The sequence below is a fragment of the Chelon labrosus genome (assembly GCF_963514085.1).
Source record: "Chelon labrosus genome assembly, chromosome: 12".
Lineage (NCBI taxonomy): Eukaryota > Metazoa > Chordata > Actinopteri > Mugiliformes > Mugilidae > Chelon > Chelon labrosus.
In genome coordinates, this window is record NC_140345.1 from 6,754,207 (window position 1) to 6,826,295 (window position 72,089).

Below are 72,089 nucleotides of genomic sequence, written 5' to 3' on the forward strand. Positions count from 1 at the left end.
ATCTGATTTGTAAAAAAAAACTGAGTCAGCTATCCCAGAATCCCAACAAAATGTTGTGTGAATCCGCCTGTGATCTGTTTGTGTGTGTCCTCTAAAATTGTCCCAGTCAGAGAAAGGCTCAGTGCTGGCAGCTGCACACGTGCACACGTGCACACGTGCACACACATTTTTTTGGGCTTTTTTCGAAGTTTTCTGTGTCTTCTTTTTTGTTGCTTTGATGCCACTAGTGTTGTTTTTATCTTCCTTTCCTCTTTCTCCTTCATTCTTTCTTTTTACTGACAAATCCCTCACGTACTCTCTTTGAATGCGTGGATGCACTCTCTTAAAGTCATAAACACACAGATACTCTTCTCCCCCCAAACACCCTCTTTGTCCCATCCCTTTTTACTCATCACCTTTTCTTTCTTCCATCAGTTTGCCTTCTTTCTCTTTTGTAAAATATGTCGGGCTGCCTTTCCATTCACAACCTTCCTTTCCCTGGATGCCCTAATCCTCCCTAAACAGTTCCATTCACCTCCTCTTCCTCATGTCCTTCCCTGGCTAACTCCTCCCTCCCGGTCTTTGATCCTGCTGGCCTCTGTGTTGGCTGGTGTAGCAGCCCGCTGTGTGCTTACTGACCAGGGTCACCACAAAGAAATCCCCATTTAGTCCCCTACCTCTCAGTGTAACATATACATGTCAAGCACACTGCGTCTGTAACTGACAGTAAAAACCTGATTCTCTCCGCTATCCATACATGCAAGAAAAGGAATAATTACAAGGTCAATGTCTTTCTGACAGTGGAGCCCTGAAGTACACATGTGTATAGCTGTGTATAATACAGCACATAGATCTGCTTTTGAATGGGTGTACATCCGCATGCATGCACATGTTGGTCTGTGTGGTGTTGACAGTGCAGTGACAGTGTGCATACACTGTTATGAGTACACGTTGGTGCATTTGGACAGATTTTTTCCCCCCTCTATATAAAAACACTTCAAATACTTTCTACTGTATTTTGACAATGTGTTTGCAACTGTGACAGCCAGCAGTTCCCCTATGCAAGTCATTTGCAGGTTGAATGCGCCTCAAGATGCGTGTCAAATTTTAAACTCCAGTTTGAAACAAACAAATCCCGTTTAGCTTTCGGCTCTGCTTTGTAAAGCTCAGACACTTAGGGCTGGAACATGGTTGTCTGGGCTGCATGACAAGTGAATACGCATCGGTGTCATTCACGTATCAGTTTCTGTTTTGAGCCCATACCTCCCAACCAGATCAGCTTATTTGGTGCACAACACATTCCTGCAATATGAAAGGTATAAAACTGGTTGCAGTCACATGTAACCAAGCGTCCAAGGCCTGAAAAATCAAGCCAACATGGAAGTGCTGTAAAACTGGAGTTACTTGAATGGCCGCCTGAGGCTGGCTCCAAAAGCAAGTCAGTCACCACAGACCTCCATGTTAAAAAGCCCCACTGTGCAACTGAAATAAACATATTCACAACTTTACAGAAAATCAGACAAACAAACGTCCACATAAATAGTTTCTGCATTCGTGACAACTGTACAGGGAGCCATGATCAAACTCATTATTTGTTTAATCAAGACTGAACGTTATATGCATAATTAAGGTTGTGGCTGCTTTGAGTGACAGGTGGGTGCCCTCTCAGGTTACTAGCTGTCTGCCTCGCCGTCACTCACCCTCCTCAGCTCCACTCAAACTTTGTCTCTTTTGCCCCATTTTGAATTAACCGGGGGGTTAATCTGAGTCAGGTTCTGCCAAGACGGCATCAGCGGGTGCCACCCACATTGAGCTTTTCAGAAATCGAATGAGTGACATCGCAGAGGTTTTTTCCACCGTTATATACAGTCAGTGTGTGTGACACCCATATAAAGACATCTCCATGAATTGATAATTCTCCTTTTGGGCTTGTTTTGATGCTTGTGGTTAGAAAACAGAAATTAGAAGTTGTGTTTCACAGCCAGTTGTTCAAACAAGTTTGTTGTTCAAACATAGCTTTAGTGACTTTTCATAGTATTTATACCAAAGTGTGCGAGGCAGGCTTGTTACTGATGACTCAGGTGATGCCGCTCCCTCCACTGTCCTAGTGTCCTTCGTCGAGGGTTGCTGTTGTATTGGCAGAATACTCATAGATTCTTTGAATACTAGGAGAAATTATTTTCCACCACATCAAATCGTGCTGACTGTCTGACTGAACTACTTTTTCTTTTTTGTTGTCCTGCAGTTATCTCCATCCAACCATACACAAAACAGTTTTACTTGCGGTTTACGGTGCCTTTCCACTGAAGTCTGCATGTGTCAGATGCCAGATCAAGTAGACAGTTAAGATAATGGCCTGATGAACAGGGGAAGAGGTGGGAAGTGAGTCAGACGTTAACTACCCAGTGATGTAACAAATGGGTAATTGTAGCGACTAGATTCCTCTGAAGCAAGTGGCCTATATGTACACGCAAACTGCGGTTGTACAGTATTTGTACAGTATACGTGTGCGTGCGAGAGTGTGCGTGTGTGCATGTGTGTACATTGCACCCAGAGGCAGACACATGGGAGCCTGAGGAGCGGTGAATATTACAGAGGAGTGGACCACAGAGGGACCAGGCCTGTAGCCAACAGACAGGCCCCACTCATAAATCCTCTCCACACTGACGCCTTCTCCCCTCTGTCTCTCCGTCTCTATTCCAATCTCTTTTCTCTTTTTTCCACTCTGTATGTGTTCCTCTGTTTTGTCTCCCTCGCTTTGCATGTCTTTGTCTCCATAGCTTCTGGGAAAAGGGAGTTTTCACTTGTGCAATATTCAAATACCACAAGTCTGTCATATGAGCAATTTGCAACCCTCTAGGTTTCTCAGCGTAGACTTACGGACTAATTCATGGAGGTAGGGGGAGAAAAATAAGTCTTGCATTCTGGAGTGGCAGCAGCTGCAAACATGCACAATAACGCTATTATGTTTTGAAAGTATTTAACCACTAAAGTTGAGTCCAGGCCACAACCTGCTATGTGTAGAAATATAGTAGGCTTTCTTCATCACTGAAGGCTGGAGAACAACAGGAAAGGCTGGAGAAAACTTTAGAGACGTAACATTCACAGGCTATATTTGAGCGGCTGGAAATTTACACTGGCCAGAGTTGTGCTCAGATAATCATAAAACATGACTGAACATGGCCACTGTGCCTGAACATACACAACAGCACCATCTAACTGAGCTCCTAGTTTACTGACAGAAAGTCCGCACAGTGAAAACACTGAAGAAATTCTAGAAACTCTACAACAATGCAGGTTCACCGTAGAGGGCTGCAATGGTATTCTATTCTTCCTTCCAGCCCATCTTTCCACCTTGAGTTCCTTCCTTTTCTCTCAATGGCAGGGGTGTCACAGAGGCATAGATCTTTTCAGTAGACAAAATGAGTCATGAATGGCAGAAATGAGATTGATTTTAATCAGAGAAGGTATAATTACATTGCTGTTGTTGTTGTCACTGATGCTGACAACAGCCAGCCCTCCTATCTGCTTGTCCTTCAGTATGACTATATCTCTTTGTCTTTTGCCCAGAGCCTGTCTCACTGTCAGCTGGACCGTGTCTCGCTCTGCCTTTCAGTGTTCCTCTGTCACTGCTGTGTGTCTTCTGTCTGCCTGTCTGTCAGCGACTGTGAATTAAAGCATTGTCTTTGTTTCTTTCAACTACAATAAAATGGAGCGTGCAATTATGCGTTGCTTTGCATTTTCCTCTGACACGTATAGGAATTTCATTTGCTAAAGAGGATGAGCCTTGGTATGTCAGCTCAGAACAAATGACCTTGGTGCGATCCACAACCATCTGCTAGACTCCACTGTCCTGCTTCCCGTCTGCCTTGTCTAGGAATTGCTGTCGTTCTGTTTGCGTCCCTGTCCTACGTTGTATGAATGTAGTGTTTGTTGTAATGCCTGACCTTGTGCAACATAAAACTTCCTTTTTACAATCTGTAAGACCGTAAGACAGCCTTTGGGTGCAAGCTCATTCATGTCGGTCTGTGCCAGAGTAAAGAAATCGGATAAATACAGACATGCACAATTACCTGCAAATACCTTCAGTTTTTTGAAAAACATGTTTTGTAAAAAGTTAATCTTGGTTTATACTTATGCAATAGATCTATGCAAATCTTATGTGCTAAGTCTATGCTGCTACATGTCACTCTGAGCATTTATGGTAGGGCTGGTAGGTTCATATTGTTATGTAATTTGGTCGCTCATTTGCTAGTTGGTGGTGTGATTTCTATGCCAATGTGTTTCTTTGTGTAACTCCAAGATTGTCTGGCAATGGAACTGACTGGTCATAAAATTGCAGCTAATAAATGTTGAACGACTGGACGTAGATCTAACACAGAAGCATACAGTATATCATGCTTTAACTGTAAATACTTTATATGCATTATAGCGTTATAGGTGGTTTAGATTTAGACACAGAAGCTACGGCGACGGTGCAGAGCATACACAAACCCTGCGCAGACCCTAACGTCGTAGCCTGTCGTGCACCTCCCCAGAAATGTAACTATGCGCCGCGGCAACGCAGACCGCAAGAGCCGCGATTGGTCCGCTTGGTAGCAGCGTGTTTTCCGCTTTAGTATTTCCAGCTGCTTCTCCATCTCCGGAATTTTCGAATTGATTGTTTTGGATCAATAAAGCTGGAACACATCGAGGAAAGGTCAACTGGGGTGGTTCAGAGATACAAACAGAAAGTCTCAGTCGCCATCGTTGAAAATGAAGCAAGAGGTAGAAACAAAATTAACCCGACTGGCAAAAAAGACACAGCATTGACTAGCATTTGGATGGCGTTTTTACAGGGTGAGCCAGACTGACGAGCGCACAGGTATAAATGGCGTGCACCGGTGCAGGCTGCGTCCGTAAGTTACAGCATCTATGTCCTGCAGTACTCTAAAAGAGCCTTATATCCCAGCCAAAATAAATTATTAAAGATAAGGTTTAGCGCATTCTGCTTTTGTTTTTTCTAACAGAAATTTAAATTTAATTGATGTAAGATATTTAGTATTAATAGTTAGTGAATTAATTTCAGGTGAACACAAACCTATGTGTTGTGCTGTGTTAATTCTTGTGCAATAGATGTAAATATATTGATTTTGTGTCATTACAAATATAATTAAGATACTAATTTTTAAACTGAACATAATCCTGAAAAAACGACATCCACAGGCCTCTGTTGTAGTCGAGCCAAAAGGTTCTGTGGCCCTCCTTGTTCGGGAGCCAGTGGATCCGTTTGCCTGTTGGTCCACTCTCATGTTTGACATGGCAGAGCGCAGTGTGGTGAACTCTGCTGCCTGGTGGCGCAGAGGACTTGTGACACTGCTTATCCTCACACAGTGAGACGCTCACGCCGCTACCATGACAGGATGGCATAGGTCAGCTCCTCTCTTCTCCCTCCATCATGCGGAGCGCCAGCAGGCCGAGTGGACCCCCAATTAAAAAGCTGTGTTTCCCTGATAAACAAGGTCAAAGCGGCTGAAATCAGAGAGTTAGGGGGAGTCAAAGAGTTTGCACCAGAGAAGCAAAAGGGAAGAGGACGAGAGATGTCGCAGCGGAGGAAGAGACACAGAGGCTGGGTGAGTCTGGGAGGAGGGAGGGATGTTCTGGGAGCAAAAAGGAGAAATAGAAAGTAGGGAAAAGAGAAGGAGATTTGAGAGACAGAAGGAAAAGGCAGTATTAATATTCACAGACTCCCAGCGCTTCCTAAATATTTTATTACTTCCAGCTGTTTGATGTTAAGGAGACTCACCAGAGAGCCCCCCCCCCCCAACTCACACACATACCCAAACTCAGTCTAATAAAAATGGATCTGTGCACCCACCATCACAAAGCCACATTGGCGAACCCACATGCAAGTAAATACCAACGCAAACACACAAACAAAAACTCACAACCACAAACTCACATGGCCGTCAACGGAAATTTGAAGACCAACACACACACACTCATCACATGTATGTGTGCATGAAGGAGACACACAACAGAGATGTGCATGTTTACATCCCCAAACATCACAGAGTGTGGATACACTATACATACAGTAACCATAAAACACAAAAGAAAAAACTATGTGTTTACAAAAACTCACAAATGTGCCCCAGCGAGCGTGCATCAATCATAATCTGCCTTTCACGTTTATTCATTTATTTATTGGCTTATTTATTTATTTGCGTACTCATTATTCGTTGAACTGACTTTCTTTTTATTTGCAAGCTCTGTTCCGAGGGGAAAGCGGGAGAACATTCATCTTCTGATGAGAGCAGTCATTAATTCAGAACAGGCCCATCCCTCGTTCTCTTCCTCTGTCAGTCTGTCTCTTTCTCTGTGTCCATCAGACGGGCTCTCACTCTCCATCAGTCCGACTTTCTGCCACTGTCTCTGTGTCAGTCTGTCTTCCCCTCTCTGTGTTTTGCAGTCTCACCCATTCTCAGTCAATGTCTCCCTTTTTTTTCTCTCCTTCCCTCTGGGTTGCCCAGCATTGCATTTTCTTTCTTTTTTAACTTCAATATTATGTCAACACTTTGAAAACTAATGCTGTTTTTGTCTTAAAATTACATGTGCAACGGTGCACAATAGTGTTTTTCATTATTGTCTTCTTTATACCACAGTCATACAATTACCCATCAAATACTGTTTTTTTTATAAATGCTACTTGTTAGCCTGGTGAAGATGCATTTGTATGTGGCTGTGATGAGACAACAAAAGACAACTATATATAATGAACCCTTCTTAACTTTGCTGCTACAAAGCCCTAATCAGACTGTTCTAAGCAGGTTTGGAGTATGCGGTTTGTTCACTAAAAACTAATCTAAATTAATAACTAGAAAAAAAGTGAATGGTGATCTTTAGAAGAGAGCAACAAATCATTTAGTTGTCTGTTGGTTGAGTTTAGTTTAAGTGACATTTCAAATGCCGTTGTTTGGGTGACATTTGAAGCTGTACTTGTGTAGCATTAGTATGTCACACTAAAATTTGAGACTGGCAGATTTATCCACTCTAGATAATGTCCGCAGAAAATTTGTCCCCTTGCTTCATGTACTATTGAGATGAAGAAAGATGATGCAGGAAGGCTGGTTTTTGTGAAAGATGGACTCATTTTAATGCTTTGGAGTGCACTTAGCCGTGGTTTCTAATGCGAAGTATGGATGCCACGACTGGAGTGTCACACCACAAAACAATCATTTACTCCTCAGGAGAAATTAGGATATATGTGCTACTGCTAGGAACTCCACTTGTGAATGTGGCTTGCTGGCAAATTTGCAACTTACCATTTAGTGTCATAAAAAAGAGTGAGCTTTGGAGCGGGCACGTTTAGGTATGAGAACATGTTGGCCTGAACGTAGGCTTACTGTGGATGTATTCTAATTTGCATCCCCCCTTTTTCTGTCTGTTTCTCTCATCCCTTATTTCTCTTTCTACTTCTGATCCATCTACCCCCTGTGTTCCCAAGCCTGTTAATCAGCAGATTGTTAATGAAGACCTGAGTTCAAAGACACACACAGTGAGAGAGAGAGGGAGAGCCGGCGCAGAGCGGTAGGATGGGGAGGAGTTCTGGACCAACTGTCTGTTTGTCAAAACATGTCCACCCGTCTGTCTCTTTGCCTGTTATCTCCTCTGATGTGAGTCCCTCAATGAGCTCCCCGCAAGGACCACAACACAGCATTTGCTCTTTGGGTTTCCCTTTCATGTTCCATTAAATGTGAGCGAGAAGGAGACAGAAAGACAGCAAGCGAGGGTGAGAAAGAGATTAATTACATGTTTCAATAATGGAGATTAATTAGTATTATTTAAACATTGACAGTATCAACTAGTTGTCAAGCATTTTGTGAGGCACACACTAGAGTTTTCGCTTTAATGGGTACATTCATGTTTCACTGTGGCAGCCTAAAAGTCATCTCTTCACATCTTTTCAACCTCCTTCCACGGCTCCTTCAATACTGTACATCAACTCCACTGGCATCCAAAATTGTTGTTTTCATGCATATCATTTCATGTTTTTTTTTTCTACCTACATTGAAATTTCCAAGCTGGATGTAATCCTCTTGACATTTATCTTTCGCTGCTTTTCCACCACACAGACAAACTTTTATGAGAGACAGCCGCACACAGAAAACTCTCCAAGTGGAAATGGTCAAGTTAGAAGCACTGACGAAACGAACCCCCCTCCCCTTCCTAGTGGATGCAAATACAACAGTGAAAATATAGAAAGAGAAAAAATAGATATGGTGGCCTTGAAGATGTCACACCAGTCCCTGAAAAACACCATTTAGTGCTGTCCAGGCCCAGTTTGAGCGGGTGACGGGAAACAGTGAGGGAAGAAAGAAAGAAGGCAGAGCCTTAGGAGAGCGTGAGCTCTGAAACCACATCCCGACACCACAGGCCGACTTCACCCTTTTTTACAGCACCATATTTCCCCAAAATGTATCAGATGTAGCATGTGATAGCCAAATGGCAGCAAAATCTCTGATAAATCAAGGGACAAGTTTTACTCTTGAGGGAAGAGCTGTCTGCTAGAACCATTTAAGAGGGAGTGTCAAGGAGATCTGCGACTGTCCACATCATCATAAGTAAAAATAACTCAAAGATGACTTAATGCATGCCTAGGCACATAAACACACATAGAATTGTGGATGTATGCATGCTTACACACATGTTCACCTATAGCAGTGGTTCCCAAACTTTACACAGCCCGTACCCCTTCAGACATTTGACCTCCAGCCATGTACCCCCTACTCTCACGCACTTGTAGTAGCTAGAAAAAGAAATGTCTGTGAGCCTGCCGCCACCCCCACCACCAACATTTAGCATGCATAACATACAAATAAAATCTCTTTAAGTGAATTATTTCTCACAAAATAGATGTATTTACCAGCATTTTCAGTGAGCAACAGCAGCTCACTTTTGAAAAAAGAAATCTATCAGAATTGTTGACGACATAATTTAAAGACCCAATCAAGAACGAGATTTGCTTGTTTCTGGGGGGAAAATAACTGTAGCGAGTATAGCTATATCATCAGGAGATTTGCACTTGCCCACCATTCACAGACATTTCAGGGAATCTGCGTCTTTCTTATTTAGGTGACCTAGCACTAGCTACATTAGCAGCAAACTGATACATAGCTTCAAAGCCAGTTGTCCTACAATCTAGCTATTAACATAATTGACTCACATGAAAAACAGTTGTGCAGATTTTTCATTTAGGTGGAGAATCAGAAAATGAGAAAACAACCCGTTATCCATTTTTTCAGTTTCAAAATATAACCAGGCTGAGTTCAGAATCAACTCTTTCGCGTACCCCCTACGTCACTTTGCGTACCGCTGGGGGTACGCGTACCCCAGATTGGGAATCACTGACCTATAGCAATAATGAGAAAAATTATCTAAAGCAGTGGTTCCAAACCCCCAGCATTGGGAACCAGAAAGGACTTATAAGGTTAGCGTGATAAACTGGAAATTAGAGAAAACAAATCGGTTGCATGAAATGATGGTCCTTTCCAAGCTAGCTTTTTGAAATGGACCTCTACAAACCTCTGAACATTTCAGACAATCTGAAAATCATCACGTGTGTCTATGTGGAAACAACAAACCGGAGAGACTTTTGTATCTTTGGTATCTTGTGTATATTGCTCAATAGTTCGTAGTTGTGCTAAACACTGTGTGTGACCCAGAATATACCTTATGTGCAGTGGTTCATACCTCCCTATGAGAGCGACCTCAGATTGAGATGCATGTGTAAACCTAGACTGTCGTTCGAGGCTTCGACTTGTTTCTCCAGGTTTGCGCATAAGAAATCCCAAGATCCTGGGAAAAGCCCTGGATGCTTAGCGTGCGTTTCTTATGCGTACACTAAATTCAGATTTAATAGCTTTACATGCCTTCACACCGGGGAACAGCCATGCCTTAACTTAAGGGCTTCTAGACAGAGCAGCTCAAACTAGAGCAGCGTGAAGCTACACTCCATCAGCGTTTATATAGGGTAGGTTTGTGCGAGGGTTTGAGATGTACACTAAAGTAACGAGATCTCTGGTTGAACTCTCACAAGACCGAAATGAGGGAAGTGAAGAAAAGCCGAACAGCGGGCATCCTCACACTTAGCTCTACGGGGCGCATTTGTGTTGGTGTGTGCGTGCATGCATATGTGTATGTTAGCGTGTGTGTGAGCATGTTGTGGGTGTTTGTGTATCCATTCTCCAGCAGGACCCCCAGATCAAAACCACAACCCACTCTCCCTCCCCATGCCTCTCTCTCTCACTCTCTCTCTCTCTTTCTCCATCTCTCCACCCCCTCTCTCATTAAAAACTGCAGGCCCTGGCTTCTAATTAAATCCCACTTGAAAAGTCTTAAAGTCAGCCTCAGATTGATTCAATTTGCATTTCTGAACAGAGAACATTGCCTAAAAGGATTAATAAATTGGACGAAAAAATGCCTTCTTTCTGCGCCATGCCGTCAGAGCTTGTAAGACAACATCCAAAGAGAAATATCCCCCCTCAACAAACGTCTATCCAACATATGCTCTCACTCTCTCTCTTGCACGTCCCTCCCAGGATGCCAGCAGAGATGGGAAGTGTGTGTCAGGAGTCTATATGTGTGTGTGTACGTGTGTGTGCACATGCATGTCCTCGTCTGCGGAAAAAGTGCACAGTCCTCCGAGGCACAGTTGGGAAGGAACACACGCAATCTGACTCTTACTGTGTGTGCATGTGCCTGTATATATGTGTGTGTGTGTGTCTGTTTATGTGTGTCTGGGCATTTCTCTATGTGTGAGAAGGGCGACTTTGTTGGAGCGTGCCAAAGTGCTGAAAGTGACAAGGAGGCACAGTGGGAAAAGATCCTTGCATGTGAAAAAACAGACCACGGCGGTGGAGCCATGCCATTGGCTAGTGGACACCTTCAGCAACATGTTTGGAAATCCAAAAACACATTGCCAGCTATGAGAGCCAGATTCAATTAGTGCGATAAAATGAAAAGAGCAAAAAGTTAGACATTCCAAACGGACCCAGAGCTGGCACTGCTCCCAAAAGAAAAGAGCAAGGACTAATGTGAGAATTCACATTTGCATTGGCACAATAGGTCTGTCTTGAAATTGTACATGTGCAGGTTCTTTGTATATCTGTATTATACGTGACTGTGGAAGCGTGCTAACAAGATAAGAGGAAATTACCTCTGAATTTCTTCTGATGACAGCTATCAAAGGCAGTTTGTATAAATTATCTGCATGTGTTTTGAGTGTGTAGAGTCACATTTAACTGACATTTTCGGTGTTTTCAACCCGCAAAACATAAAAAAAAAATAATAATAAGACCAGATTATCTTGTTTATCTTGTCTGTAATACCTTTATCAAATGCCTCCTTTATCATGTTGTTACAGAGTCACATACTGCCTCCTTCTAATTTCCTTATCTTTTCTTTACGAGTGCTGTTCTTTGTTTTTATAATGATTTTATTGGACCAGTGAAGAACATCTTGTCTGGAAATGTTACTTTGAGTTTGAAAAACAAATTTCTACGTACCCATGATCTCCCTTCAGTCTTTCATGACAATTCTGATTTGCAAAACAAAGCTCCAGTTGTAACAGGATATGTGCGTCCATTCTGTTACAACTAAAGAAAACGTGATTTATGGAGAGCAGACTGTTGAATGGGCAACATTGTCACCGTTGTTATTTGCCAATCAAACTAGCTTGTATAATGGCTGATGGACTTTCATAGACTGCTGGTGCCTCAGTGGTTGAAGCCTTGTTAAAAAGGAGAAAAAAAGAAAACAGAACCACACAGAGACCCTGTGAAATGGACAAGGGCACACATTGATTGGTTGGTCTAATTACAACAACACAGGTAGAGAAATTAGAATACAATGGGTTTCTAATACGAAGCTGTCTAAAAAGAAAATCACACCAAAGAATTTTACATAATAAAAGAGAAAAATATTTTTTTCAAGAGTTTTTCAAATGCCCAGTGACAGTGATGATGATGATAAATGGTTTTGTGCTGTGGTCAGAGGAACGCTCAAATACTACACCATGGGGAAGTGATGAGAGAGAAGGAACAAGAGTGGCAGAGTGCTAAGGCCCTGCTTTGTGTAAAACAACACTGACCCCTAGTGATGCTACTGAGGATCATCCAGAAAGTGAATTGCATCACGTCTGAGTCCATGCAAGTGTGAACGTCTTTGCATAGTGAATAATAACGTGTGGTAGAATGCATCTAAATGAGTGTGTTTCTTTGTGTGTAGAGTGTGTGCGTGCTGCCATTCAGAGAGCACTCAATATACACAGCACAGAGTCTGTGCGCGGTGCATGTCCATGAGGTGTGTGCTCTAATAATGGTGGCTTGTGGACTGAGGCTTCCTTTGATGCGATGAAGGCTGACAAGCGTGAAACAGGTCCAATCAGGCACGTGGGCGCCGCCAATTAACCCTTTTCACCGTGTGAAACCAAACATAATTGCCTGGGGTGCATGGGGCCACCAGGCCATGGCCTGCCCAGCGTAGGCTGAAATGGGCATTATCAGTGCTGCCAGGTGACCATTACACACAATTGAACTGCTGGGTGTTTCTCCAAATCACATATTGCTACTCAGACCTAATTGGCATGGCATTACCAAATGGCTCCTATTTCTAATTTTCACACCTACACAATTTTTCTGAAAATACCTTTGGAAAAATTGCACTGTGCAGCGTCTTTTACGTTGCTGCAGAACTACTGGATTTCAGTTATATTTGCCGCCGATTTCACTTTGGGAGTGTGCGAATTTTGTTGCGCTTGAAAAATATAATTTTTCCCATTTGTTTTACATTCGGATGATTCCATAATTCAGTTGCGAGTGTTGTAATAATCTTAACTGGAACAAATAGTGTTTAATAAGTTAAGCTTTGTGTGCACTGATAATCAAATTTTATTCATGTTATGCTCAAGGCAAATACCCCACATTTCTAATCAAACACACAAAACTGGAGCACAGTTGTTTAAATGAAAGTAGAGCGGTTCTCTGTGCTGCCGCAGAAACATCTACTAAAATTCCACTCTTATTCGTCTTATTTTAATATTCTTTTGCTCAATTAATTATTGTGGATATTAACAATATGTGAAAAAATGACTGTGTGTTATAAATAAGATTCCTTATTTAAAACAAAAATAAATATATAAGAACTGAAAAACCTCAGTTTATAAATACGCACTTTTTTATGTTGTTGTGTTATGTTTGCTGTGGCTTTCTAAATACTTACTAAATTTGCTGATACTATTAGAATAAAATTTGATGTATGTTAGGGCTTTATCCAAAATGAGGGGGTTTTATTCCCTCCGTGTAGTTGCACACAGTGCTAAGAATATACATAAAGTAAGATAACAATGGCAACAAACATACGCAAATATACTGTACATTCTACTGCATCTACAGACATGCACATTCAAATCTATAGAGAGCTGAATACATACATCTATGTGTCTAAGTATCACTGCAATGCTTACAGTTTAAAAATAGTAAAATGGGGGTGTTAGAGTCCAGAGAAAGCAGAAATACTGCCTTAAATAATTTGTATATCCACTACATATTTTATTATATACGCAATGTAAGAAATAACTGATAAGATCAATATAAAAAGATCATATAAAACAATTAATGCTGCTTAATATTTAGTTTAATTCACCAGACATTTTTTCTTTACGTTCTGTGTAGTTTTTTTATTTATATTTTCCTGTCGTACTTGTAATACCCCCATTGGTCGCCAGTGGTCGTTGTTTGCCCTTTCTCCCTCCCTCAGCCTAGCTTGCCCGTCTGCCTGACTGACTGCCCAACAAGAAATGTTGGCAAACACCCCCTCCTCATCGCGTAGGGAAAAAATGGCGGACAGGCGCTAAATCCACATCAGAAACAAACACACACGTTACAAAGCAAGGTAAACATCCTCGGGAAGACCGAGCAACATCTCCTTTTAGGTTCGCCTCCAGCGCTGAGCTGAGGTTACCGCTAGGCAACATCACTGTGCTGGTATGTTCCCGTTATGCTAATGCTAATATTTATAATCGGGTCAACGAGCTAGCGCGCCACCTAGCATGCTAAGCTAGCGTCCTAGGCAGCGGGCATGTGTGTGTAGCAGTGCGTAGCATAGCATGCTCGGGGTCTGCACAGCTGCACTGGGTCCACGTTCCGACTTTCATTCAAAAATGTCACATTTATTTATTCCGTTAATACCGCGTTAATTCCCGAATAACATAATTAGCTCTGCTGTCAGTACATATAAGGTACATGCAAATGTGCAGAAGGCGGCGAAAGGGGGAGGTGGGGGGTGGTCCCATGTGTAAGCTTTGTGTTTTGAATGGAGCCCATTCTGTTTCGGCAATGTGAGCCGCGATATTTTGTCTGTAAAAAGCAAACGTATCGTTCCGTGTTGATGCTAGAAAAGTGGTACTACTAGCTGGAGTTTAGAACAGTCGCCGCTGGTGGGGTAGCAACAGGAGGAATGCGTACCTGCTCAGCGCTCTAACGCCAGACCTGCTATCACTCTGCCTGCCTTGAAAACAGGGAGCCGGTCGCTTTAATTTGGACGCCATCCCCCTTGGCGGAGGAAAAAGGCGCCCTTCTGTTGAAAGGGAACTCATCCGGAGAGGAGAGACGCTGCTAAACGGTTATGAAGTTTTAAGGTAGGTGTGTTGATACGGCAGCCACCGGTTCTACTTTGAACTGTGTGCCACTTTTCTAGCTAATTTTATTGCAGCCGGCCCCTCACAATAAAGCGGGAGAATTTTAAATATTCAAATATGTGGCACAAGTATTGCTGTGTATTCATCCAGACATGCTAGTCTGGATATGTTTTTTTTTTTTTATGTATTTTTTTTTTTTTTTTGCATGTTCCTTTTATTGCGCTGTAATACTAGATAACAAACATTTGCATTTCAGTTTATTTGAGCTGTTATGTTCAATACATTTGGACTATGTTCATGACTAGAGAAACAGTTTCATGAAGCACTTGTTTATATCACTTTGACCTGATGACCTGGATGTTGTGTCTGGGGCGGTTGGGGAGCTGAGCTCTGGGTTATAGGGGTCATCTCACTGCTGACTCATGGCGAGTCTAAATTGTCAGCACAGGAGTTATTTTGTTAATAAAATGTGCACGTAATTATCAATGAAATTGTGCAGAACTGCAGTAATAATAATTTTAGCTGAAAACGGTTTGACTTTCAGGGAGTCGATGAGCGAACTTTGTGGTGTGTTCGCAGCCCGTAGTTTGGGCTGCTTCTTTGCTTTTGGTGTTTTATCACCTCTACTGATGCCAAACATATGCACTGAGCCCATGACCGCGCTTTAATATCTTCTGATCTTAAAGTGAATCCTTGAAAGTTTAAAAAAGTAAATGAAAACCGCATGTCATGCATACTTGGCATGATCTTGGCTGTTGAACTTGCACCGTTTGCCTACGACCCCCTGTCTGCCATTAGGAGAGTAAAACCAGTAAGCTGTAATACATAACAAGCACAGGTGTCCCTTTGAAACACAGCAGTACAATGTATATGTGGTAGCCTGAACCATCTAAAATAGTTAGACTTATGAGTTATTTTCTTGCAAATTTGCAGATCTTTTTACATGTTATAAGTCAGCCTTTCTCACAAACTTCTTTGTGATATTCTGTGACTGCTGTCTTTAACTCTATTTGCACTGGACTAGTTTTACCTGGGTATCTCTAGTAATTTGTAATAATTGCGGAGGTCGTCTGTGATGTTAATCCTGTGCAGCCATGTCCATAATTTGTAAAGTAAAAATCACACCGCAAATTAGCTTACCTTTTTTTTCTCCTAACACAGAGGTCCTGGGATAATACTAATTGAGTTTGAATCAGCATCTTTCTTATTCTGCCTCTTTTCACTTAATAATCATAAAGACTGTGTTATAAATCAAAGTTTGGACAGCTGTTTGAGGGAAAAGTCAATATGTTGCTGCATAGCATGCAGTCCCTTTCAGAAGATAAAAGCAAGCTCAAAGCCATCAGAAGAACATAATTGTGAAGGATGATGAGATGGATGACATGCATGGCAGCATATAATGATGTGTTGGATTTTCCAACAGTCATTAATGTGTTTATCATATCAATACAAGTGGGACTGATTTAATTACTGACAGATAGTTGGTACATTCTCCCCCCGGGACCAACACAGCCTCATCATGTTTTATTTTTATTTTTTTATTATTATTATTAATCCAAGTGTGTTAAGTAAATAAAGCTGTGAAAAACTGTAGAGGTATAAAATGTTCTTTGACATGTAATGGAGTGAAGTGAAGTGGAAAGTAGCAGAGATATCATAACATGGATAGTAAATTTGAGTAAAACACAGTTTGCTCATCCCGTGCAAATGCGCCACACGAATCACAGACGTGGGAGGGCATTTCTAAATTACCCAGGTAATACTAATCCCGTGTGAATAGTTCTAGAAATGTTTTGATTGTGACTTGATTCATCTGCCACAAAATAAAGAAATTACCCAGCTTTGCTTGGTTTTTTACAACTGTAACTGAAAGTTTTTGTATGCGTTTTCTTGGTTTTATAGTGGAGGCCACTGTTGTGTTGTTAGTTGGTCAGCATTGTGGGAGCATGAGGAAACCTGTGCCTCAGAAAGGTAAGAATCTTTATACCGTTCACAGTTTTATTTTGAAGTGTCTGGGTCACATATATTCGCTGTAGCTCGTTGGTAAAGCTACAAATACTGTATGACACATGTTAGCTGAGTTCACCCCAACCAAGCCCTTTGTTTGTCTGTGCAGACAGACTCGCGTATTATCTTGTAATAGTTCTGTAAGCCATGCCAGTGTTCAGAGCAGTGATTGTAGCAGGTATTGCAAGGTACTGACTGATGAGGAAAATTACCCATAATTGAGTGCTTGTTCTCTCTTCCTTGGCTCCTCCAGCTATAGAGTGGAAAGATGCCCGAAGGATCAAGCATGCCCGGAGTGGACGGCCCTCCCGGGTGCCCTCACAGTACCAAGGTAAATAACCCACCAGCAGCCAGTTTGTGCTGCTTCTTACAGAGGTCTTGTTTTTTTTATTTTATCACCTCATCTCATGCCAAACTTATGCATATAGTACTCACCGTAGGACTATTTTACTATGTTTTCTTCTTTTTCTTCTGTAGGGCATTTCAGTTGGGAGAAATACTTGAAAGAGACCGGCGCTATTGCTGCACCTGCTTCATGTTTCAGACAGGTGAGCAGATTGATGGATTCTTGCATCCCTGCTGTTATTTGGCTGCCGCTCTCCAACTAATAACTTGTCCATCATCGCCTTCTAGAGCCTCACACCTCCAGTTAATGAGTTCAAGGCGGGCATGAAGCTGGAGGCGCAGGACCCACGGAACACCACGTCCACCTGCATCGCCACAGTGGTGGGCCTGACAGGCTCTCGGCTGCGGCTGCGCTTGGATGGGTCTGACAATAAGAACGACTTCTGGCGCCTGGTGGATTCCTCAGAGATCCAGCCTATTGGTAACTGTGAAAAGAACGGAGGCATGCTGCAGCCACCACTTGGTAAGGACACAAACACACCTACTCGTTATTTTTATGTCGTATTGTCATGATAAAGAAAACATTGCTGAATGCTGGGCACTGACTCTATGTTACACTGCATGGACAAAAGTATTTGGCCACATCTGACCATTACACCAACAGGGATTATAATGACATTGTATTAAATACATATGGAAGCAGATGATTTTCTGTGGCGACCCCTGAAAAGAAAAGCCGAAAGGAAAAGAAGTTGGTGTCACCCCCCCTTTTGCAGCTATAATTACTAAGATATTGGAAGGTTTCTGTGGGAATTTGTGCTCATTCTGTAGAGCATTTATGAGGTCAAGCAGTGAAGATGGACAAGAAGGCCTAGCTTGCAACCATTGTTCAAACCTTGTCTTTATAGTCCTTGCTTTGTACACTGGGTCACAGTCATGTTGGAATAGAAAAAGACCTTCCCCACACTGTTGCCACAAAGCTGGAAGCATAGCATTGTCTCAAATGGTCTTGGTATGCTCAAGCATTAAGACTGGCCTTTACTGGAGATAAAGGGCCTAGCCCAAACCCTGAAAGAACTGCCTCCTACCATTATCCCTCCTCCACCAAACCTCACAGATGGCACAATGTGGTCAGGCAGGTAATATTCTCCTGGCATCTGCTAAACCCAGTCTGGGCCCATCTGACTGCCAAACAGAGAAGCGTGATTCACCACTCCACAGAACACGTTTCTACTGCTCCACAGTTCAGTGTTGGTGTGCTTTACACCACTCCATCGCATGTTTAGCATTGGACTTGGTGACGTGAAGCTTGCATGCTTCTGCTCAGCCATGGAAACCCATTCCAAGAAGCTTCCACTGCAGAGTTTTCGTGCTTACATTAAAGCCAGTGGAGGCCTCGAAACTCTTCAGCTATGGAATCAGCAGAGTGTTGGCGCCTTTAACGCACCATGCACCTTAGCAGACGCTGACTCCACGATGTGATTTTACATGGTCTTCTGCTTTGTGGCTGAGTTGTTGTTGTTTTTCCTAAACACTTCCACTTTCTAATAATATCAGTCACAGTCGACTGTGGAACATCCAGCAGGGAGTCTGATTAAAACACCTAAAGTCAATAATTACAAAGTGTGGCCAAGTACATTTGTCCATATAATGCGCCTCTTATCCTTTCTTTTTAGTAGGATTTCTTGTTATGTCCACTAGATGTCAGTGACTGACAGCACAGAATTTCAGTGTGTGAAGTTAATGCATATAAAGAATCTACCTTGGATATTTCTGTATCGAATACACATGGGGAAAGAGGACTGTGTAGTCTGACTGTTTATTCTGTCTATCTTTTTTACCACAAAGAGTCGTTGATAGTGTTTGGTCCTGTTATTTCCTCTGATTTTCTGATTATTTTCTCCCACAGCTCGTAACTCAGAGATCTTCTTTACATTAATATAAAAGCAATTCAATACTTTGGACATCATTCAACCCTGCTATCATCAAGCTTGTTAAGTTCTGACAACAATAATTCCCTTTTGCAGGTTTCCGTCTGAATGCGTCCTCCTGGCCCATGTTCCTTCTGAAAACACTAAATGGGGCCGAGATGGCTCCCTCTCGCATCTTTCACAAGGTACCTGTACAAGGATCACAAGCTCAACATGCTCTAAAAAAACAAAACAAGCATGTTTAATTATTAGTCATGGTATAATACATGGTTCGATTAGAAAATGTGTAATTTTTTTCTCCCGCATTTGTTTGATTTTACCGTGGTTCCCTACTACAGAGGACTGAACAGATACCTCTATATCTGACCCCTCGTTTTTTTCTCCGTATTCCCCAGCAGGAGCCTCCTGCACCAGAGCAGAACTCCTTCCAGGTGGGCATGAAGCTGGAGGCCGTGGACCGTAAAAATCCCCACTTTATCTGCCCTGCCACAGTAGGCGCTCTGCGTGGCGTCGAGGTGCTGGTCACCTTTGATGGCTGGCGGGGAGCCTTTGATTACTACTGCCGCTATGACTCGCGTGACATCTTCCCCGTTGGCTGGTGCGCCCTCACCGGAGACAACCTTCAGCCGCCTGGCACCAAAGGTCTGGATCTCAGCAGTAGGCAGAAAGTCTCACATGGTTGTTAACATAGACTCGACTCAACGTCACCATGTCTGATCACAATTTAAACTGTAAACACTTCATAAGACCTTTTCCATTTGCTGTATTTTCACATTCATCCTATTAGAGACCCATTTATACAGCAAATCAAATCATTTATGAGATATCAATGAAATTAGAAATAGTTAAAATCTGGGGACCTTTATTTGGCAATAATATTTTGTATAAAATCATCTAGAGTTTAAAATATTGCCACGTAGTATTTTCCTTTCAGCTACGTTTGCAAAACTGCCTTCTAGTATTCACTAACATCCTATCTGTTTTCTAAAATGTTAAAGCAGGCATGCCTGTGGTTTTGCTTTTCTTCTTAAACACTGTTTTCAACACATCTGACACTTCTTCATGATAGATAGTTTCTTTGTTTTTCCATTCATAAAACAAGTCCCAGTCAGCCTATCCTCTCTTAAAGCTGGAGCCTTTAACTTTTTAACATCAGGATTTAAGAGCCAGAAGCAGAGCTGGGAACCAGAGTAAGCAATTTATTATACAAGGAACATAAAAGAAAGATGTGGATACAAAGGTTATCAGCCACAGGGTCAACTGTCTTCATCCGTAGAATCCACAGCATGTGAAAGGAGTGGAAGGAAGGAGGGAAATGGGGAGGCAGGACATGTCTTTGTAGCCTGCTAGTGTTTTATGGAGACCTGGCATTGACCCAGCTGGCAGAGTTGGGCCATGACGCGGTTGAAGCCTGGGTGCCCCCTCCGCAGGCCTCTCTTTGGCACCCTGGCTCCCAGAGTCTGATTAGACACCTTGGAAAGAATTAAGAGAGGGGATAGAAACGAAGAGAAAAAACAGGCGTACGCTGTGAAAGGTGGATTGTTTACATTGTCGGCAAATGGTGGGAGGAGGGAAGAAGAGAAGGGAGGAAAAAGGAGAGGAGGAGCAACGCAGAGGAAGAGTGGGAGAGGAGGACAGGGCAGGAGGAGAGGGTGAATCTGAGGACAGCTTTGCAGACAACCACACACTTAACATTCATTTGAGAAAGAGGGTGAGTAAAATGAATGAAATCAAAGAAATGCATTCGTAGAGTGATAGATTAAAAGCTCTTGAGAAGTTCCGTTGCTGTAATAGGAAGCTTGGCAGTGGTGGTTTTGTGAACTCAATGAACTCGGCGCACTCAGGGGAGAGGAAAAAAAACAAGGGTTTGCTTGTTACGAATTCGTATGGCTGTATTTACAAGCACTGCAATTGATTGTAACCTCGGGCTGTTTAAACCTTTGAACATATTACCTAGGATTCGCCCAATCTGTTTAGGATCAATCAGGTGTCTTTTTTTGGTTCTTTGCCTTGCTCTGGCTGTCCTGTGAAAACTAGCTGTAGCCTGCAGAGACTGAGCTTTGCATTGATTGGTGTGCCTGTGTGAAAGTGTTTAATAAATACAGCCCCACGGGCCAAGACCTGTACTAATGAATGTGGCCATTCCTCTCGTAAATCTGTCTTGGGTTGATCCAGGATTAATACCAGTGCATTTTAGTTTGTGTGGTGTGTGTGTGAGCGTATGTAGGCTTGCAGGTGCATGTGAAGCCAGACATCCTTGGTAAACTCTAGGTTTTTTCTGCACAGTTGTTTTTGCATGCACACATTCTTGAATTTTTGCCAGAAGTCATGGATTAGACTAAAGTTTGCTTGTTTTTTATGTATTTAATTTAGGCCCTCTGTGTTTCTACCTTGTGCATATTCCCTCTGTGGTTTATGTGATTTCTGAAATTCATAGAAATAAAGGGCGTGTGTTCATTTGTGGGAGTTCTTGAGATAAATTCTAAGTCGGTCTCTCAGACGTCAGCAGCTTCCTTCTTGATTTGGGTTTAACCTGGAGGCTTGGTGTTCTCGTGTTTCTTCTTTTTATTCTAGCTAGCCATTAAGGATTCAAAGGGAGTCTTACCTGATGCCTTTCAGTCCTTGTTTTTCCTCTGCTTCCTCTTTTGTTGGATGTAATGGATGGCATTTTGTGCCCACAGTGCATATTTGTCTGATTTCACATACAATACAGTACTGTAGTTACATATTGTAGCCACCACAATGATGCATATTTTCCCTCATACCTTTAGTGAGAACATGCGTATTGATGTCGCACTGTCAGGCGGCATGTCACGATTATTTGCTGCATCTATTACTTGAATCAGACAGAATCGTACTGCAGTCAATTTTTGATGTTCTTTTTTGTATGCAGAAAATGGCCCACTAATCTGTTAGAGCTTACTGAAAGTTTCAAATTCAATAAGTGAGCACTGTTACAGAGTGAACTGGAGCATATGCATCTTGATGTAACCTCGTGCCCTGTTTCTTTCTCACTATCTGTTCACCCTCCTACTTTGAAGTACACTAGAGTATGAAAGGGCTAGTGTGGTGTCCTCAGGCTTTCAACCGAAGTAGTAGGTTTAAGAGAGGAAAAGTGTTTTACTGCTAGGTATGTTTGATCTTCTCTGCTGCTGTGCTGGTGAGAGGGGTTATCACCTTTGGATTTTGGTCTGCATTTAACAAAAATAATAATAATTAAGTTGTGCAAATGTGGTGTATTACTTGTTCTTCAGAGCTGGAGAAAATTATACCTGATTTCCTACATGTATTGAGAGTGTCTAATGTCTATGAATGACTCCACTCACTTCTTGGTTGGCTGCAGCTGGAGTCAATTGAGGGCATTACAGCCGAGAGCAAAAAGGCTTGAATGCGTGTGCAGCTGAGCACATGACTCATTCTGCTGAGTGGGGAATTTCATGTACATGTTACATGGCAGGTGCGTGGTGAGGTGGATATTGGATTTTGAATACCTACTACTTCTATTGTTTGTATGATGTAACCACATATGGGAGCCAGCAGCTTGGATCAGATTGAATACATCAGAGGTAAATAAATGCGTGCTTAAAGGGGGGCATATGGAAGTGTTTTTTGTCACGTCCCTTTTCCTTGTTCATTTTTGCTCATTCAGTGGTGTTGCCTAAGAGCCTTGGAGCACTGACAGACGGAAGTGTGGAGAGCCCAGCGATGCATCCCACCCCCACGGTGGGAAGACCTCCTGGTCAGAGAGGACGTAAGCCAGGTCGCAGGAAAACCAAAGTGACGGGGGCCTGGAGTCAGAAGGGCTCAGCACTGGGACCGCAGAGCATCCAGCCCGGCAAAGCCCTGGAACCCATTAAGATCCCCAAGAAACGAGGACCCAAGCCTGGCAGTAAGGTAGGCATGCAAGGGAAGACAGTTGACTTTATTTGCAGGGTCAGTGTACCTAATTACAAATAGCTGGTTTACTTATTTAAAGTTTTGAGATATCTGAGGGAATAACAAAAAGGTCAGACTTCATGGAAAATGTTTTTTTTTTCCACATTAGGTTTTGATAGTTGCTGTCAGGGACAGACACCTCAGGGCTGAGCACTCAAAATTAAAGATGCTTTATGCATGGCTTATTGCTATTGAAAGTAAGGAGTAATTGATTTGTGCATGGTGAGAATTCTGAATGAAGATGTAGGCCTATTTGACCCTGTCTCTCCTTTTTGTTTGCAGCTGGGCTGGGCAAAGAGAGCTGCCTGGTTGGACGATGCCGTGGCTGGCCCAGGACGGCCGGTGGCTGGCCCAGGACGGCCGGTGGCTGGCCCAGGAAGGCCGGCGGCTGGCCCCGGAAGGCCGGCGGCTGGCCCAGGAAGGCCGGCAGCTGGCCCAGGAAGGCCTGTGACAGGCCCTGGAAGAACTAGGGGCAGACTGCCTGCCAACTGGGCACAAAGGATAGGTCTGCAGCAGGCCCAGTCTCAGGCAGAACCTATCAAGATCCCAAAGAAAAGAGGGCCCAAGCCTGGCAGCAAGGTAGCCATCCAGTACAGATCACTGCATGTCACATTAAAGCAGCTGGCTGCATGAGAAACACTGATGAAAAATGTGAAAAGGGAAACTTATCCAGTATATTCATTCTCATAGTACATCATTTATTGGGAACTAGTCCCGTGCTTGTCTATTTTAACAGGAGTAGTTATCTAGTTAGTTCATGTTATTTGTTTCGTTTGTTATAATTTATAGATTAATGCCTCCTATTTGTTGAAATTTTTAAATTAAGGAGGCTGGTTTCCATTTCAAAGGCACAAACGGTTACAAAAACGCTGCGGTTGACTAGAACAAATGTTGGCAGCATTCAGCTGCATGCTGGCAAAACAAGTAGCTGCACTCATCAGGTCCCAGTAATGTCCTGCGAGGAGATAAATGAAAACACTTGGCATGGATTTTTTTCCCTTTTGATCTTTTTTGTGTTTCCTGTTGTAGCATCATGTTTCATTTAATCAAAATATGGGGGAAAAAAATAAATGAGAAATAAACCATTGAAGAGACAAATGCTGTAAAATGTGCTGTGTTTGTATACAGAGAAAACCACGAGTGGTACCTAATCCAGTCCCCACGTCTCCCACCAGTAGCACCCCAGAGCCTGACACCAGCACTGTGCCCTTGGACAATGCCACCATCCCCAACTCTGCACTACAGGCTCCCACAGGTAAACAACGGCCACAGGCTATAACGAACATTCATAATTTTTATTTTTTTTTGTCTGGGTTGTTATATACTGGAGTATATTTTAGACTGTTATACAGTGCTGTTGTTTACATACATATCGTCATAGAATATGTGCTGTCTTGGCAAAAGAAACTCACATTCATAGAAAAGTGTAATAGCTTGATTTCATTTGACATTTGTGGTTAAGTATATGGATCTCAAAAATACTGAGAAACTTGGTACGTGTTGTATATGATCGAGATTATCTGTCCCAAAGATTAATATATAGGATTCCTTTATTGTCACTGAACAGTGCATACAATCAATTAAAGGGATGCATGATGATTTAAGGGATTTAGTAATTAATGTAACATTGGCATTTGTCTGTCCTGTAGTTTGTGTGTACCTGAACAAGTACGGCAAGGTGGGACCCCATCTGGACCAGCGCCGTATCCAGCAGCTCCCAGACCACTTTGGGCCGGGCCGAGCCTCTTCTGTGCTTCAGCAGTGTGTCCAGGCTTGTGTGGACTCTGCTCATAACCAAGGGACAGTCTTTTCCTGCCTCAAGTCTGGACAAGGAGGTGAAGTCATTTCAGGTGTGGATTCCACTAACATCAGTCATTTTATATACTGGTTCATAGAACGTGAGGTTCATCGAGATGATAAGAAATGTTGTGTCAAGCAAAAGAGTGTTCTCTTGATTTAGGAGCATCTGATTCACCAACCTTTACCCCTGTGTGTCTCATTCAGCCTTTTTTGACAAGCAGCAGCACACCCTGACCCTGCCCACAGTCAGCAGTGTCACATACGTCCTCCGATTCCTGGAAAAACTCTGCCACAACCTTCACTGCGATCCTCTGTTTGGCAGCCAGCCTGTAGCCAGAGGAGGTCTCCACTACGACAGTCACACTTACACTACAGGTCAGGATGACTGTTGTCTCACTGCCCGTTCACATGCACATCAGTTGGATCATTTTGAATTTCTAATATGTAAAACAACTGTTATCCTTTTTGTTAGAGCAACCTGATATCTGGATCTCTATGTGCTGTATTTTACTTGTCCACTGAAGTTGTAACCCTGAAGTTCAGGGCATTTCTTCTTAGAAACCAGCCTTGTATAAGTTAAGAGGATGTGCGTCATGCATTTTTCAAGGTTCTGTTAATGTTTTACACTGTTTTACACAATAGTAGGATGAAGCAAATATTATCACAGATTATGTTCTGTATTAATCAGTACACATTTGACTTGTGTTGTTCTTTAAGCCTTTACCTTTATCAGAGCTTCTAGTTGTATCAACTTTTCTTTCCTCGTTCTGGACTTAGAGAGGAGAAGTTTTGGAGATAACCTGACAACGGGTCCAGGCCGGGTCACCAAGCGCTTTCTTCCGGAGTTCAACAGTCCCTTGTCTCAGAAACTGGCAAAGATCCCCCGGCTCTCCACTGATGGTGTGCTAGTTTATTATAATTCTTGTATTTAGAGATATGTGGAGTAATTTCTCTCTCATGTTTGTAATAGTCAGATTTCAAAGAACCACATGGATTTTCTGACAAGTCTACTAATCCTTCATAAGGCTCCATATTATTACTTTGATATGACTTTTTTTTCTTGTGTGCACACCAGATTTTGCAGCACAGACTAAAGACTAAAGTGTATCCTGCTCCTGGGTAGTAAATTTCTGTTTTGAAAAATGCCATTGCATTTTCCTTACGGGTAAATTAAACAGCATGGTGCGTAAATTAAATGATTCCACTGATTAAACAAGACTGCCCCATTATATGTGTACTATTTATTCATATAAGTAGTAGCTCTCAACTCCAATGCCGCATCACATTTTATGGAAAACATTTAATTCTAATAATTGACTGCTCTGACTTGTCCAGTAAAGCTTTATATAATCATATAAAAGGAGGTAGTTAAACAGAGACGCTCTTGGCTCAGGAGCAAGTGTATTAAGTTCTGGGGCAGGAGGTTAATCATTTAATCATCTTTCAATTTCCTTAGATTTTAATTAAGTTAATGGAATATTTGAAGAGATTTATGTAAAAGGGTAATATCACCCTTGAAGGAAGGCCCTTCTACTTTTACTGAAGCCCATAACACACACTAAAATCACTGCATAGTTCTAGTTATATCACAATGAAATATGGTTTTTACATTGCAACTGTTTTTTTTAGCTGTTTTGTCTATTTGTTGGTTTTTTTTGTTGGTTTTTTTTTGGATTATTTAAGCATTTGTATGATTATTTTATCTCACTTGTGAATGATTTTCTGTATCCCTAGGTGAGTCCTTCTTGGAGAACAGTGTTGCGGTATCAGAGCACTTAAAGAAGAGTCCTCTTCCCCCTAACTCAATAGGACTTACATCTGGCATGAGGTCTCCCTCCAAACTGCTGCACCGTAACAACTCTACAGGTAGGAAGGGAAACTGTGATGTTGAAAGGCAACTGAAAAAATAGCCCTGTGTAAAAACAAAAATGAATGCTGAAAATCCAGTCCAGGAAGTCTGATTTAAGTAAGGGACTGTGTTGGAAGGCTTATCAGACACCAAAACACAACAGGAGTTTATGATCATTGGAAGTCATTTTGCGTTTTTTTAGGAAGGTGGTAAAATCTTCTGGCAAATGTATGAATGAGGAGGAAGTGTTTTTTTCACACTGCTGCTGTTGTTTTTGTGAACAAGGTTTAACACCTTAGAATCAGAAGGATCCTTTAAGTAATACAGTTTTACTAAAGATAATAACGATGTGAAGACAGCTGGTGAAAAACAAAGACATTCAGTTGGCTGCAAAAGTAATATCTTTACAAAATGAGTAACATTTAAAGATTTAAAGCTTTCAAACATTGCAGATGTCTGGACATTCCTGGAGGTTAAAGTGGCTGACATATTCCATAAACAGTGGATAGTTGTGTTTACACTATATTCTGTTCCTGTGTGCATAGATGCTGGTCTGCATATACAGTCTGTGCAGTTACACATTTTGGATTTAACTAAATAATAAACTTGTAGACATTGCCAAGTAAGACTTTACATTGACTATCACAGTCATGTGGATGCAAATACATTTAATCTGAACCTTAATTGTTTTTGAAAAAGGCTAAATACACAGGTTCATCCTATGGACCCAGTATAGACTGACTGACAGGCTGCATTAGGACAGGTCCTACCGCTGCAGTCAGTTAATCACTGTCTTTATCAATCTGAGTTTGTGCTTTTGTTCTCAGGCAGTTTCAGGGAGAGCCCGAGGCCCAGCGCTCAGGACGCCAACCTGTGGACAGTGGAGGAAGTTATGCAGTATATCAGAGATATTGACCCAGTGCTGGCCCCACATGCTGACCTTTTCCGAAAACACGTATGTATTCATTCATAATGGTGAATATACGTAAAATAGCTGAATCCTAATTGGCTGAAAACTGCTTTTTGCTACTTAGTGGACAACTCTCAATTTCTCTCCCCCCTTTGCTGCAGGAGATTGATGGCAAAGCACTCCTGTTGCTGCGTAGCGACATGATGATGAAATACATGGGTTTAAAGCTTGGCCCTGCCCTCAAACTCACCTTCCACATCGATAAGCTCAAACGGGCTTGAGGACGTCAGTCGACTAGCCGTTGGCTTCCAAAGGACTCAACTCCAGCCCCACCTCCCTGTCCTGGGATCAGTATATCATGCACTTCATAATGAACATATACTGACCATTTACATGTAGCAGCTTCCATCAGCCAACCATATCTGGTATTCATACCCCTGTCCTGACCTCATCCAATGAGGAATGCTTATTTTGTGTAGCACAATCCAGCCTTAAGGCAGCATGGGATACGTAGGCTCACCCACTTGTCCGTCAAGCTGTTTTGCATTTCAGTATAACTTGAAGTTTCATATGTGGCCATTTTAACTGTAAGAGTCTTTTTGGCCTGCTTTTATTACGTTACATTTAATCTGTACATTTCATGTTTTGTACGTCACGAACTTATGGTCTTTTGCCATTTTCAAAGTTTTGTGCTGGGATATGCTAAAAGCAAAAAAAGAAAACACTACATTCATCCCAATAGTTGGGAGTTCCTCCGATTAGTCTCAGTTTGAGGCATGTTTTTGCAACTACATAAAGTTAATTATAGTTAGAAAAACATGTTTTATGAAAGGAAAAAAAAAACTTTATTCTGAAAATACTGCCATGAGGAAATCTGTTTTTTCTCTCATTCTGGATGTTGTTTACAATGCCTTGTCTTGTCTTTGTCATTTGTACTTTTTCAATTTTTTATACTATATTATTAGAATTCCTACGTGGAGAAACCCTATCATACTTAACATTGTTCAATAAATAATATAATAGTTTGTTTTTGTCAATATGGGATTCTTTTGTCTTCACCGTCTGTGGTTGTAAAAAATATTTTCTATTCACGTACTGAAAATTAAAATATTTCTCCTTTTAAGTTGCTGAACCTTTTCACAAAGACGTTAGATGCCACACTAATATTATAGATTTGAGAAGCCTGGAATCTCTTAAAATTTGGAATTGAGGTTTTCATTAATCTCTTCCCTGTATTGAGTAACACATTTAGTTCTTCCATTGACAGATATCCACCAACAGGGGGCAGCACAATCATTTCTACCCTTTTCAGTCACGTCTCCTTGCCATTTCTCCTTGGGACTCACTGACATTCACTACCATGGGTGGCCATATCTCCATCTGGTAGACTCTGCATGATAATCTCACTGATATTTTTATACCGTCTAAAGACTACTGTGTGTGGTTGTCTGTGTTTCTACGTACTGCAGTGTAGTTCACTAATTCTATAAAGATCCGCTCCAGTCGTATTTGAATATATACCAAATGATTTGTGTCTGATTGGTCTTCTCCATTAAAAATGCTCTGTCATCTTGTTAGTAATTCTTAAGATGACATCTACGCCCTGAAACATTAGGAATCGCTGAATATGCAAATATCCTTTATGTCACTCTAAGTCCAATGTCAGTGTTTGTGCAATACAGGCCTCAGGTTTCCACATGGCACTTGTGTAAGTTGCATATTGGACTGGATTCGACTTCTAAACTAGTGACACTGCTTACCTGGCACCTTTTACTCAGATAGGTCAAGGTCAACGCAGAGTCACATTCAGCGAGAGAACTTCAAAACACTTCAACTCTGACCGCACACACCAGACATGAGAGAAAAATCAGAACAGAATAAGGCAATGTGTTATATAACTTACTTAGCTGCCTTTTATTGTATGTACTGTGCGATCTTATCTTAAACCCTCATGCTTTATATTAATCTTGGGAGTGGAAAATCTTGATCATTTCTCGTCAAGTTTCTCTTTTACCACATTCCATAGAATTCTTGACATACAAGCAAACACTTGCCCTCTTTGAATCAGGGCCACCAGGTGAAGGTGGTGGATTTGCAGTCATTTATTCAACAAGAATATCAATGTGTATAATATTCTTCTGTGAAAAAACGTAACAACACCCTTGGCCTGTGACACTTGTTTTTATTTCTTGTTTCAGTAGAAATAACTTACTGTAGGCGTTTTAGCAGAATTGTCCACCAGTCTCTGACATGAGCTTGATCAAATTTGTTACCACCCCTCCATGCAAAGCTCTCTCATTTACAAGGCTTGAGGGTTTTCTTGCATGTGCTGCCTGCTCAAATTCCAAAACAACATTTGAATGGGATTCAAATCTGGGCATTGACTTGACCTTTCCATGACCCGCCATTTAATCTTTTTTAGTCATTCCTTTATGGTTTCACATACCGTGCGGGCATTCATTCCCCCCACTGTGAAAAGTCCACTTCCGGTTCAACTTTCAGATCGATGCTCCCAAATGATGTTAAAGCAGTCTTTGATACAATGCAGAACGAATGCAGCAGTTTAATCTGTAACGGCAGCCTGTCACTTTTGGCATTGTCAGCCAATCTGCTCCAACAACAGCAGCGTCTAGACGCCGGGTCCTGGCCCCGTCTAGTATCTTCATCTGGGACTCATTGGAGTCTGACCGGCAAAACATTTACTCTCACAAGATCTTGTTACTTAATTAAATTTTGCTTTTCACTTCCAAATCGCCTCGACTTATTGTAAAACTGTAAATGCATGGCAGCAGCTAGTTACCTGTGGGTTCTGTTCTTGGAGACTTCTTTTTGCGTCAGGTTCGCTCAGTGGCTGAATTTGCTGATGCTGTTTAAAATCTGTGCCACCTGTAAATGATTTATTTCTTTTTAAATCCCGTTCCATGCTCATTGCTTTATACTACCTTTTTTTTTCTGAAAGCCTTTAGAGCGTGGCAGTTTCATCTGTTACACCTGAAGAAGGTTCTAATCATTGGCAACTAATCTGAATTCTAATTTGATGAATTTCAAGGTGGGATTAATACCGGAGGACACTTTTTTTCATTCATTTGTAAAAAACTGACCACAAAATTTAAATTTCCTGTCATCTGCAGGCTCTGTTTCAAAGAAGATTGCTTGTTTTAAGTAAGCTGGACAATTTAAGTCTACAATTTCCATGGGATGTAAAAAGTACATGGGACGTACTTTTTTTTTCTTCTTCACATGACTGTAAACTCAAGGCGGGCTTTAAAGACCCTCCTGTGCTATTATGCGAAACTGCTGTTCATTCTGTTTCTGGTAAACATTGCTGTCATTGTTTCTGTCAGAGCGTGATAGGATTATTAGGCATGTGGGTGACAAATTGCTTCTACTGAAACAACTCAGCACAACACAGAAAAGTGTAACCACATCCTCCCAGTGAAAACAGGAAAGCGTTCACACAGGGCTTCTCACAGTGACCAAACCCACTACAGTAAGAGACGCGGATGAGCATGAATGTGTTTGTCTGTGTGTGTGAGCATATGACACGCACAATCTGTGCTGTGTTTGTGAGCTGTGCTGAGGCACATGTGACAAGCTCAGAGCTCGTGGCTGATGCCTGGGCTTGTTGATGTGTAATAGTAGCCAATGTGTCGTGCACGAAGACGGTGCTATTTATAGGAATAACAGCTCCTAGTTGGTGCCTGTTGTGTTTGTGAATGTTTTGAAATCCGTTTTCACTTTACTTCCTTTTTTTTTTTTTTTTTTTTTTTTTAATCAAGTGCCACTACTGTTGAATAATCTCTGTAGGTGTCATGGTACATACCCAACACAAGTTGCAGGGCACTTGTCGTGACAAACAACGGTGACTGGGGAAATCCTGGCCTTGATATTTACCAATAATGCTGTGCACAGCTCCTCAGTCCTCCACCGTCGTCGCCCTAACAGTCATACACCATACAGAGCAGCGAGACAGTTTCGGTATGTATGAAAGGAAGTTTTGTGGGCTCGCAGATCGCTCATAACTGTGAGAAGAAAAAAAAAACAAACGACTTTCTCGGTTCTTTGCTTCAGGTGTCATGTTATGGCATAGAAATACCAAAATCTTCTACAGAGCCAGCCTGGCACGTTGCACTCTGCAGACAAGTGCGGGCACAGTTGGAGAGAAACAATGCAAAAAAAATAAGGGGCTCAGTTCACCACCTTCACCTACCAGAATTCCCAGCATGCCTTTGGGCTGTCAGTTGAGGCGCTTTTGGTTAGAGCGAAGGTCCTGGTGTGATTTTGAATCCTTGAGGCCTCAGTTATAAAACAACGTGCTTGAATTTCTTTGTTGGGTTGCATCATTCTTTCAGTCCACTGTTTGAGATTCATTATTTTATTTTGAAACTCAGCTGCTGAGTTCCGCATGTGACTGGTCAGTCTTAAAACAACATCTCTGAGGACTTACATAACCAGCTTATGAGGGATGGAAAAGAAAACTTCACAAGTACTCCTAACCCTTTCTTTAACTAGTAACTTATGTTGGCTGACACCCCTGTCTACACACAGAAATTTCAGAGATTTGATCCTTATGGGTCTCCGGTGACGTTTGATTAGGAGATAATATCGGCTAAGAACTCTCGCCTTGACAGCCCTCACCCCAGCGCACTCACCCTGTCAGCCCCCCTGCCTACAGATGGTCCATGATTTTCCTGCGAGGGAAAATGTTGGTTACGCGGCGGAGAGAGCGTTATCTATCCATGAGATCACACGTAAACACTCAAAAAGACAGCAAATATATGGCTTAAAATATTGATGCGACGCAGTATTGACTAGAATGAACCCTCGAAATGCACATCCCGCTGTCCTCTCATAATTAACTCACTGATGTTACATGAAATGAAGCAGGATTTGACAAGCCTGACAAGAGCTGCTCTGTTGTAGTAATTCCACCACCCCCTCCAAGCCTGTTACTAGTTCTTTGGTAGCATGTGCTTGCCACTGTCACCAGATTAGCACACAGGCTTAAAGCCCTGCTCACAAAGACACTGTGTTCAGAACATAGACTTTGCTAGAACCCTCTATTCTAACCTGTGAATCTATAACTCTCCAGGGCTGGCCCATATCATTTCCCAACTGACATTACACAGGTCAAATAAATTGCAAGTGCGGGCGTTGAGCGCAACAATATGAACTCCCAATATGAACGGCGCCGCGAAGTAGAGCGTTTGTGAAGCTTAAACTGTTCAGTCTTTCCAAATCTGCTTAATGACGAGCTTAATGTGCCTGTTTTAACTAAAATCTAACGTTATGAGCCAGAGGACGACATTATTTGCATGCCTTTTGTTTCATATCACATTGCACAACTATTGCTGTTGCTCAGGCAACTCCCTGTTAAATGTTAGATGTCATAATCTGTTTGGACTGCAGACCACTTTGAAAGGTTACATGATAAAAAAATAAAAAATACCACCAGTCTTGTAATCTCTGCAGTTTATAGGCCAGCGATTTAAAAAATAATAATACAACCGAATACAAATTCCACTCTGCTGGATACGCTCCGACACCTGGGTCAACTTTCTGCTGCCGTTGTGCAACTGCTCAGTTTGCGTCAACTGTGTAAATCACATAACCCTTTATTTATTCACCACCTTTAGACATTGTCGGGACGCCTCAATGTGTCTGAGCGGCCTAAACTGAGACGTGTCAGCTGTGTGCGGGAAAATAAATTATTTACACCCCTTCCCTCGACTTCAAAGAGCTGGCAAACCATTCCACCCCAGATTTTGGGAGGGAGGGGGTTTGTCGGAGGAGTTGCTAGTCACTAGGCAACCCCCGTGTCACCTGCCCCGACATGCCAGAATCGACTACTTACCTCTGGAGGCTGCACGCACAAGGAACACGGCTGCATTTAAAAGCCTCCTCTGCGTGATTCACGCGGAACAGGAACAATTATTGGGACATAGATACTGCTTTTTCCTTACGTGTTGCTTATGAGACACTTTTCTGTGCAACAATTGTTTTCCCGTCACATTGCAACATACATGATATGTTAGCTTTTATGTGAAGGGAAAGAGCAGTGTCCACTATGACCACATGTCAAGTGGAGACACAAGGAGACTGCTCAGCTAGAAAATCAGGAAGTTCGCATTGAGCAACATGTCCACTGCCTGAACCCTGCCCAGAGGGATCTGCTGTTTATTTACCCCCTGCCAACACGCATACACACACAAGGTTGACACAAAGCTCACCAAAAAAACCTCCAAACTCTCTTGTTAAAGCAGTCAAGTTCCAGCATGTGTCCTCTTTACATAATATTCAGACACAAAGATAGAAACATCCCCTTGATGTCACTAAATAACTCATCCTGAACCTGGGAAAATTCAACTTCTCACGTGATTTTTATTTTTTTTTTAATTTTAGAAGTCACAGAATTAGAATTGAAATGGAAAGTTAGTTTAGTCAAACTTGTGGATGTTCTTTCACCACTGGGGTTTTCTCCGTGACAGATCCACAACAGTTTCCCAGCGTACTGCAGCTGAGGGTGTAAAGATCACAATGACCAGAGATTAGACATAAATCCTTTATCTTCCCCTGGCTCTACACTGATATCGAGGTATCCCTGCTAGCTTGTTTGATCAGGTTGTGTGCGGACGCTGTGTGTGTGTGTGTGCGTGTGTGTGTGCGTGCATGTGAAGACCTGGCCATGCGTGGCAACGGCAAATGACCACCTATCCATCACTGGCGCTTGGGCCGGAGATTAACATGAGCTCAGGCTCTGCACCAGCTGGACCAGAGCCTGCAGAGAGAAAACTAATGTAGACATATAGAGCTAGTGAATAGATCTGGAACTGAAAAGAGGAATGTAAACTGGATTGCATTTAGCATGCCTGCTTGATGATTATTGAAGGGTTTTCAGTGGAATCATAAAAGTGCTCTGGGAAAACCCAGCTAAGAAATCCCCAAGAGCTAGAAGTAAAAAAAATCCCTCCACCTAATTTCTAATTGTAAACTAAAAAGATCCTTACATTTTATTCGCCCCGTGTTATCTTTTGTCTCTTTCACTTTGCCTGTCTGCCGGTCTATCAGAACGTGGCTTTTGGTTTCTGACTTATATTGAGAAAACAGCAGGCTGCCACAGGAAGACAAGGTGTTGTTTTGAGCAGTTGCTGTGGGTGAGCAGAAAACGAGCGAACAGAAGTAACTGTAGACGTCTCCGAGGGTCCCACCCTGCTTAGCCTGCGTCTAGACTGGCCTACGTAAGGCAGACGGGAGTCATAACAAGGGATTGGAAGAGCAAACAGGGCTGTTGCCGTAGTTTACCATTTGTCTAGGGAGTTACAATCAAGAAACAAGACCTATGTATTGATAACAAGGAGCTCACACTGCAGCATGCAATTATGAAACATACAAGGCGACAGAGGTCTGACAGTGTGCCAGCACGCCCCATGTGCCACCCACACCAGAAGACCATCTCACCAGACTGGCACTGGGCAAAGGACCCACAACCGTTACCAAGCACAGTGCCAAGGCTGCTGGCCTACTTACGAGCCATTCTCTTGTCGGTGTCAAGCCAAAAAAATCTACACACACACACGCACAGTTAAGCAAGTCTTTGTTACTCGAAACAAGTGATGCATTTAAGATATTTTAGTTTGTGTCACCCATAATACCGTGTTTCAAATAGAGCATGTCGGCCCTTAACACAACTGGACAAGTGGAGACTGCTTTAAGAGCCGAGATGATTTTTTTTATTTATTTTTTTTTTTAACAACAGTGCTCCCGTTTCCACTAAAGACGCCTCTGTTGACAATATGAAAAGCTAATCGTGGTGATGACAATCCCAACATGACCTCAATCAAGCATTTTCGTAGCCTGGAGGCAGCAAACAATTCAACAAACTCAGCCACCACTGAGAATCTCTTTACCCTCATTTCATAATGAACGCAATTATATTAGGAAAATTGTTTTACTCTTTCAACTGGCTGTGGCACAGACTGGAGGGGCTGTTTTGGAGTTACGCAAGTCATTTGTTCAGTTAATGTTTACAGCAAACAGCTTATTTCTTTGACCATCCTTTGTGTGAGCTGGGAAAATAACCGCACCGTCTCAGGGTTTACAGTCATTCTGTCTGTCCAACCCATTTCAAGGAAGGCATTCTTCATCATTTTTTTTTGCCCCTCTCAACCACACTCTTTCCTTTACACACAGCACAGAAGCAACTGTTTGGGGTTGTGCAGAGAAGCCAGTGTTTGTCACATGTCATCTGAATGGCATTTGCTTAGATAATCACAGAGAGAAAAGAAACGTTGAACTGTGAATTCAGACTGGATATCACTTCGTGAGATGTCAGATCAGATGTACACCGACATGTTATACAGCTCCTCTTTTTCTGCCAACCAGTCGAGAAGCATAATTATCACCATATGTCAATCATGTTCTTATCTGTGACACTAGAGTTTTCTAGAAATAAGGGTGGTAAATTGCAGGAAACTAGAAATCCAGGGAGGTCTCGAGTAGAAATCCTTCTAAAAAGCATAAATATTACGTCTGTTTAAATACTTGCATCACAGGCTGGATAGAAATCTGAGGTTTCCCTTCACCCACAGGTTAACCCAAGCACTTAGCCAGCTCTCCACTGCCTGGGGGAAGAGCTATGCAATGAATGGAAAAGCAGGCCACACTTCTATCCAGGCCGTTTTTATTGATCCTCAAAACCCCTTTCACAAAGACCATCCCCCAAATCTTGACCACAAAAAAAGGGGACATATAAACAACCAATAAATAAGAATCTGCGCGATTAAGGCGGTTCTACATCTCCAATAGAACACAACAGTGTGGACATTTTGGAGTTATACAGCTTCATACAGTACAAGCAGTAGATTTTTGAGAACATCACATCTAAAAAAGGCAACACTTTACCAAAAGTGAACCATTTTAAAGTCTGGATGCCATCCCCATTCAAATGAGACAACATTGTACTTTTGGGATAGAAAAGCTGGGCTCTTTTTAGATGACATTGTCATCTGAGCTTATTTTAATATTAAGCCAAATAGAACAGGGGGGAAATCATGAGATCGTTTCTCCCTTAACTTACTCTCAGAAAAAAAAGATCATTAAAACCACTTTGATCCAAAAAAGGGGAAGGTGGTTTGTCTTTATATGGGTTTTCTCAGATAGGAATAAATAAATACACCTTTTCACTGGTAAACTGTCATGGAGTCCAGACTTAGAGGCTACATAGTGTCATAGCATTGTTCAGAGTGGCTTTTTAAGAATTTCAGCATTACTTTATTACATTCATGTCCAGGAAATAGGAGAAGTTGAACTAGGCCTTAAAGCCAGCCACCTCTGGTCACACGCACACATGAGACTCAAGCCTTGTGCGTTCACTTTGGATATCCAGAGTTTTCTTCTGTGCATCCTGCTCTGCAACTTTTTTTAGTTGTACAGGGAGGGGCTCACAACAAAAAAGTGAAAAGATGAGCCCTCTTCATCCCCTCCTGGACAATTATCACTCTTCTGTCTCCATTTTGTGCCCCTTTGCAAGTAACGTCCTCTCAGCAACTAACAGTGCTAGGCTGCTGTTTGCTGACAAAGTCCGAGATGAAGTCAAACTCGTTCTGGCCCAGGAAGAGTTCTGGCAGCTCCTGGACCCGGTCCAAGCCCAGTTCCATAACCAACGAGGTCAGGACGTCCTCGTCGATCATATCCGCATCCATGCCATTCAGAGCCAGTGCCGGCCCGGCCACGTGCTGCATGTTAGCCAGCTGAGCTGGGTTCATGCGGTACTGGGCTGTGGGCCCCATGTGGTTCCCGCCCATAGGACCCAGTGGATGTCCATGGTACTGGGTGTTGAGTTTCTGGAGCTGCATGCTTGCCATGAGCTGTTGAGATGTTAACCCTCCATTCATGAACTGTTGCTGTTGCTGCTGCTGCTGCTGCTGCTGCTGCTGCTGCTGTGGGTGCTGGGCTTGGTGCTGGTGCTGCATGTGATGCTGCTGCGCAGGGTGATGCTGTTGCTGCTGGGGCTGGCCATTGTACATCATGTTACCAGAGGTCATCTGGTGGTGACCCATCTGGGCCCCATTCAGCTGTCCATTCATGGGCCCGCCCACCATGCCCTGTCGCTGCCTCATGGCCGTCTCCATGTTGGCCTGGGCACCACCATAGTGCATCATCTGGCCGTTGGGCAGTGTCCGCATGCCCTGCTGGTTGGCATGCTGCTGGTGACCTGCCTGCAGGCCGCCATTCATGCCCATCCTGTAACCGTGGATACTGGTGCCCGCTGAGCTGTGATTCATGGGCATCATCAGATGATCTGCCATGCCTCCTGTCTGTGGGCAGAGATAGACACCATTAGAACGATGTAGGGGCCACACAAGGTTTGGAAGCAGCAACATACTGACATGCACATTATTAAACTACTTATGTGTAAATTTTACATGGCTGTGGCAAAATAATAATAATAATAATAATAATAATAATAATAATAATTTCACACACAGTTAACTGACTTCTCTTTTAGTGATCACGCTCTTCGCCATCAAACAAAGATCCTTGTAATGTCACAATTCCACCTCAAGTTAAACCACTGAAATCGCTTCCGGGGGAAAAAAAAAAAAAACAACTGCAACGTTGCTTTGCCCATTGGCGAACACTGGAAACCTTGCTGGTGTGTATAGTCTTCCTAAACCCAACCAACCCCTCTTTGTGGCGATGAATGAACGCCCAGGTTGAAATTACAGGTTAACATACATTGTTTGGGTACATTTTTTTCAGCGGGATAATTCGTGCACGATATCGACAAAACGGAGGAAAAACGCGTGCACCGCGTAATGCAATGTTTAAATCCCATCTATGTTGCATGACGGCTAGGGCAGGGGGGAAAAAAAATCTGTTACATTTTACGCACGTAAGGTTGCAACAAAGAACACTGACATCATGCAACATCTCCCCAACAGCTGAATCACCACAATTCTAACAAGCCCCACAAGCTCCGGGTTTGCTCCGATCACACCAATACATTTGTCTAAAATGTTTGTATTCGATCGTTTTCCCCTCGCAGCACCACGATATGATCCATTTTGTTAATCTCGACTTTGAAACAAGGGGATGCAAACAATGGAGCAGCAGCAGCAGCGGCGGCGGCAGTCCCCGAGACCACCACAGTCCAACGAATAAATCCGATAAAAAAAAAAAAAAAATTAAAAAAAATACTTACCCGTATCCTCTACGTTTTCTCAAAGTTGCGCGACTTTGCTTCGGCTCCGTCTTTAGAAACAGTTTTCCTCTGCAAGGCGAAGCTCCTCTGAATTACTGTATGTATTCCACAGGGTTACGCTTCATGCTCAAGCGGGGACGGTGTGCACAAAGACTGCCGCATCAGATCTTGAAACGACTGCCTATTTTCTGGGTCAACTCAGGGATTATGTACATCTAAAAAGCTCAGAGGAAGGCAGTCGGGGAGAGGTGGAGCCTCGGTCCTGCCTCTTCTTTGTTCCTATTGGCCCTACTTAATATAATTGTGCATGGGCGTAGAAAAAAAAGGGGCTGCCGGAGAGTTGTGACACTGTAGCCAATTTAAATATCCTCCTCCCCACTGTTTCTTTTTGAAAGATTATTTAGACATCTTGTTTGTCCTCATCAGTTACTCATAAGTAACTAATGCAATTGCATTTGTGAAAAGAAAACACTATAGATAGTTAGATAGATAGATAGATAGATAGATAGATAGATAGATAGGAATTATTGACATTTTTCTGTTTATTTTTATTTCTGTATGCGTGCATGCTATCTGTCACTATGTCAGCATTGGTAAAGGAAAAGCATGTACCCACCATGTCTGCGCCTGCTTGTACCTTGTGTGTATGTGCAGGTTCCCTGCTGCCCCGTGTGTGTGTGTGCGCACTTCATCTCCAAGATCACTGAGATCACTTTTGCTCCATGTGACCCACCAGTCTGCTGCGCGCTGCCCTCAGTGAGCCAGCGTAGGGAGGGCAGAGGAATGTAGCCGGCGTGCTATTCTCGGGCTGCAGCAGCACTGTAACTACTGCTGCTGTGCATGGATGTGTGTTTGCCTCACATAGGTGCCCGTGTGACTTTGAATGCACGCGTATTTCTGCGCGTTTGCATCCGTATACACCAACTCCTCAGACGCACACACGTCTCCCTGTTGCCCACTTCAGGACAACAACCTCTTGCCTCCAATTGCAAATGCATGGAGCTACTTTGTGGGGCGTGAGCCAATCTATTGTCCGGGGGAACTTCTCTATAAATGGTCAACGGCAGGCCGGGAGTTTGGCATTGTTTGACATTGTCCGACCACTTTAAGCAAATGTTAATAAGCCACTCCCAGGTGTAGGTGCTTTGGAAGAGCTCACCCAGTCAGTCAGTCCAAACAATACACAGAATGAACATGGACTGTGATGTAACGGACATTTTTTTTCTAGCGGAACAAATGTGTGAAAGGTTGCAGCATCCTCTGACAATATAGCAAACCAGCATTTTGAAGTACATGCCATTATTTTTTTTATCCCAAGGCCAAGAAGCTCATAATGGTGTCATTTGCATCAGCAGCACAGGGAATGTGTCCAAACCCTCTGGCCCTCACCAATCACATCACTTCACTATTTTACACCCAAGATATTTGCATGAAATCCCAATCAACCATGATTGTTGTAATCAGACAGAGCATTCATTGCAGTTTTATGTCTTATGCTGTGTTTTCTTTTGCTGTATATATTGTGTAGGTTTTAAAGATTTATCCACATCTCTAGCTCTGGTCTGATGTTTTGAGGAGGAGCCTCCACACACCTTGCCTTGAGCCATTTATTGATTTCTATGGTTCTGTGTGAGTGTGCATGTTGACTGCATTTCACAGAGAAAGAGCAAGAGAGTCTGTTCCTGTGACTATGTTTATAGGAGCAATACGCTGTAAGCGTTTAGAAACAGCTGAGACACACCCCTGTGCCACACTGTAAAACATGCAATAAAAGTGCTGCAGTTGCAGGATGAGTTGATCTCACACAAGTTTTCCCACCCAAGAATTTGTTGTCTTGATTCACATGTTTGTATCCACCCATTCTCATTTCAACTTTTGAGTAGCTGCTTCCTAAAAAAAAAAAGCTTTAACCTTCCTTATTGACTTCTTTTTGGGGACAGTCAACAACAACATAACTGCTTTGTCAGAAGACTGTGCATGTTTTGTCATATCACTCAACCCAAGTGGGATTTCCACATGCTGTATTAGCCAACAAAGTAAAATAGATGCTTTTGTGCACTGTAGAAACAAAGGAGCTCTTCTTCCTGCCGTTGGAAGGTTTATCTTGTTTTCCTACACTTTATTGCCTCGTGTTTAGGAGCCTGTGCAAACCAGCTGGCAATATGCATCAATCTTAGAGTATGATCAGGACCTACTTCCATTTATTTATCACTTGCCCCAGGGAATTAGTCTGCATTGAATGCGGCGGATTATTGTAAACACTGCAGCAGCACATGATGCAGGAGTAATCAAGGGATGTAATAATGTGACCATAGTACTCTCTCTCCATGGCTTGCAAATGTTCATTCATCCCTGTGTGGGTCAATAAATGAACAGCGCGTGGACAAATAGGAATGATTTAAGAATCCCAACCTTACATCAGGTTACTCAGCTCCAGTGCATGCGCTGATATCACGAAGTAGCACGCAGCAGCTTTTACTGTCAGCTAATATTAAATGATTAAATCCACGTCAGAATGTGTCAGTAGTTTCACTGTTAATGCTGCTATGGGAAAAAAAAAAAAAAAAAGTTTCAAAGTCCATCAGTGATGCAGCATGAGTGAAAACGGAAAACTGTCTACATTCTAATTATCACTTTTTTAATTCACTGTTCTCTCTCTTTCTGTTCCCAGCTCACTGTTGTGCTCGAGGTGCCAAATATTGCACTAGCACACAATTCTGTCTCTGCATGTGCTGCCATGTCTGAATTAAGCCATGAGTAATGTTCATTTAAACGTCACATATTCCTGAATGATACAAAGCTGTCCCTTGAATCATATCAGCTTGAAGGAGTCAGTGATGTCATGTGTTTCATTTCTGAAAAGGGCTCTGCTCTGCCCACTCCTGTGCCTCATTTGCCTAGGGACTGTGTGTAATTCCCACTGTCTAAGATGATTGCACCAGTTCCAGCAACTCTTACAACTTTGTAGCTTGTATGATTTTGGCTAATGAGATCAATTCAGACTTCAAGGGAGACAGCAGATTGACCGTAGAGACCAATGTTCGTTGCTACTCAACCACCATGGACATCTTTGTCCCAACTGCCTCTGAAGCAAAGACACTGACTGGAGTACAGTGAGGTAAACAAAAAGGAAAGCTCAGGAATGAAGATGTACCACTTCATTCCTGGTTCACCCTTTGTTATAAAGATTTGCTGGGGAAAAGGAATCTTGTAAGCAAAGAACGAGGAAGTGATTGAACAAGATATAAGTTTTGGCATCCTGTTCACAAGTCCTTTTTGCAGGCCAGATAGTCTCTGAATAGCATTTGTTACTGCTACTTCTAACTACTACCAGTGCCCTATGTATTTCGTTTAGCTAATTAGGAAAGGGTTTCTGGCTGCCTGGAAAAGAAAATATGTCCTGCACTATATGCCGGCTGAATGCAATCATTGCACGCACACCCTTCTTTTTGAAAAACATTTGAAGTAGTCATCCTAATAAATTATACATATTAAACACTATACCGCTTTAATTACTTGCAGTGCTTTAAGCCACATCCTACATGCGTAGTATTACTAAATCTGAATGCAGACAGTGATTCCACTTTCTACATTTTGCAGCCAGAGATGAGTTTACAATGTCTTACAGAACTACAAGGTCAGATGGACAAACTAATGGCACTGAGCTACAGTAGTCATCCACCAGTTTACACTGAACCATTCACAGAAGTCATCTTTAATCTCTGTCACCACCAACTAATGAATACGGAACTAAGACCAGCTGACTCAATCCTATAGCACCTACTGTACCTGACTAATCCTCCCTGCAGAGCCTCTGCCAGTAATGACTAGCAATCATAGAGTTGTATAGAGGCCAGACATGTGGGTTTATAGAGATGGAGCTATTTGATTGAGTACTCAGGAAAGGCTGCCACATTCTAAAAACAAATTTGTCTCACTTGCATCTCTGCATTTATGGTGTTATATGGACACAACTCATGCAGTGCATGAATTCTAAATACCTGAAAATAAATTGACCATCCTGTACACGTAGGTTTAAGTATTTAATAGAAAGGAAACTAATAGAATCAAAAATAGATACTTTAAACTACTCACTTCTGTTGTGGGTAATTTTAGAGATTTATGACTGTATGCCTTTTCGGATGTTGCACTCACTGGAGTCATCCGGACTGGCATAAATGCTTGATACATTAAATATAAATAAATAACACACATTTCAAAAGCATCCTAATAGTTTGCACTCTAATTCTGAATTCCAAACATGAATGATCTATTAAATGTGTAATCTGTTTTACTAACTTTCAGTCTAAACTGTCATCCTTGCCACGAGGCTAAGACAAATTGAAAGTCTCTTCATTCAACAGGACAAAGTGTGTCCTAGTATGTACATTTCCCTCGAGATGTGAAACCAAAAGTCAGTTTGCCACTCTCTCACTTGCTGTGGGGGAGGGTTGTTATTGTTCTGGTAAATGAGAGAGTCTCTATAAATACTCCCAAGGCTTCCTTCTCCTCTCAACCACCAATCAACCGTCAGTGTTCAGCTGAGCAGCTGAGAGAGGGCAATAAGCCTGAGTCAAGGCTAAGGGGGAAGGAGTGGGGGAGGGTCTGACTCAAGTATATTGTACGAAGAAGTGGGTAAGGGACTTTTGAAGTGAGGGAGGGGGAGAAACCTGGTAACTGCAATTCACGGACCAGAGGCCACAAGTGGGGGTGACGCTTGAGTGAAAGTAGTTACATGAACATTTGTTTCCCCTGTACAACACACATTTAATGGCAATGCCAATCAACTGACCATCCTTTTCCAGGCTGGGGTTTGTTGGTGTTGTGATATAGAAATCATTGGCTGCGGCCCCCTCAATTGTGAGGTCAGAAAGGTGTGTGGGAAAGGGAATTCAAAAATCGTTAATTTGAGGTTTGAGCAGCAAACTGTGACTCATTTACGGGGCGATGGTCCAGGTAGGCAGCGGTGTAAGAAAAAAGCGGAGTCTGAACTTCTCTCTTTGGCTCTTTTGGAATTTCTCAAACAACTACTCCCGTACTGTGCAAGCCAACACATTGTTTGGCTAAAGATGTGAGATTTTGTTTCATTGTCCTTCATTCTCTAACTCCATGCCTCTATGAGTAGCCGGTCTCTTCACCGCCAACTTCAAGTGTGGCCTTTCGGAGCAATCATAAACACCTTTCTCTCAAGGTGTGGTCAGATAACATGTCATGGCTTTGTTAAAGCATATGGAGAGAGAGAGAGAGGCCTAGAGTCAGGAGTTTCTAATCAGGTAACTCAAGATCAGGATATAATGTCTGAAGCCTCGTCCACATAAAAAGCAATTTGCTTGTAAGCCATCATTTTTTGGCTAACAATTGGTCACCAGCGGATGTCCCAGGCTCTAGTTGCCTAGGTAACCATATACTTCCCATCACAAATGAGTGAAACAAGACCTAAAAGTATTTTTTATTTTTTTTGCTGCAAATAAGCAATGCCCTTGCTCAATCTGGTTTTACCCAACTCCCCATGCCCCTAAAACGACTTGCCTCAGAGTCGACATTTGTACAGCTCACTGAATTTCTTTAAAATCTTCTTGTGCGTATGTCCCTTTAGGCACCACATAAAAACCGTACCTGCTATATCTGGGAATGGTCAGCTTACGAATCATGATATCAGACCCTTCAGTGATGACTTAACGCAAGCTACGCAAATATCTGACTGGAGTCCTCTCTGGTGTCATGCATCCACTCTTGGCTCATTAACAAGCAATGTCAGGCATTTACAGTCAGACACACAAGCCCACTGCCTGCACTTCTGGGCAACGCCATTCTTTAACATTTACCAGCCTCAGGGATCATTGCTGATACAAACACTTATCAAGTCCTCCTCACCGCACTTCCTGCCTTACAGCCACTGGTGACGTTACCAGTTACCTCTAAGAACATGCACATACAGCCTGGAGTGTTGGGGGAGATGCACAGACTAAATGGACAACAAGAGCCATCACAACCTGTCAAACAAGTAGCTATTAGGGAAGAAGGAAGTGGGAGAGAGTGGTAGAACACAGTGATGATGTGAAGAATGACCTATTAATCATTCATTATCTCCCAGCACTGTTAATGAGGTGACGACTCTTAAATAATTAGCAATGTGACTGAAGCATATTTCCATAGCAGTTGCCTGAGGACGTGGAGGGCATTGGGGACGAGTGGGGAAGGGAATATGGGATGCACCAGGCACAAAAAAAGAACAGCCCCCACACCAGCTTAGCAAACAATAACTATCCTGATAGGAGGCTCTGGGAGGCATGGACAGAGAGATATAGATAGATAGAGGGGAAGAGAAATGATAAAGCTATACACAATATTGAGACAGGAATGAGCTAGGTAGGAAATAACACATTGAAAAAGTTGTATTCATATATAGTGGGCGTTTAAGTTGTTCACCCCAGCAGCCATCATTATCTGTCTGTCTCATTTCAAGAGGGACAGGCCAGGGCCTTCAGGCCTTTCTAACACACAAGTCAACGGGGAACTGTGGCCAGCTAGCACCCAAGCCTGCCATGGGCCTATTCATCTTGCACAAAGCACACAAAAGAGCAGACCATGAGCCACATTCTTGACATCCAACCTCATCACCCCCACTACCCTCCCACCCCTGGCCCTGACTAGCACCCTTCCCCCCAGTGCCTTCTACCAACCAGGGCAGACAGGAGCTGCTATGCTACCTAACTGGCTGGCTGGTTGGTTGGTGTTGTTTGGTGGAGGAAGGGAAGAGAGGAGGAATGGAAGAGAGGGGGCAGGGATGTTTTTTCTTCAGTCAGCTAATTGACTCACATATGTCAGGAGGAGTCAGGTTTGTGGTGGGTCTGAAGCACCCATTTGACACTTTTCCCCTCTGCAAACAAACATAACGCACCATAACGAAGATTCATGCTGGGGAAGATTGTGCACATGCACATTTGCGTGCACAGGTACCTGTGGCCTAACCGTCTGTTTCTTTCACACACACCTCCTCAGTAAACAGATATGTCTCAGCGTCAGCCAGGGGAATTGGAGGTGGGCTTTGTTCACTTCTCCAAAATAAATCTCTAGGTATAAATCTGACAGTGAGCTGTAAGACAGCTTTGACTGCAGCTGAGCCTTACAAAACACATAGCTGCCTTTTGTGGACACTACGAATCCAGATTGTTCTGGGCCTAATTTCATTCTTCTCCTTACCATCTGGGGAGCCTCTCTGGCTGTCAAGCTAAAGCGGGTCTCATCTACTGATACATTGGTGCAATAACACTTGAGGCAGTTCAAACACCATAACATGACCTATTTCTGAGCCGAGGTTTCATGTCACGCCATGTATGCTCACTGCAATTTCATCTCCTACATGTATGCTCTGCAGAATTCAAATGTCTCTTCTGAACACCCAAACCTCTGACAGCTGTGTATGTGTGTGCGCGTTTGTCATCGTGTTCATGTGTTTGTGTATTCCAACTAGACTGCTAAACAGCTGAGCCCAAATTGAAAGTCAGAGCTGTCATTCCCTATATTTACCAAATGACTCATTCACAGCAGAAATCTGTTTGGACACACAGTTAGTATTCAAGCAGTTGGTTACAACATCTCTGACAGCAGCAAAATAATTAGGAGGGAAAGTGAACAGGAAACGTATTGTTTGAGTTGCAGCGGTGTACTGTTAATACGCTGAACACAAGGTAGAATGGATAAACTTCTGTCTCTGGGGTGGTGGCAAAAGTACAACCAGTTTCTAAAAGGCACAATGTTGTATCTCCAATAATAGTTGGGGGATCTGTACATTTTCAGAGATATTCATCCCCCAGAGGCACATTCAGGAATCATGCTGTACTACCAAGAAAACACAAATAATGCATTATTGAGTTCCCCCAAAAGCTCTGTGCTTGGCTGAACTTCACCCAGTGGACTTTGTTCATTGGCCTTCCCATCATGAGGTCTGTTAATGGCAGAGCCACATCCCGCTCCTACACAGATGCTGACAAACGTCCCCATCAGGAAACAACAAGTTCTCCTTCCTGACTGAGAAGCCTATCTGTGTTACGCCACCATTGCCTTTAAGTGTTGAGCAATGTCCTGGTGAGCACATGTCTTAGCTTAACACACATGCTGTGTCTACACATGCACAAGGCCTGAGCACAGACACAAACACGTACACACACGCACACGGGCCAATCCACTGCCCACTAAAGCTGCCTATAGTCCGCCTGTCCTCTTCCTGTTTTTCCACTCACCCACACTGTTGTCACTCTGGCCAGGAAGCTGTGGGAGAGATACGCATGACAAAGTCTCTCTTTATTAAATTGGCAAAGAGTATCTGTAGTGCTTTGGAAGTCCCTCTATGTGTGTGTTTGAGAGAGAAGAAGAGAAGGAGAGCATGCACTAGTGAGATGGGGGTGGGGACCTAAGCCAAGGGCTAGAGGCTTATCCAAGATCCACTCTAGGCTCATCCCTGGATATTGCTGTTTGAAACCATGAATCAAGAACAGAAGATACAGAATAAAATCCAGAATGCTGCCGGGATATATACATAAAATATACATCCACTGTGAGCCAAACATTTAACTATGCATATTTTAAATAACAAAATAAAAGCACAGTGATTTGAGCTTGTGCCATTGACCAGTTGCAAACCATCTAAATAATCCCATCCTTTCAGAGAATGGAGAACAAAATAGAGGATGCTATTATATTAGCTTTGTCCAGTTAAAAGCATCCCCGTCTATCTAGAATGAGGCCCCTCCATAAAACAGGTGACAGTCAGTTGTGAGCGCGTGCGACAAGCACACTGAACTAACCATTTGCAAAATGCTGCTTCCAAACAGTGAATTTTGTCATTTACCAGCCATAAGTATAGGCCCAGCAGAACCTGCCCAGCATTTGACATCTACTCAAGCCAAACCAGTGTGCCCTGGGGTTTTGATAAGATCCACATACAGTAAAAGAAATTGAAAGGGATGTCTTTTTGAGAACATAAAATGTGTATTTATCTACTCATAATATAAGCTTAAACTGTGATCATCTTTATAACCTAGAATTTTTACAGAGAAGCAAGTGCCATGTCAGTGACCAAGTATATTAATATGTGGGGTTAAGTTATGCAGGAGCTAACAAATGGCAGGGCGTTTATTGGCTTCTTAGCAACCGAGAGCACATCTACAACTTTAAGTTTTCCTCACTGGTCCCTAAGCGTTTGCCTCTGTTGTAAATGATATTAACAGGTACAGCACATCACTATTGACTGAAAACCTCTTTTCTTTTGATAAGATAAGATTGCTCTGTAAAATTAGATCTGGCTTTTTAAGGAAGACATTCTGTATCTTGGCTGTTGGCCAAACCAAATTACACATTTTGCACTTTGGGAGTGGGAATATCTGGAGGCACTGTAACATCTTAATTTTTACTTAAGCGCAGCTGTGTGCTCAACCTTTGCTGCCTTTGTAGGTTTACCGTTATGTGGCTTATGTACTTTACAACATGCGCCTGTTTGAGCAACACTGATGCAACACTTTCATTTGTCCGAAACTCCGAAACCTTACTTCAAATTCTGCTGTCAGCTGCGTACTGTCTCCACATACATGTGCAGGAGATAACGACAGGGAGGACGGAGGACAAGATAAGACATTGTGCTCTGTGGTCAGGGAGGACGCCCTCCTCTCCCTCCTCCATTCTCCCTCCTCTCCACTGTCCCTCTTATCTGCAGCGTCTGTCTTGACCTCCACCCTGCTGCATGGTGTTAGTCAGGGGAGAACACAGCATGGGACTGGAGCAAGTACAAGTGAACACTGTTAAAACACTCTCGAGTGTACTTCTCTCATAGAAAAACAAAATTCCTAAGGCCTTCGTTTTTATTCGTTCAGAGCGTATTTTATAATGACATTTCTCAGTTCCACTTGCAGTACTAGTGCCGCTAGAGTTATTTTCTGATGTTGCAATGGTAATGATTACTACACTGTGTGTCAACATGCACATAAAACCACATCCTTCTTTTTTTCTTTAAAAAGGAACCGTACTGTGATATTCACTTTTACTTATACTGAACGCAGCTTAAAATGAATGATGAATGACAAGGTCTTGTATAATTTGTTATACTTATTTCTTTTAGTTTGTGTGTGGAAGTGGCATTGGAGACTCTCCTGGGTGTCAAACAATAAGCAACAGTTTTCTGTGAAAAATGCAAACCACTTTACCATCCTCATCAATTTGCATTTGAGCCTTAGACGGCTTTAACAGATGAACAAACTCAGGTTAAAATCCTGACAGATTCATGTGTTTTGACCAGGCTCTCCATCAGATGTTATTAAACGTTTCAGCCTTTGGACACTAATGAGTATGTATGCTCATTCACTGTGCTAATGCAAGTGTCTCAACTGGTCTGGAAGAATTAATCTCCCCTCACATTAAGGTGTCATTATGCTTAAAACTAACCATTTATTAGAAAAGTCTTCATGTCCACGCAAAGGGTTTGCTTGTGCAGTCAAACTCAAATGTAGGCTGTGTATGATTACGCTGAAATGTAAAATCCATTTATGTGTGTTGGTGGGGATGTTGAGGCAGCTGAGAGAAGTAGGCACGTTTGTTGATTACCTACATTACCCTAAATGGATAAAATACACATGATATACCCATATTGTATTTCTGATGCACCAGTGCAAACTGGGTGCTAGTTTTGGGCTAGTGCTGGTTCTGCGTTTTGGAGGTGGTTCAACTTGTAAGCCATTTATGTTCTATTGAGACAAACCACCATGCTCTTGTAATTGCCGGCCCAATTCCCTTTTTTGGGCATATCAGATTGTATCCAGGTTGATTTTATAAAACTACTGGCAAAAACATTCATTGATTGATTCATTCAGCCCCAGGCTTGCAAGGGTGCTGGAGCCTATCCCAGCTGCTGTCATTGGGCAAGAGGAGGGGTACATCCTGGACAGGTCGCCTGTCTATCGCAGAGAGACAGACAACCATTCACACTGACACCTACGGTCAATTTAGAATCACCAATTAACCTAACGAGCATGTCTTTGGACAGTGGGAGGAAGCCGGAGTACCCTGAGAGAACCCCCACAGGGAGACACAGTGAGAACATGCAAACTCCACACAGACAGAACCCAGAAACTTCTTGCTGTGGGGCGTCAGTGCTAACCAAAATCTAATTTCTAGCGAAAACGTGAAATTTGATTTAGGATCCAAACCACACAGGCTCAGTTTGGAAGCATGTTCAGCAGCACTAACGACATAACACATCAAATTTAATGGAGTTAACTTTAAAAGCAGGAATGGTGACAAAGCTGAACATCCATTTGGACACATGCACTTTTAGTTATGGAGACATAAAGGAAAGAGAGATGTTTACTACTCTAAATCAGAATGAGCAGCATCCAGTAAGTGGCCTTCCTGTGCGTTTTGGAGGTGTGAAGTTTATTCAGAAATGATGACATGAGCTTGCCATTTCTGCCAAGGGGGGAGAATACATGCAGAGGCCGGTTTTAGTAACTCCAAGTGCACGTGCTGGAAAAAACAAAGTGTGAGCATCCTGTTGTTATGTGCCATTTTGTTACTAGGAACTGGAACACCTACACTAAACCAAACAACACCACTGATGTGTTGGAGCACTTTCAAAAGCATGCACCCTTGAAATGTTTTGCAGTTTAGAGCTGTGAGAAAAACACAACAATGCTGCTGTTCTCTTTTAATATTTCATAAACATGTTGCCATGCCAAAAGCATTACATACACATGATAAAAAGTGGAAAATCAGAAATGGGTTTGGTGATCCAGATTGGACAAAGGCATCCTTATTTGGTTATGGCAAGACGCCAGCCATAAAACCAGAGCATAGCAGATTCCCAATTCCCAAACTCCAACTACTACAAGGACAATGATGGCATTATCACTGAGATGGGATGAGGTGCCACAAGCTGCCTCCTGTCAGGATTTCCCGGCAATGTGGTGACATGGGCGCACACTTCCTCACGCGCACGGCGCATGAACAAATGCCACTGCCTATTTGACGGGCTTTGGTGGATATTCTGCTTCAGGCCGACAAACGTGGCTCCTCTGCCATCAGTTATTGAGGCGTGACCAAATGACTGTTTGACTTGTGATGCATATGAGTCACAAACCTGAGAAAATGCAACCCAGAATCAGTCACAGCCGTCTGGATTCACTGGCTACCTTTGAATTATGTTGGCAAGAGTGCTGAGTGAGTGTCTGTTACTCTCTTGTGCAGACATCAAGCTTTATGTGACTGATAAAGTGACATGTTCCGTACTCAAATGAGGTGGCAGGAAGGAAGGTAGGATTTGACAGAAAACTAAATAAAGCCCGTAAAACTGCAATATGCTCATCCTTTATCGACTCACAACACCGCTATGACAAACAGGAGTGTATTTGTCGTTAAGCTGTCTTTCCGTCAGACCACTTCATTTCCAAAATCCACTTTTGATGGTTCAGTTTCTACAGCAGCTATAGCGGTGTGACTGGTTCAACCGGGTTCAACACAGGAGAAAAAAAGTTCTCATATCATAACAGGGGAGTCTTTGTCAGTGTATCGCTCTGACTAATATCTTTGTTCCCTCGCATAATACAGCTTTACCTATACGCATCAGTGCCTTTCAAAATCCTTGCAGTGTGTATAGGAAGCTGTGGAAATCAATAAGCTTCAAGTGCTAAATTGTTTGCCAGCCACTGATTGCGTAGAATCTACATCGTTGTAATTCAATCCGTCTAATAACAACCAATTGTTCTTTTCCCTGCTCCAAATCCCAGAGTCTGTGTCCCTCTAAGCCTTGATTTGTTGCCAAAGAGACAAATCCATATATTGATGCCTCAGCTGTTTTCCTTAGCAGACCTTTACAGGTGTGAGGTTGAATGCATAAGTGTGTACGAGGGAAATGTGACGGGATAGCTGCATGTGAGCAGACATGTGAGCTGCCATTGCTGGACATCACGGTCATGATTCTGGCAGTTGGCAGCCATAGCTGCGCGCGGGCAGTCAAGTCGAATCAGTGTGCCAGACCACTGAATACACTCCCTTCTGCCTGGAATGACACGACCTTTATACTGTTCATGCATTTATGTACAATAAAACTACTGGCCCATGACCGTGAAAATACAGATTGTCATTTAGGACAGATTCGAGAGCTCTTGTTCAGTCGACAGACTAATTAAAAGAGAGGTTTAGACAATGTTTAATACATAACACGATAAAACCGTTTTACAATGTGATTTTTAGGAGAGGCTTGGGAGATACATGAGTGATTAGACCCATTTTCACGGGGCAATATTAGCTCACGCTAAAGCCAATTACAATAGCTTAGCCTAGCATAAAAACTGGAAAAATAATCTGCCCTCTAGCATTTCTAAAGCTCACTAATTAACACATTAATTAATCCATATCAAAACCAACTGCTTGTCATTTTAGGGAGCACACACAGGTTTTTTTTTTATATTTCAGGTTTTGAAATATCAGGATACATTGTAACATATTAATGAGTTGGTTTTAGAAATGCTGGTAGACTGTTAAAAACGCACACCAAAGTTAACACTCTTCTGTCTCTATGCTAAACTAAGCTAAGCTGATCATTGCTTTTGGTGATTTAACACACAGAAAAGATGAATGATATCAATTTCCCTCATCTCACCCACGGCAACAAAATAAATAAGCCTATCTCCCTAAATGGTTGTTTCAGCAAGCTTTTGCCAGAAGAATTAAGTATATGTCACCTGAATTTCATGGGTGCTTGGTTGAGCGGCATCCATTGAAAACAACAACTGACAGGCAATTAGTGAGGACAGTCAGACTGCGTAAAAACCGCTGGTTAAAGGAATTTCTAGGCAAGAAAAAATATATAGTTGGGTTGAGGGGAGTGCAAAAATAAGAAAGCAAAATTGTATCTCCCTGACTTAACTTTCACTTAGCTCATTTATTAAAGCCTCTCACTTCATTTCGCTTCATTTACATTTTAATTAGGGCTCTTCCACTCTCTGTGATATGGATGAAACTACTCTGCTCTCTGAGAGAGACGACCAGACAGTTTTAACAGTGTGATGCAACTGAGTTAACATGTGAGGAAACAAGCTAAGCCGTTGAGTAATCGGGGGTATCTTTCTTTGTACTTGAAAACAAGTATTACAAAAAGAGGTGCAATCTCCCGTAAAAACGTGACTTGAGCTCAACAATAAAGCGAAAAAATAGATCCCCTGTGCATTGGGGCGATGGTGATTACCGTATCAATATTTGAAGTGTAAGGTGAGTAATTTATGGCTTTCCACACTAATTATGTAGCTGAAGGAAACCTTGCCAGTCTGTCCTGACTTCAGGGCTCCAAGTAGGGATGCTCGTAAATAATGTTGCAGTGTATTATGAGGCTTTGGGGGAGGGTCAGGGGGCTTGCAGCATTGATCAGCGCTCGTAGTGCATACTGTGAGCCCTGGCATAGCATATGCACGCGTGTGTGATCCTGCACACATGTTATATTGTATTGCTGGCTGCAGCATCCAATCTTCTCCCCTTGTCCTCCTCTATCCAATGAGACCCCCCCACCCCCCCACTCCATTTCTCCACCAGGCTTATCTTGCTTTGCCGTTCATTCTTGTGAGAAGAAGAAGCGCCCGGCAGAAAGAGACATCTGCTCAGTGAGAGAATGCCCTAATTATTCATGACCATTTAACCATTCAGTATTTGGTCTGCGTGGCATATGTGGTGTTTCTCATAAGTGTGTGTCAGGCGCACTTGTTAATGGCGGTTTCATTTCGGTGGTTTTTGTATACTGCACCTCCAAATTAACACAACACGGCACACAGTAATTCAGTTCTGCTGACCGGTTGTTGGTTGGTATGACTCAAGACAAATGTATTTATATGCTGAAGGGAGAAAAAAAAAAAAAAAAAAAAAAAACAGAATGAACACCACAGTGTGTTTTCTGCCCTGTTATTTTTGTTTTGTGGTGTTTTTCTTGCATCGCGATTTTCTTCAGATTAGATGTTAAACGTCTGTTCTCTAGCCTCTGTGACATCATACTGATGCCTCTATTGTTAGGCACTCTGTGTTCCTAAGGTGTGTGGAAGGAAATGCTCCCTAGAGGGGATTTTAGCCTATCCCGCAAACAAATGCCCAAGCTGCTCTCCAATTCTGTGTTTTTTCTTTCTTTTCTTTTTTTGGCTTCCCCTGCTCTTTCTCTGTCTGCCTTTAGCGTCTCCCTCCCTCTCTCTTCATCTGTCCCTATCACAACAAAACCTTGTCAACACTGTAGCTGTGGTCACGTAAATCAGCCCGGCCAGCATCATCTGTTCCCAGCTGTTTACCTCCAGCCAAACAAAGGAGTCTGCCTTTTTGTTGTCGCTGGGGTGGAGTGCTGCGTCGGCTGAGGGCTGTTATTCAACAGTGCACGCTGCTATCCATCCCCCTCACTGAAAAGGCCAATTCAACTCAGAGGAATCAATGGAATGGGAAAGGAGACAAGGAGGGAAGATGTCAATGTGGGGGTTGTTGGACACTTAGAAACTATAAGCAATCCTTCTTTCCCAAAGGAGCCACGGAAGCCGGGGTACAAAGGAGGCACATCACAAGCAAACATGAAAAGCAAATAAATAGTTGCGCATCCCCTCTCCTCTCAGCTCAGGTGTATGCAGGAGCAGTTCCCTTGGCAGGAGGGGGTTCAGTTTGTGCCTCCAGAGGAAGCTTAGCATGCGTCTGTAGGAGCTGCGAGGTCTCGTTTGCATCTGCAAATGAGACAGAACCCGGCTGGCCTGTGTCACCTTGGCAACAGGCCATCAGCACCTCCCTCTCTGCTATATTAGCAGCCATGGTTGTCTGTCTGCTTGTCAGTCTGCACCCTGCCTCCCTCCATCCCTCCGCTGCTGGTCTCATCAGCACAACAGCAGCAGTCGCAATGTCTACCTGACTAGACCCATAGGATTAAGCATCTCCCTAAATCTTTTATTGAGTTCGTCAGATAGAGACAAAAAACAGCACTATAAAAGATGAATGCCCTCGGCTTTTGTGGGTGGACTAGTGAATCCAACTCGGAGCAAAGTATTGGCAGCAGTAGCTCGCTGTGGTCATGAAATTTGCATGGTATTCCTGTGCCAATTGATGAAAGGCCAGGAGCCGGGATTCTTTAGTTTTTTGCATAATATGTGCTGTTGATCATTCAAGTGCCTGCCAACAAGTTGCACATAGAAACCAGACAGGCCAGGGAGGTCTGTAACACTGCAACTGGCAATGTTGGAAGAAAGCGAGAGCATAGTTAACTCATCTTTTCAATTGTCTTCACTATTGATCTTCAGTAGGTTTCTGATGTGCTGGGTACACTGCTCAAAGGGAGCTGTCGTTTCACAGTCACGTGTCAGAGCGATCAGCAATAAATAAATGTTTCTCTCTTCCTCTTTTAAGAGCTATTTTTAAAACACACGAGGATGCCAAGTGCTGTCTGTCGCAAAATGCTCTGTGGTGTTGGATGCTGCCTTTATTGTTACGTGTAGTGTAAATTATTCAATGAAACTTAATGCCAAACTACACTGAACTCTTTCTTTCTTTCTTTCTTTCTTTCTTCCTTTCTTTCTTTCTTTCTTTCTTTCCCACTAAGCATCTGTCTCCCCTCCCCCTCCTATAACATGCCACATGCTTCCTGTTTACTCATGATACAACTGGAAAAGAAGAGAGGAGAAAACTGTTTGGTTATGGGTTTGGCTCCTCAACTTCCTCAAGATATACACCACCAGAAACCAGCACTATCAAAATACTGTGTAGTAACCATGACACTTTCATTTCACTCTTACAAGAATGCTTGATCAGAGCTAAGTTGTAGTAATTGTGTTGACTGTGCTTTTATGTCTCAACGCATATCAAGATACGAGTCGAACTCTGCTTGACTGGACTTCAGTAAGCTATGTGCTTATGTCATCATGTCCAAAGTGACACTGTATGCATTTCTTCAATACAGTTTAGAAATGCTCAGGACATAGTTTTAAAGTTTTCACTGCAGCGGTGGTTCACATGTAAAATATAAGAAAAAATAAATAATCCATTAGTTGCCTTTAACTGCTAAACCCCTTTTTTCCACTAATGATTTTGTGCCATTAAATCCCTCTACATGCTCCCCTGTCTACTGGATCCACTATTTAGCATAGACTTGGTCATGATAATTTACCCCAAGTGTAATACTTAGATGTTAATGTGACCTCTTTGGGTATTCATGTAAAAACAGAGTCCAACACCTTCTGACCTTTGAGCCTGCGAGTGCAGCGTGCTTATGTTTGCCTTGGCGACCGGTGTAATGCTAGCCCCAGCACTGCGGCCACAGGGTGTGTAACTTAATCACGTCCGGTGTGATTGGCAACACTGATGAATGTCCACTTTGTTTGCACAGCCCATTCGTCCCCCCCTCATGTTAGATGCAACCCAGACTAAATCTAATTAAGCAAGGCCACCAAAGCTCTCTACCCCCAACGCTATCCCAGTCAGCACTAAGGGAGCCGCTGTGCATCTGTATACTGTAGCAAAGATGATTCCTTTTATTCTCTTTAACTCCAACACAAGGGTCAGGCCTCCCACACAAGTGACCTATTTTTCAGACATCCTGCAGGCAATGAGCCACACCTCCGGCTGCCTTGTCAGATTTTTTTCATCACAGGTCACAGCGCTTTTTTATGGGTCCTGTGGAGAGAAGCTGTTCCTTTGCTCATTGACTGTTCTGTCAGTGTGGTGGGATCATCTTTAGTCATGAAGATAAATTGGAAATAGATCAATGCAGAGTAAAGTAGAGACAGGGAGAAGAGAGGGTCCTCGTGTCCATTTCAAAACAACGTCTTTTTTTTATGAATGCCCTCATTTGAAGTGATCCAAATGGAGTGGCTCAGCTATTCTAGATTGTAAGATACAATATAAATTATGATCTTAATTCGAATATATAATATATGTGTGTGTGTGTATTTGTTGAGTCATGGCCTTTTTGATTAAAGTTCAGATGCTGGAAAAAAAAAACAATAATATACAGATGAAATCCATTACTCCATGTAAATAATGCAAATGATATGTGAACGACATGTCGCTCAAAAATAAATACACATGAATGTTGCTGCTGCTAGGTTATAATGAGTCACACTCCCATGTACTATGGTAGCCACTAAGGACAAAGCCCAAGCAGGAGCAACAGCACAAACAATTAAGGAAATGCAGTCCAAACCCAGGGGTGATACAAATACTAATAAACTGCTAATGAAATTCAGATAAATAGGGAAAAGCCATGCAAAATGCGACCAACAGAAATGCTACACCGTACGTACTCCAGCAGCAAGTTATTTGAGGGCTTTATGCTCCAGCAAAGAATTTAGTCTGAACTTTGACCATATAATCCAGTACCAAATGTTGGCTACGGTTTTGTATTAGGAATATATTTCTATCTATAGCTCACAGTCCAGTAAACTGAGCTGCACTGGATGCACATGGATCGCACCCGACTATGACCCCTATAAGAAAAACCATGGAACTGGTTTTCAGTCAGGAAAACTGGTTCAAGAGCCACACCAACGCCAGCACATCAACTGAAACATAAAAAAACACAGCTTGTTGATGTAGCATTTAGTATGCTGAATCCAAAAAATAAGGAAACTACTTACAGATGTATAACCGAAGCAGCAGTGCTAACATTAGCTCACAAAGCCAGGAGCAGCACTTGCAAATGTAGTCTGTAACTGTTGTTGTTGTGCTAGGGGCTAGCATTGCTGGGAAAGCAGAGATACTGACATATATAGAGAGACAATAACGTGGCTCTGCGGTGACTAGTTTAACCAGCCCTGAGTCAGCATTACCAGACTCTAAACTATTATTTCTTCACCACAATAAAGCTGTCACTTTATCAGTTTCTATCATGCCAGTTGGAGGATTTAGAAGCAATTGTCCCTTTTGAATGTGAGAATAAAAATTATTATTCTAAGCAAGGAGTGGCTTTTTCGTTGCATCAATCACGTATGATCACAAATGCAGAATTTACTAAATAAATAACTCAGGACTACAGAAAAAGAAAAAGGTCCTGTCACTAACATACAATGCAGCCCTGAACTTTTCTCACCCAGAGGAGATTCATGCAAACATCCAGTTAAACTTGATCATGCACAAAGTCTGTGTATTGCCCACTTACTTAAAGAGTAGAGAAAAATGTCAAACAGGAGACGAATTCTGGAACTTGTGTTTGTAGAGGCAGACACCAAAATCAAATCAAGCAAGTCAAATTTAAACACAAGACTTATGTCATAAGTACAATCTGGGCCTCCTGTCATCAAACAGCTACTCTGTTTGATGACTCAATCTTCTGTTGTGTGCTACAGGTGTGAAAATGTTCACATGAGAAAAAGACAGTTAGTGGTTTCAAATCAGCTCCACAGGAGGGTAACTAGAGTCGTACAGTTGGTTAACACATATCATCTCTGGATGTTGTGGGAGAAAAAAATAAGTATTTACTGATGAATCCAAGCTTGAGATTTATGGCAGTAAGAGAACAGTGTCAGAACAGGAGAAAGAAAGATGATGGCAAAGCCTGCTCTGGAAATGGACACCTGCGTTTAAACAACAGCACCCTGACCAAAGAGAAGCAGAACTCCATTCTTCAGAGACATTCTACACCCTCTACCTTACATCTTTCTGGAAAAGAAAAAAAAAAAATAATAATCATAACGCTGCAGGCTAGTAATGCTCCAGTCACACCTCAAAGCTTTGCAGGGACTGCTTGAAGACAAAAGAAGACCAAGGAATCCTCACGTCACCTGACCCCACTCTCGTTGAACATACTGTATATAAAGGAGACAGAAACAGACAAGCATTTTTCACATCACAAGACGCTCTTTCCCCACTTTGCATGCACAGTATATGAGGACCAGATAACAACAGGGTTTCTGGGATGCCAGAAATTTTGGTCAGCTGTCGTGCAGTTTGAGTTTTGCATGGGCTATGTTGTATAAACTGTGAAGTTGTCAAGCAACTTCACCGCAAAACAGTGGTATGTGTCTATTTCAGTCTATTTCCCAATGTGTAACCCTTTGTTCTTGTCTTACCTGCTTATTACTTACTTTCTATTCATAGTGGGAATGTATATAATTCGAGAACATGGTCTATGAATAAACTGGAATGTCAGTGAACAAAACTGGGGCTTTCACATTAACATCCAGTGTGAGCCCCCATGTCATGTAGATTGATGGGCATAGTGTTATCGCCGGCTTAATAGTCACAGGTTCTGGCTACGCAGAGTTCAGATAACATACAAGGCTGGTAAAGATGCACAGTGTCAGCACAGTTTACACCTTTATTTGGAAGATAATGAAGATAAACACAGATGGACAGTGGAGAAGTGGCTGCCTCCTCTGCACTCCGTCGAGCTGAGAGCAGCAGCGGCACAGTGAGTGATTATAAAGGAAGGTAGCTTGCTCCTCTCGCTAAACCACTTGACCTAAGAGCCAGGTTTATCGTCTCAATGAATTAGTTCCTAAGATGTCCTGTCTGACCACATTAGAACTGAGATATGTCTTTAATCTTTTTACGAATGGCCATACTAGAAATAAAAGTGAAAAGGCAGCTTCCTCGCCTCGCTGCTCTTTCACCTCAGCACAGCTGGACAATCACGGTGCGAAGTGAGTGTGAATGTCATATTGTTGGTTCAGAAAAGCAACAGCAAATGGCCAGGCAGACACCCTCACACCATTCATCATGCAATTTGGCCAAAGTATAAATACTGACAGCATTGATAGCTTAACTGTGAGAGATTTGTATTCACAATACAAGCCTTGACTGGAAGAGAATGGCTCTATAAAGCTGTTAACTACCATTCATCTGCAAATAAAACACTAGGCGTCCCGTATGACTGTAGCCTTAATATCAGCAGAGTCATCTCTTACGAGGCCTTGCAGCATTGCACTATTCCAGCATTCCTTTCCAAGGCACAAAATTAAAGCAGTGAGGGTTGGCAGTGGTCACCGAGCTGCAGCAACAAGCAACAGTTTGCCTTTTTTTTCCTGTGTCACGGTTTGCTGTCACAAATATGCCAGAAAACAGCTGGTTAGAACATTTTCTATTTTTTGTTGTACTGTATATCACGGCATCCTTCAGTGCCTTGTATTTTCTCTTCCCCTCTCTCACCTTGCTGTATTACCAATGTTGCATCTTGTAGGTCTGCATAGGAGGAATTGATATTCTCACAGGGTGCAGTGTAATAAACAATAGACCTCCCTTGTTATTTAAGAGGTGCAATTTGTCCACCTGGGTGTCATGTTTCCATCACGTCTCCATTATACCCATGGCAACTGCAGAGTCACTTGACCTGGTAACGTAGACGGCACTCAAGACAAAAGACAGATGTTAGTGATTTTGGTTCTTTGCATAGTGTGAAGGGCTTAAAGATGAACACAAAATCAACTGGACCTCTCCATATTGTCTGTACATTTCCATATAATTAGAAGGATCACCAGGTAAGCCTGGAAGACAGTAAAATAGAACTTACAGTATTCCCCATTAGTACAGGGATGGGAATGAATTTTTAGAGGACAGCCAATGTTAACTGACACTCCTTCACAACCCTCCTCTCAGCCAGTGTTGAGGGGAGGAACAGTACCTGACCTGACAGCATTGATAGATTTGATAATTAACATGTTCAATGATAGATTTGAAGACCACAGAGCCAACTTTAGGGTTTGTGATATTGGGCATTATAAATGAAATTGACTTGATTTGATGACGAGCAGGTTGACGACCATCTTTGACCACGATCATCAGACACACAGAAATGACGACTTTAAATTGTAGACATAATTATGCTGGGGGGGAAAAAAAAAAAGGTTAAAATTAAAGTTACTTTCTGGCACGATTCACACGCCGAACCGTCCTTGGAAGACTGCTTTGTGCCTGGATGACAATAACAAAGTAATGCGTGTTGATAAGGAGCGGCAAAGAAGTGAAAGCTTGAAGGTCAGTCCTGGTTGTGCTGGGAGATCCCAGAGCGCTGAGGATTTTGCTGACATCCGCCGTCTTTGTTCTGCGTAATTGGCTAAAAGACTGAGCAACTATATTTACACATCCCCCGAAGAACATTAATTACAGACTGAGAGAGGAAAAGAAGCATCTCTTCACTGGTAGTTGCACATATGAATGCTTATTAGGGAAGGTAGATGTATATTTGCCTCTTTACCTTTTAAGACGGTGCTTCTATGGGCTTAACAAGAATGACAGTCGCTCAAATATATGTGGCTGAGAAGGATAATGAATTAAATTAGACGTGATGTAAAATCAGGAATGAAAGCTGATATGTTCTTTACAGACATAGCAACCAATGTCACCCATGTAAGGTGGCACAGGTGAAGAGCTCCTTCTTTGCTTGATTGCCTCTTGGCAGGAAAACATTTTACTGATTTCTTTTAGCTGTGGATTAAAGGGATGAAATATAAATAGCATAGAAACAGTTCTGAACAATAACACTTGCTCTCACTCTAACGCACCAAGTACTTTGACCACATTGCCCCAATTGAGGTTAGTGCCACATTTATTATCTGTGCCTCTTCTGCTTATCATATGGGAAGAGTGTTGAGAATTTGTAATGGTTTCAACACATTTGAATGTGTCGTCAAAGTTAAAATCGTAATACAGTATATCTACAACATGTTTTTAGATGGTATAGTAACAAATCCGTGAAAAACAGGGATCGAATTTCAGTCGTGCTTGCTGCATGCTTCTGTCAGTCGGCCTACAACCTTTGTAAGACAATCGTGGTTCCCAGAGGATGAATACCACTCCCTTTGGTGATCCCTGACTCTTCCTCTGGCTTCCGTGACAGGAGATTTCATGTCTTTTCATCTACGAGACGGGTTAACACCAGCATTTTATTGGGGGCATTCATGGATCTCAGATGATGACTCAGGTAGTTTAGTGTCTTTTCAAGCGGAGCCACCTTTAGCATTTTTTTTTAAATGCCCATACTTAATGACCAAAGCTAACAGTCAGATGTACTTTGTATTCGGTGCTAAAAATCATGTTCAGACAATCTATATCAAACCAACTGTATATCCAAAAAACGTTTAAAAAGTCAACTTGGACTAAACTAGACATTTCACCACTCATCCGAGTAGCTTCTCAGAACTCTACAAGTCGTGTTGCCTTTTTTTTTAACGCTTTTTGGATATACCATGGCCTGGATGACTGAGAACCTTCACAGACAAACCAACCGTATACTGTAACTAAAGACACACCCCTACATGTGTTTGTAAAGGGCTTGGACTCATGGGGAGGCCACCTTTTCCTGTCGCTCATACTTGGTATCCTGCTTTTCTGAGTAAAATATTCATGCTGTAGGAGTATCCTGTAGTTGTGACCCTCTGCTCTGTGATGGTTAGTTTCAAACAGCAATGTTGTTGTGGAAGGAACTGCGTGCATTTTCAGTACTGGGGATGCCTGTCTGGGATCTTGTTAACCACTTCCTGTTATTGTCTGTCACAGGAAGTGGATGTCCAGTACACTGCAGACGTTCAATACTCTACATTCAGTTTTCCTGTGTGTGTGTGTGTGTGTGTGTGTTCACACAGTAATGTGCAACAGACAGGCGCGGTACATATTTTTGTAATGGTAAAAAAACAAAACAAAACAAAAAAAAAGAGGCCAGACCAAAAAGCAAAAGTGTCCACTGCACAATAACTGCAGCTATGTGTTATGTGCCATCAGGGCCAATTTTTCAAAATACCCCTCTCAATGAGCAATAGGCCCATCATTTGTGCATCAAAAACATTGCGGAGGGGTAATACACTTCAGAGCACGGCTTTAATCACAGTCATTTTAGTATGATACATTTACAGAAGATCATTCAGAGTTTAGTTTCAAAAGGCAGCTGATTAAGTATAGTGCTATGTGCTAGAAACGTAATAGGAGCACTTGACCAGAGAGCAGAGAGAGTGGCAAGGGAATCATGATAAAAGGCAGCAGGGATGCGAACAATCTGAATCATCAAGCGATTTGTTTGATACTTCATGCTGGATCTGTGATGAAATACTACACAGAAGGGTTAGCAATAGACCAATTGGGATTATCTGAAAATAATGTTTGCCACTGCAAATCACTTAGGACTTTTAAATGTGACTGAAAAAGACAACATGAGGGTAAAACCATAGCGGCTATCGGGACGTACAAATTGAATCTCGAAAATTGATCTATGATACACTAAGACCCTAATTCAAATTTTTACAGCTCTTTTATGACACAGAGAACGACATGTCTCGGCAGATATGGAATAACTGGGATTATTTTCCAGGCTTGAAACATGTAATTACAGGAGACACAAAAGCACAAGAGCCAAATCATATTTCACAAGCATTGTTGCATTTTGTATGATTTTGTCTGTTTGTCAAATTACATCATGCCATGCTTTGCAAATTTTTAAAAAGCGCGACCAGTACGGCTTATTATTTGGAGTAACCAAGAATGGTGATGCAACTCAATGCAACAGCCAAATGATTTTCTCATGGAGAGGGCTTTTTATTTGGGCATTGTTTGGGTAACAAACCATTAAACCAATACCTGAAACCAGTTTCATATTGTGAAAAGTCTTTTATTTTTTGAATTTGTTCATCTGGAAAGGGCATCCATTATTATGTAACCTCAAATGCTGGCTGAAAAAGGGAGAAGAAACTGGCAGGGTACAAGTGCAAGAATAAAGAAGGAAGGAAAACAGTTCCTGCTGAGGAGGATAGGGAGTTGGCTGATGTAATTGAGATAGGATGAGATGGTATCAGCACGGGGGTCTTCATGAATAAACAGAGGCAGGGCACTGAGGACGACTGAGTGTGTGAAGGAGAAAGACACCAACCCATTCTCCTATATGCCTTTGAGCATATGTGTAGCTTGCTTGCATGCCCGTGTATGTGTGTGAGGATCAGCTTGAGCGGTGGGGGAGGGGAAGACTTCGTTTTTTAAACCCTGGAACTAACTGACTGGTGCTTTCCCCGTGTGGAGCGCTGGCTGTGTTTGTGCTGCATGGAATAAAGACCTCGCCCCTGGGAATACCCAGGGGACAGTCACCTACACAAAACACCCAATCGCAACAATCACACACGGTGTTGTCCTCTCTTTGTCTCAGCCGTGTGTCTGTCTCCCGAATCTGTTTATTTAAATTCAGTGCACTCACGAACACTGACACAGCATTCACATAACAATCCACAGCTAGCACACAATATACACTTTATGAATATGGAGAGCAGATGCACCAAACTAAAAATCTCCATAATAACACATACCCCAACATTTTTAGAGTGGGTTCTACACATCTTTACAAAGTAAATGACCGAATTATCTTTTAGATCATTCTGTGTGAGATGTAAATTAGTGTAAATCACAATGCTCAGAAAGAACAATCAAAAAACTTGATTTCTGAGTTGAGACGGGTGGAACAAGCTTCTGACCGTACAGTTTTGGTTACTGTTCCCTTCTACCATTTGGTTAAAAAAAAAAAAAAAAGACTAAAGTCTGTAGGGATGAGTAGAGTTGGAATGTATACAGAGATACAGATAAAGCAGATGGTATCTAAACATCATTTGGCTCAGATAGCCTCAACAAAGCTTTCAGTATTTCCTGCGCAACAAAAGTTCTGTTTGCTGATGCATGTGTCATAGATCTGAAAGCCCTATGCACTGCAGACGGTGCGACAGAAGAGGTGTCTTGTTGTACAAAATGTCACATTAGGGGAACAACCGTGAAGACAGTATGTACTCTTATGAGCTGTCCCACATTTTTGGAAATAAGCTTTGCTATCTCTCGTGCAGAGATGACAAAGATCAAAGCCACAGCCGGGACATGTTTAGCCCAGCAAAAACGCTGGAAACAGAGGGAAATCTAGTAGGACTTTTTCCGAATTACAAAAATCCATGTATTCCTGAGGCTCACTCATTAACATGCTACATCTCATTTGTTTGATCTGTACACAAACAGATGTCTCAGACGTGGTTGGTTTGATTCGAAATGACATGCTGTGACTAAGGTACGCACCCTTTTGTGTAATCTGATAACAACATACCATTGCAGTCTTATGTCTGAATGAGCACTGACCTCACCTTCTCATAAACATCACAATGGCAGTCTTGCAAGATCAGACCTAGTAACAGTTCAGTGCAGCCGACCAATCACACGTTCTACAGCGAATGAAGTAATGTTTGAAAAGCTGTGACCTAATTCCAGACATCATTAGGAAGTGGTAGGTTAGACTGAAAAAGCAAACGGTTGCGACGACATTTTGCAAAAATGGCTCAAAATTGGTCTGACGCTGAGATGAAAGAGCTGCTCTCCCTTCCAGCGGAGGATGACAAAACCAGGCAAGTTAATGGGACTGTAATGATCATACATTATGCGTAGCACCCAGTACTGTCCTGAACTGTTTTGATATTAAATAGTTTGTGCATACCAAGTGCTCTTGCCACGTTTGAATAAAACCATAAGGAGCATTAAAGAGGACTTATTATCATTTCCAGCACTCCACTTTTATTCTGCACAACTCCACTAGAGTAGCTTTACATGACAAAGTCCTCAATGTCCTTACTTATTTCATATTGATTATGCAAAATTAAAAAAGGGAATATTGGCCTTGCCTTTAGGGCCTGTTCAGATTTTCCTTTAAGATCTGATCTGGGCAATCCCATCGCACATGGCCAGCGTGAAAGACAGCTTTTGACACCCCCACGAACAACTGAGAGATGCCGTTTGAGAGGTCGGATCTTTGACCACATTTGGAGGTGGTCTGGGCTGCATGTGTCCACATTTGTCTGCACATTCCTTTGGTAGTGTGAACTCAGTGCATCCTGAGTCACATTAAAGGCCGCCTACTCAGCCTTTATTACCAGAGATAACGGTGTCTATAGAAACATCCAGGATTTGAGTTATAATGTGAGTTTTGTGCAGATCTAACTAACGCCAGGACAGAGATCAATAAATAAGGTATAAGTCATGACGCACTCACATTAAACAGGGCTGTTCTTGGTTCTGGAGCAGTGGTAGAGGTCCATTAGAGACAGTGGCTGTTGAGCCCTTGGATGATGTCGGGGTTTATTTGCATATAAAGCGTGAAACTGAGATTGCATTTGGAGACTCATGTTAACACATGTACCTAGAGCTACTCATCTGCCAAATCGGATCGCCCGGATCAGATCTTAATGCAAGGTCTGAACAGGCCCATGACGACCCCTTTCCATAAAAGCATGCTTTCGTCTGCCAAAACCCTAACCCCAAAGCAAACTTTAGTCCTGGTAATTTGTTTCTTTTGTTGTTTGATTGGAAATGGCAACTGTTTTCAAGCACAAACCCGAATTTGAGAGTGGACAATACGGAAATCTTAAGCAAACATTACAGTGAGACACGTCTTTTCAGCACATTTTGGCGGGCGTGATCGAGTGTGCTGCTGTTCCAAATTATGAAACGAGCCTGTATTTCAGAGCTGAACTTGTCAAGTCTGAACCCGGTATGCAAACTTATTGATAAACAGCCGTCATGTGCTCCACCCTAATTAGTATCACCCGTGTTTTGTTATCCCATGGGCCCTTTAAGTATTTCGTCCATCTGCTCCCTCTGGGCGTTTATCAATATGCGTTCTTGTGCTGTTCCAATTTAAAGTACGCATCTGACTAAGTACTGTCCAAATGCCCAAATGTCTTCTTGCAATGCTCATTTTTATCAAGCACGTATCAGGAGGTTAAATGGACTTGGGAAAGCCAGTACGCTCCTCAGAGACGAACTTGTCAAGTTGGAAATACCAGGTCTGAAGTTGTCGTACTTGGTATTAATAAATGTCTCCTGTCTCATTGTCATTTCATCTGTCCTCTTTCATTAAGTCCTTCCTTTAGACTTTGTTTAGTTGTTGGGTAGTTTTACTGCCCTTTGTTTCCTGCTTGCTCATTATTTTTTTTACCTTTTTGGATTTTTCCATTAACCCATCACTGTGTTTTGATAATTTAACAATCAGCCGTCTGTTCTTGAGAATTCGTGCCTGACCACTGTGTGTAGTTTTTGCACTGCATTCTAGAGAGAAGACTAATTGGCCATCTGAGCATGTTGAAAAGACAGCAAGAAATAGCTGTCTGGCTGGATAGTCAGCCTATCAAAGCAATGATTTCATGTGTCTGTTCACCTCTTTGCATTTGCAGCAACTAGCTTGACGAATGTGTTAGTTGCAAATACTCATTTAGTCTTCATTTAAAGGCTCGCCACACATTTGTATCTGTGTACTTGAATTTAAGTACAGAACTGTATTCATTGATAACAATCCAATCAATTTCATTTCATATGGAAAACGCTTAGAGCCTGAATCCTGATTCCAGGTACAGGTTTGGGAGAGATATATTCTGAAATTTGATGATGAATCATTAACTGGACCAGTGTAGATAAAATGCACTGAGAAAAAGTGAGGACGCTTGACAATGGAAGATATATATTTGTTTATTTAACAAGGATCATACAGCTGAACATTGCTACATACAGATAAGCAGAGCCACACATCAGCTTGAAGCTCTTCTGCACTCTCCATCTCTGTTAAAACCTTTAAATGGAAAATAGTCATACCTTCTAGAAAACAGATTAAGTAATACAAATTTGTAAACTTTAAAGCTTACTGTAAAAAGGTCTGACACAGCAGTTTCACTTCTGAATAGCTTTCCCTGACTGAAGAAAAAAAAAAAACACCATGCAGCAAAATATCACTATTAATACACAGCACATTCAAATCATGCACGGACAAACGTGTCCAAAACAGAGACAGGCATGTCTGCTGTGAATGTAAGCATGTCCTGGCGAGTCTCCCTGGAAGCAGACTTTGGAGAGTCGGGGGACTGAATGAGGCCTTTTGAGTGCTGGCTGGTGAGGGGCAGGTCCATTGTTAAGGACAGCTGGGCCTCTTGTTTCTTGCTTTCTCTCTGGGGGCGATGGGCACCCAATATGAGAAGATCGGGTTTCTAGCACTAACTCCGTCCCTGCCCCCCACACATCTGTAGCAACATTGACTCTGACGGTCTATCCTTTTATCTGAGGCCACTTCTCATGACATGCACTTAAGTATATACTTAAGCATGTGAATTACTGTATATGTATATGGATGTTTTAATATATAATGAATTGTACACAACTTCGCCAATACTTTCCCTGTGACTCCCACATCTATGTGATGCAGAAACAACATACATGACCATTTACAAGGTGGCAAAAATGCTTTCAGAGGCGGAGAATGGATGGATTTGGATGTAATCTGATGTTGAATAGGGTTAGGTTAGGTTTAGGTTTAGCAAAAGATCATAATTTAGGTTATCCTTAACCTTAAACCTTACCCTCAAGCCAAGTAAAAATTTTTACAAGTCATGCTTCTCGTGCCTTCTCAGATTTTTTCATCATTTTCTTGTTTACCTGCATGGTTAAGGGTCCCAACTTGTCCGTGAGATTTTACTGGCACTCACTGGTGCTTACGTACTACAACACCTGACATTTTAACCACCTCAAAAATTCATACCCCTATTGTTGTTTTCTCTTGAGGATGAACTGGAATGTGCAATAAATAACTAGTATTGCACTTTTGGCTATGATACACCAAACATATTACAGTGAATTTCAAATAATGTCTTTCATTTGCACCAGTATGCTCCCCCTCTGTTTGATTTTCAAGATAAAGCACTTGAGGTATGCTTTTTTTTTTTTTTTTTTTGCGGTATTTCCTAAAGGGCTTCTCAAACAACACACACATATCTGAGCTCATTTTAGTCACACCACATCTTGTCCACCTCTATCCCCCACCCCTCCACCCCTCTCCTTTTTTCCCACACTCTACTCCTTCCTGCGCTGCCCAAGGGAGCGCTGTGATTGGGCGATGCGAGCAGCTCTCTGCGGAGCGTGCTCCGTCTGTCACTATCCTTGTGGCAGGAGAGGGGAATGGAATAAAGCTCCCAAACTGGGCTATTAAAGGCTATTTTCATCCCTGCACGTCTGTTTCTGTGGGCTCATGCTCCAAATATAGATCTGGCACAAGTGACGCTAATGAAACTTGTCCCCCTTCTTGCTGGTTTAACTCTACTTATGTAATCTCTTCCTTGCAGCAACAGTAGCTGGCCATACCTTCCCATCTTGCCCTGATTCTGCAGTTGTCTCCTCCTGTCAATACTGTCTTAACAACTCAGGCCTGTGCTTTTTCTATGTGCTCTTGGGGGTCAGGTGCATGAGATGGAAAGTGGGAGCAACGTGTTTCCGTTCGGACGCCGAGTGCATTTCCAAAAAAAACATGCTGGGTGTGACCTACAAGTTCTAGTCAGTATCCTGTCATTCCAGTACACAATTCAGGCAGGGAGGTGACAAATCCCTAAGCTACTTTGTGTCGGATGCAAACACAAATAGAGTGACAGATGCTGCACACACAGGGCGGTGTTTAAAAATCGATGATAGTTTAGTTTACCTAATGCTCCGTGCTTTGTTTCTCTGAAAAATAAATTAGCCATATAAAAAAATGAACCGGTTGCAACAGAAATTGTGCATGTACTGGAATTCATCGTCAAGCAGTGAAGTCACCAACAGCTCAAAGATGCGAACACTGAAGGATTTATAAGTGTCTCTGGTTTGCGCAATAAAAACAAGACGAAACATTTTAAACAACCAAGTGTAACTATGGTGTGAACAATTTGATGCATGCATGATGTAAATGTAAATATGTCAAAGATGTTTAATCTCAATGGAAGACAGGGTCACAGTTTTTCTAATGCATACCGGGATGTTTTAGTTTTGCAAATGAGAATTATAACAATAAACCACCGTTCTCAGTTTCTCAGTACCTCCATGCGAGTGCGCGTGGCAGCATTCCCCTGACTCTTTGCTGAATAGAGGTACTATGGGTCAGTGGAGCAGCTGGTGACTGGGAGGAAGAACTTAACCAGGCCTCCTTTGTGGATCAGCTGTCTCTGGCCGAGCTTTGTCATTCTAAATTGGGTCCTTTACATCCAGAGCCTGGGGAGGTTTTGACATGTAAATGGAGGACTGAGTGCTCCAAAGCCCCACGATTACTCACTAAAATGCTACAGGGGCAAAAAAAAAAAAAAAAAAAAAGGGTTCCCTGATATGTACCACTGGAGGGACAGAGGGAGACCCATGAAGCGTGCCTCTTAGTCTGGAATTATGTTAATGACTGAGCTTCCGTCTGGACACCAAATAGTCACCATAATAGAATTATTTACAGATTATGTGGGCAGTCACATGAAGCGTGCAAACACTGTGAAGACCACTGGGGCACTGCATGAGAAATAGGTGATCAAGTAAACACACTTAACTTGACCTTCATTACTCATCTGTGAGTACTGACAAACAATGCAGATGCAGCTGCACATGGTAGTCTGCAGACCCTACTGTCTGCTTGCTTAAATAAACTTCTCTACATCCATGAATCTTTTCCTTTAAGTGTCAAAACTAATTGTTCTGCAGATCCTCACACCTATTAATAATACATACACTCTATAAACTATTGGTGATGATATAAATAAATAGTTAATGCTGACATAACAGCTCGTAAGTATTGTGATGATCTTTTCTTTCTCTGGACTCTGAGATCATTACTTTTTTTTTTTTTTGCTGTGGTTTTCTATGCAAAACGTGTAGGTTAAATACACGCAGTGGAGTAAAATATATTTTATTACACTGCATATTTCACTTTTACAATAATTATTATAATAACAATATAGGCACTGATATGTTTGTTCAAATACGAAAATGAGAGGAATAATTTTTGGGGAAATCAGTTCAACCCAATCCTGTCTTTCAAAATAATGGTAATTAGTTAAGCTTTACTGATAAATTACCTCAAAACTGTACAACAAAATAAATAATTTGCTGATGTGGTCACGGGTTTGGTAATGGAGGTAACAAAAGTTAACATATTAACATATTAAGTTAACAAAATATTCATATGATACACAGTAAATAAGTTAGATAACATCACATAGACACATTCAGATATGTAAATTAAGAAGTGTACATAGAAAAAGTGTGTGTGTGTGTTTGTGTGTGTTTTTGTAAATTTGTAAATTGTGTTTTTACGGTGATTGATTGAATTAAATACAGAACGTATCCACCATCAAGTGAATGACAGCAATTAATCAACAGGTTTGCAGGTTGATTAACAGGTTTTTTTTTCTTCATAGAAATATATGAAAACTGGACTACATGAAAAAAAAAAAAGCCTCTCACAGAAGCACAGGCTTTGATCATTTCAGTAGCTCCATAAAATGGAGCTTATAGCCAGACAGCAACACCCCACCAAGCTGGTGTTTGGCATGTCTGTGTGCCACATGTGTGCACAAGCTGTAAAACAACCAACATTTCCAACTCAGTCACTTTCAGGAGAAGCTGCCCGTGTGCAGTTAAATAGTTACAATGCCACTTTAACCAAGAGCGCAAACATACAAGAATAACTCGGCACATCTGGACGGGCGCCAGAGCTGCAAACATCATTGCACTAAAACAAACAAAATGCTCCATGGCCTTAATAATGCACAGTGTCACACATCTGGAGCATGTCTGTCTCACAACTGAGCGAGAGAAAGCCAACAGCAGAGAGCTGCTGAGCAGCTGGAGCAGTAGGCACACAGGAAGTGAAATTTGCTCAATATACTGTAGCCTGCGGCGGTTTGAGGCATAATTGCTGACACTCCTAGCTTGAGAGATAGCCATTCCATGCTGCAGTGGTCAGGGAAACCCTCAGTTACTGACAGCTGTCTGAAGCACAGTATACAAAAAGGACATGACACAAAGCATGTAAACCTGGATTTACCCATGTCCTCCATATTGCCCGCACAGCTTATTATAGAAGGACTCTGGCAGCATAATAAACTAGGAATTGCTGCCTGCTGTGGCAGTGCTTCTTTCCAGGCTGCCCTACTTTCTGCCTGTAGTTGTTGACTTGGTTTATTTGTTCTGAATGGCCACTTATCACAGTTTTTTTCTTTACTTTTGCTCTTTATGAGGAAATGGAGTGCCTATGCAATTGAGGGCAGAGAACACTTGGGCCTACTGCTGTGCCTCTGTGAATATTTTCCATCAGTGGTATCGGGGTTGTGATGGCGGGGCTCTGTAAATAGGGAAGCATTTATCTCAATTAACAGAGGCTGTAATAATGAGTTTTAATTGTGAGTTCAACAAACAGTTTAAGTTGCCTAATGTGTTTACATGACGTAGAGCACTTAATAATTTTATTTGCATTCAGTGCCACAGCAACCGATCTGATGCGTCTTTGCAGTACACTGTCGCAGTAAGAGAGAGTGAGTGCATGAGGGTGCAGGGGGTAAGGAGATGAGCAGAACCGCAGATAATGACCTCAGCTTCCATCTGCTGGGCACCGCGGGGCGGAGACACCTTCAACCTGCCACCGGTCGGTCGCCGCGGCAATCTGCCGCTCCCCATCGTCCCGATGACATCTG

At 42.3% G+C, this 72,089-nt stretch overlaps 2 protein-coding genes across 4 annotated transcripts; one reads left to right on the forward strand and one right to left on the reverse strand.

Annotated features, from left to right (window-relative positions):
- The first annotated feature begins 13,908 nt into the window (after window positions 1-13,908).
- On the forward strand, window positions 13,909-28,459 carry LOC311496648 (polycomb protein SCMH1). 3 transcript variants are annotated; one of them, XM_084556558.1, is made up of 17 exons: window positions 13,909-14,003; window positions 14,538-14,656; window positions 16,559-16,627; window positions 16,917-16,994; window positions 17,141-17,211; window positions 17,297-17,531; window positions 19,036-19,124; window positions 19,335-19,581; window positions 22,589-22,833; window positions 23,158-23,454; window positions 24,004-24,130; window positions 24,525-24,725; window positions 24,880-25,050; window positions 25,453-25,575; window positions 26,410-26,541; window positions 27,352-27,479; window positions 27,596-28,459. In XM_084556558.1, exons 3-17 carry the CDS (start codon window positions 16,603-16,605, stop codon window positions 27,713-27,715), a joined length of 2,289 nt encoding a protein of 762 aa, XP_084412684.1. In that variant the 5' UTR covers window positions 13,909-14,003; window positions 14,538-14,656; window positions 16,559-16,602; the 3' UTR covers window positions 27,716-28,459. The 3 variants fall into 3 exon arrangements, with proteins under 3 accessions (XP_084412684.1, XP_084412686.1, XP_084412685.1); XM_084556560.1 differs by having other exon boundaries at window positions 19,338-19,581; XM_084556559.1 differs by lacking the exon at window positions 13,909-14,003 and having other exon boundaries at window positions 14,288-14,656.
- Window positions 28,460-36,097: 7,638 nt separating this feature from the next.
- On the reverse strand, window positions 36,098-38,830 carry cited4b (Cbp/p300-interacting transactivator, with Glu/Asp-rich carboxy-terminal domain, 4b). The gene is made up of 2 exons (XM_084557599.1): window positions 38,638-38,830; window positions 36,098-37,750 (listed from the first exon to the last, which is right to left on the reverse strand). The coding sequence occupies exon 2, from the start codon at window positions 37,739-37,741 to the stop codon at window positions 36,974-36,976; it is 768 nt and encodes a 255-aa protein (XP_084413725.1). The 5' UTR covers window positions 37,742-37,750; window positions 38,638-38,830; the 3' UTR covers window positions 36,098-36,973.
- Window positions 38,831-72,089: the final 33,259 nt, after the last annotated feature.

Coding starts and splice junctions, on each gene's coding strand:
- cited4b (XM_084557599.1), bottom strand. CDS start 37,741: ATGGCAGATCATCTGATGATGCCCATGAATCACAGCTCAGCGGGCACC.
- LOC311496648 (XM_084556558.1), top strand. CDS start 16,603: ATGAGGAAACCTGTGCCTCAGAAAG. Junction 17,212..17,296: donor CTGCTTCATGTTTCAGACAG/GTGAGCAGATTG, acceptor ATCGCCTTCTAG/AGCCTCACACCTCCAGTTAA. Junction 25,576..26,409: donor CCCCCGGCTCTCCACTGATG/GTGTGCTAGTTT, acceptor CTGTATCCCTAG/GTGAGTCCTTCTTGGAGAAC.